The sequence below is a fragment of the Durio zibethinus genome, chromosome 24 (assembly GCF_047325235.1).
Source record: "Durio zibethinus cultivar Kanyao isolate XHJ-2024 chromosome 24, ASM4732523v1, whole genome shotgun sequence".
NCBI lineage: Eukaryota > Viridiplantae > Streptophyta > Magnoliopsida > Malvales > Malvaceae > Durio > Durio zibethinus.
In genome coordinates this window covers 19,183,362-19,246,485 of record NC_143185.1, presented here as the reverse complement: position 1 = coordinate 19,246,485, position 63,124 = coordinate 19,183,362, and the positions used below count along the sequence as shown (strand labels likewise).

The 63,124-nt window shown below is 32.8% G+C and overlaps 7 protein-coding genes and 4 pseudogenes across 14 annotated transcripts; 4 read left to right on the top strand and 7 right to left on the bottom strand.

Annotated features, from left to right (window-relative positions):
* The first annotated feature begins 4,977 nt into the window (after nt 1–4,977).
* Nucleotides 4,978–9,004, top strand: LOC111317089 (beta-1,4-xylosyltransferase IRX14-like; annotated as a pseudogene). The gene is made up of 3 exons (XR_016333418.1): nt 4,978–6,044; nt 6,161–6,703; nt 8,416–9,004. The product of XR_016333418.1 is annotated as a beta-1,4-xylosyltransferase IRX14-like (transcript).
* A 2,559-nt stretch (nt 9,005–11,563) lies between these two features.
* LOC111317087 (cysteine proteinase COT44-like) lies at nt 11,564–14,379 on the top strand. The gene is made up of 4 exons (XM_022919423.2): nt 11,564–12,548; nt 13,078–13,313; nt 13,413–13,553; nt 13,809–14,379. The coding sequence occupies exons 1-4, from the start codon at nt 12,038–12,040 to the stop codon at nt 14,082–14,084; spliced, it is 1,164 nt and encodes a 387-aa protein (XP_022775158.1). The 5' UTR covers nt 11,564–12,037; the 3' UTR covers nt 14,085–14,379.
* An 818-nt stretch (nt 14,380–15,197) lies between these two features.
* On the top strand, nt 15,198–17,233 carry LOC111317086 (UPF0481 protein At3g47200-like; annotated as a pseudogene).
* A 569-nt stretch (nt 17,234–17,802) lies between these two features.
* On the bottom strand, nt 17,803–19,234 carry LOC111317088 (protein RER1A-like). Of its 2 annotated transcripts, none has more exons than XM_022919425.2 (4): nt 18,738–19,234; nt 18,470–18,650; nt 18,210–18,275; nt 17,803–18,050 (listed from the first exon to the last, which is right to left on the bottom strand). In XM_022919425.2, the coding sequence occupies exons 1-3, from the start codon at nt 19,106–19,108 to the stop codon at nt 18,219–18,221; spliced, it is 609 nt and encodes a 202-aa protein (XP_022775160.1). In that variant the 5' UTR covers nt 19,109–19,234; the 3' UTR covers nt 17,803–18,050; nt 18,210–18,218. The 2 variants fall into 2 exon arrangements, with proteins under 2 accessions (XP_022775160.1, XP_022775159.1); XM_022919424.2 differs by having other exon boundaries at nt 17,803–18,134; nt 18,738–19,233.
* Nucleotides 19,235–19,929: 695 nt separating this feature from the next.
* Nucleotides 19,930–22,968, bottom strand: LOC111317085 (small RNA degrading nuclease 1-like; annotated as a pseudogene).
* A 999-nt stretch (nt 22,969–23,967) lies between these two features.
* Nucleotides 23,968–26,055, bottom strand: LOC111317084 (F-box protein SKIP2 pseudogene; annotated as a pseudogene). The gene has a single exon (XR_016333170.1). The product of XR_016333170.1 is annotated as an F-box protein SKIP2 pseudogene (transcript).
* Nucleotides 26,056–34,129: 8,074 nt separating this feature from the next.
* Nucleotides 34,130–38,307, top strand: LOC111316200 (cyclin-D3-3-like). 2 transcript variants are annotated; one of them, XM_089753767.1, is made up of 5 exons: nt 34,130–35,179; nt 35,300–35,501; nt 35,649–35,779; nt 35,955–36,201; nt 37,856–38,307. In XM_089753767.1, exons 1-5 carry the CDS (start codon nt 34,685–34,687, stop codon nt 37,882–37,884), a joined length of 1,104 nt encoding a protein of 367 aa, XP_089609893.1. In that variant the 5' UTR covers nt 34,130–34,684; the 3' UTR covers nt 37,885–38,307. The 2 variants fall into 2 exon arrangements, with proteins under 2 accessions (XP_089609893.1, XP_022773943.1); XM_022918208.2 differs by lacking the exon at nt 37,856–38,307 and having other exon boundaries at nt 34,134–35,179; nt 35,955–36,330.
* Nucleotides 38,308–41,788: 3,481 nt separating this feature from the next.
* On the bottom strand, nt 41,789–43,741 carry LOC111317083 (ADP-ribosylation factor 1-like). Of its 3 annotated transcripts, none has more exons than XM_089753661.1 (6): nt 43,385–43,685; nt 43,001–43,071; nt 42,768–42,887; nt 42,428–42,546; nt 42,139–42,220; nt 41,789–42,052 (listed from the first exon to the last, which is right to left on the bottom strand). In XM_089753661.1, the coding sequence occupies exons 1-6, from the start codon at nt 43,530–43,532 to the stop codon at nt 42,047–42,049; spliced, it is 546 nt and encodes a 181-aa protein (XP_089609787.1). In that variant the 5' UTR covers nt 43,533–43,685; the 3' UTR covers nt 41,789–42,046. The 3 variants fall into 3 exon arrangements, with proteins under 3 accessions (XP_089609787.1, XP_022775152.1, XP_089609786.1); XM_022919417.2 differs by lacking the exon at nt 41,789–42,052 and having other exon boundaries at nt 42,130–42,220; nt 43,385–43,561; nt 43,645–43,741; XM_089753660.1 differs by lacking the exon at nt 41,789–42,052 and having other exon boundaries at nt 42,130–42,220; nt 43,385–43,687.
* Nucleotides 43,742–44,440: 699 nt separating this feature from the next.
* On the bottom strand, nt 44,441–48,008 carry LOC111316199 (microtubule-associated protein RP/EB family member 1C-like). Of its 2 annotated transcripts, none has more exons than XM_089753504.1 (6): nt 47,778–48,008; nt 47,517–47,672; nt 47,329–47,435; nt 46,581–46,806; nt 46,381–46,494; nt 44,441–46,211 (listed from the first exon to the last, which is right to left on the bottom strand). In XM_089753504.1, the coding sequence occupies exons 1-6, from the start codon at nt 47,874–47,876 to the stop codon at nt 45,933–45,935; spliced, it is 981 nt and encodes a 326-aa protein (XP_089609630.1). In that variant the 5' UTR covers nt 47,877–48,008; the 3' UTR covers nt 44,441–45,932. The 2 variants fall into 2 exon arrangements, with proteins under 2 accessions (XP_089609630.1, XP_022773942.2); XM_022918207.2 differs by having other exon boundaries at nt 44,445–46,211; nt 47,769–48,006.
* Nucleotides 48,009–49,015: 1,007 nt separating this feature from the next.
* LOC111316197 (putative LRR receptor-like serine/threonine-protein kinase At4g37250) lies at nt 49,016–52,213 on the bottom strand. The gene is made up of 2 exons (XM_022918206.2): nt 50,167–52,213; nt 49,016–49,822 (listed from the first exon to the last, which is right to left on the bottom strand). The coding sequence occupies exons 1-2, from the start codon at nt 51,809–51,811 to the stop codon at nt 49,158–49,160; spliced, it is 2,310 nt and encodes a 769-aa protein (XP_022773941.2). The 5' UTR covers nt 51,812–52,213; the 3' UTR covers nt 49,016–49,157.
* Nucleotides 52,214–58,102: 5,889 nt separating this feature from the next.
* Nucleotides 58,103–59,616, bottom strand: LOC111316196 (D-amino-acid oxidase-like). Its single transcript, XM_022918205.2, has 2 exons — nt 58,643–59,616; nt 58,103–58,531 (listed from the first exon to the last, which is right to left on the bottom strand). The coding sequence occupies exons 1-2, from the start codon at nt 59,550–59,552 to the stop codon at nt 58,149–58,151; spliced, it is 1,293 nt and encodes a 430-aa protein (XP_022773940.2). The 5' UTR covers nt 59,553–59,616; the 3' UTR covers nt 58,103–58,148.
* Nucleotides 59,617–63,124: the final 3,508 nt, after the last annotated feature.

Genomic DNA, 63,124 nt, shown 5'->3' with positions numbered 1-63,124 from the left:
ACTCTCCAAGCTCCCAAAAAGACTCTTAAAAGATAAATATATAATTTTTTATATTGAATTTTATGATTGAGTTAAATTTGGTTTATAAGACTCTAATAGCTTATAACAAGAAGATACCACTCCCCACATGTTCTTAAACTATATTACTATATACAGTTATAAAATGCAATGAAAACAGGACAATCATTTTCATAGTTTAGATCCAAATTTTATAATTAAAAGAGGGACAAGTGTTTTTTATTGAGCATGGTTAGATAGATATCTACTCTATAGGATGCAAAATTTAGCATGGTTGTTAGGGTTTCAATGAAGAACACTATTGGACTTTCATGACCAAAAATTGGAATTGGTGTGAAAAGATGCAATTAAGTAACTTTCAATCCAAGCAAAGCTAGAAATTTCCCTTCCAATATGTTTCAAATGCAAACCAACAATATATTTCTTGCATTCTTGTAAATTTTGAAGAAAAGAGGAGTTATTTGTTTTTCTTTTTCTTTTTTTTTCTTACAATTCTATTTCTTCTCTCGTTTTGGGCTGAAAAAACAAGTTGACTAACAATAGGGGTAATTTTGGGCCTTTTATTAAAATTAGGGATTTAATGCTCCCTGTTTCGGCCTTTTTTGAAAACAATAGGCTTAATGTGATATATGGCCCAAAAGGTCTCAATGTGATATTGTTGGAAAAGAAAGGGCACGAACTTCCTGTGACCCAAAGCTGCGAAATTATAAAAAAACTTTTTTCTTACTTTTAAATTGTAATTTCCAATTAAGAGTTTTTTTTTTTTTTTTTTTACAATAATAAATTATAACATTAAGAAACGCATAAAGAATTTTAGAACTTTTTTCTTACTTTTAAATTGTAATTTCATCGGCTCTAATTAAGAATTTTTTTATACAAACAGGAAAATTGAATCCTATTATTATAAGAATTCACTTCTTAAAAAAGACGAATGATCTGTTTAGATTAAATTCTGAATTTTCTTTTTTAAGAATTCGAGTATTCTTTCAGTCAAGCAAGGTGTCACAATCATTCTTAATTAAACACCTAAAGATTTCTAGATTAATTAGTAGATTTAAAATCTTGACCAACCTCGTTAATTTTCAAGTCTATATCATTAGGTCACCTCCTCCGCTGGTATGAGGGTTTTAAATTAGGCCATATCTTTCGTTAGTCGCCATCTTTGCATCATGCTTTAATTTCTATAATTATTAATGAATTAATATAAAAAAAAACAGTGCCAAGGAGGGTTTGAAGCATTTATGGAAGTTGCTATATATTAAAAGGCCTTTTAAGTGACATCCATGAGCCGGACTGGAATGGGACGTCGGATTGATCTAGAAACTTAATTTTTTTAATATATTAAAATATTAATATTTTAAAATATATTTTAAATTTATAATTAACCAAAAATAAATTTATTAATAAAATAAACTTTCGAGACATTGATTATTATTATTTTTTAAAATTTAAAATTCATATTCAAAATTTATTTCAAACCAAATAAATTCACAGGTTGAATGAATAATTCTATTCGTGAATAGATTTATTCTCGTAATATATTTTTCATATTTTTTTTTGTTGATTTTTTTTAATTTGATATAAATAATTTTATATCAAAGCAATTAACTTATTGATTGAACCATCAACCATTGTCGGTGACACAACCTTGTTATGTTATTTTTTTTTAGTGTTTCATTGTTACTTTGTACTCAAGTCTGCTTATGTATTGCGGCATTGCGCTGATGTGCTCACTTCTAGAATGTCAGGTGTTCAGCTCATAGATTTAAAGTCTAATTAAACAACTTAAGATTTTGGTTCATTTTTCGCTTTCTGGCCTCCTCCAATGATCGTCAACTCCATTACTTTTCTGCATCAGTAGTAGGTTAAGGATGTTACTATGTTATTAATTACAAAGTTCTTGTTTGTTTGAGAAGGCAAATAACGATTCATTCAGGAGTTCGTTGGTTAATCTGAATATGATACTTCATATTACATAGTTGTTTTAAAAATAGAAATAATAAATTTTGAACAATTACACTGTAGTATTAATGAGTTTCATATACATTCATGTTAGAAAGTTATTTATATAAGAATCTAAAATTTAATTCGATTGATTCATATAAATTTCAGTATTTATAATTTTTTTATTATTTTCAAATTATGATTTAAAAAAAAAAGTAATTTATATTTGTTGATGTCAAGCTACGAATTAGGGATGTTCTTGGAAAAGTAGAAGAGAATAAAATGATGGTTAGAGGTAAAAGCAAAATGTGTTTTTTACGAATCAAAAAGATTAAAATCGAAAAGGAAGCAAGAAAATGAGAAATGGAGTGGGATGAATAAGCTTTAATAGTGTTAGACCTTCATATTTATAGGTAAATTATGAGGATAATAAAAATAATATTGAACTGACATGACACTGAATATATCAAATTGATCTGATATATCAAATTGATACAAATAATAAAAATACTCTTGATTACCTATTAAAGGCTTCAAAGAAAGAAAAAGATCATTATACATTTTTAATCCCAAATGTCCTTAACAATATCAATCATTCACAAAATCAAAGTGTAGCAAGTATCCAACCCTTGGAAGGAAGCTTTGGGTTGAGAAATTAATTAATGAGGCAAACGTATATAGTTTGCCTCACTCTAAAGGAAACTCACCGCTTTCAGTCGGGTGATATGAAGGTAATCAACCTACCCACCCCCACCAAACCGCTTCTCTCTTTTGTACTCAACCGTTTTCCAAACCGCATTCGTTTCCTCAAGCTCTTTGCCTCGTTTTATCGAATACTCACATTTCTAATGAAAAAAATAATCAAAGAAGAGAATAATCTCACATGGTATATAGTTGTAACTTCTAAAACTGAGGTTTTAAATTCAATTTAAGACGTTATAATGATTTAACTTTATAAAAAAGAATAATCAATGTTGACTTGTCGCTTAAATTAAATGCATATAATTAAGTTATATTTGTAAATTCATAAACAAATATATTAATTAATTGAATTCGATATTTATTTTAATTAATTTATATAAATAATTTTAAAAGATAATAATTAATAAGTTCGGATTCAAATTTTAATCTTTGTAATTATTTTTTTTACCCAAACTGTAACTTTTTTTATAAAAATTAATAATAAATAATTACTATTGAAAATAATAGTTTTTCTAACAGCAATCATGATTGTTCGAGTGTTGCCAAGGAGTTTTTAGATTGAAAAATAGGAACAATCAAAAAGTTATTTTATGCTTGTAATTGTTGTGACATCTCTAGCTTTTTAAGTTTCATTGAGGAATAGTGATTAATCGAATAATTTCAGTCCTATGGCAACACTTTATGTTGATGAATCAACAAAAATGTTATGGCCCAACTTTGAAAAGTTTGTGCAATTGTTGTTTTTTCTGTGTTTGGAAGAAGAGAAAAAAAAATATATAAATGACAATGAGTAGAAAGAAAATGAAAAAGAGGATAATCATTTTCTTTGTTTGACAAAGAAAAAACAGAAGAAAAGAAGGGAAATGATGAAAAAAAATTTGTATGATTTCATTAGAGTTGATCTTCCTATATATTACCTGATCATTGGCATAATCTTATATGGACTTCGTTTCTCATATTGCTATAAGTACATATTTAAAATTTTTCTTTTTCTTTTGTCACTAATAGTTAAAAATCTTCTTACAATTTTTTTTCATAAAGATTGGTTTTTATATTTTTATATAATTTCTAACATATATTTAGTAATATAACAAAAAATATTTTAATATTATATCTAAACTTAATTTTATTATATAGCAATTTAAAAAACATATCATATTATTGTATTTATTATCTTAAAGGCTCCTCTATTTTTTTGAAATAGTTGTGTATTTTACTTGGTGTTTCTATTAGATTTGGAGACTTATGTATTTTTATCATATCGTGTAGAATATTAAAATTATTATATTTATATCGTGTTTTATAAAAAAATTACATATCATAATTTATATTGACATAAAATATAAAATATATATTTTTAATTTTATTAAATTTATATATAATTATTATTAAAATTTTAAATCATATCATTTTTTTAATTCTTTTTTTATATTATTTTTATATTGTATTTTAAATTAACAAATTTGGTTTTTAATAATTATAAACTATTATTCACAAATAAATTATTAGATGTTCTTCTAAAAACAAAGTTATTAGATGTTTATATTGGGAAGGGTTTTTTCAATTATTTCACAAATAATGAAAGTTTTTACTATTTTATTTAGAGATGAATAACTTTAATCTAAATTTAAAATTAATATTTGTTGAAATAATTTTTAATTAAGTTTTATTTAACTTTATATTTAGTTTAAAATTATGAAAATTTCAATCACAAATTTAGATAAAAATATGTTATTCGTTTTTGAAAAAAATAATGAAAATTTCTATTATTTTTTAAATAATAGAGATGATCTTTTTCTATTTATGTTAATGTTGGTTATTTTATTTTTTGTAAACAAAATTGAGCTTTATATTCTTTTATTATCCAGTAAATATAAGGCAATTAATATTTGGGTCTTGGTAAGATATAAATAAACAAAAAATCATGAATTATAAGATATAATTCATGAAGTCAACTTAGGATCAACTAAGTAGTTGATAGAAGTCGTTTTAAAAAAAATATTACTCATAAAAAATATAGTTATATACTTGAAAACAAAAGAATAAACAAAAAAAAATCCATATAATTTTGAAATCTAGTAGAACTATATAATAATATATGATTTGCAAATACTTAATAATTCAATTATTTTATGGAATTTACAGATATCAGAAATTACAATTATAAATAAATTCTAACGGTTTAGTTATGTTATGTCCTGTTGTTTTTAATCATAATTATAATTACTGATTTTGCAAATTTAGGAGAAGAAAATTCCTCGTGTTTTACGAATTCCAGCTTTTAATTTTGTCTAAATTCAAGCATTAAGCTTTGCCCGCTGGTCCCTGAATCATGGGCTAATGTCTGTCTTCCCCTCTCCCTTTCAGGCTTTCACTGTACTAAAAATAAAACCAAACGGAAGAAAGAAGAGAAGAGAGGAAGATAGCAGCCAATCAAAAAGCAGCAAACTGACAATAACCCAAAATCAATTCAACCGTAAATCCAAAGTAATCATAATCGTTTCATTAATCAAGTCTTAAATCGTCCCATCTCACCAAATCAACCAACCCAGAAATTAAAACCAAGATTTGCTCTTAAATTTCCCTAACTTTCTACTTCTTCTCCTCTCTTTAGCAGGAGTTTCAGGAGAGGGGCAAAAGATGAAGCTTTCTGTGTTGCAGCAGAGCTACCTCAACCGTCGGAGCAACAGCTTCAGATCATCAGGTCCGTTAGATTCATCTTCTGACAGCGCCATTAAATCGCCAGCCGCCATATTCTGGCTTGTCCTCCACGGTCTCTGTTGCTTAATCAGCTTAGTCCTCGGCTTCCGCTTTTCTCGGTTAGTGTTCTTCTTTTTGTTCTCCACTTCTTCTACCAACTTCTATACGTCGCCATTTCGCTCCACTGCCGAACTTGCCAAAACCCTAGATGTCCGCTCCGTTCTGTCCACCAACCCCGTCAGCAACATCGAGTTGCCGTTGCTGAACAAGACGGCTATGAATTCGCGAGTGGTTGTCGGGCGGCATGGGATCCGGATCAGGCCGTGGCCGCACCCGAACCCGATTGAGGTCATGAAGGCGCATCGGATCATAGAAAGAGTTCAAAAGGAGCAGAGGTTCCAATTCGGTGTGAAGGATCCCAGGAGAGTTATCGTGGTCACGCCGACATATGTACGGACTTTCCAAGCGCTACATTTGACCGGTGTGATGCACTCGCTAATGCTGGTTCCGTACGATCTGGTTTGGATCGTGGTGGAAGCCGGTGGAGTCAGCAATGAAACGGCGTCGCTTATTGCAAAATCCGGTGTGAAAACCATCCACGTCGGATTCAATCAACGGATGCCGAATTCCTGGGACGAACGGAGTAAATTGGAGTCCAAAATGCGCCTTCGTGCTTTAAGGTAATTATTTATTTAATCTATATTTATTTTGAAATAAAACGATTACAATTTATGCGTTTTGGAATTAGGTTGTTAGTAATGTAGAATTGATTTGATTTGTGTTAATTTGGGGGCAGAATTGTAAGAGAGAAGAAATTGGATGGGATTGTTATGTTTGCGGATGATAGTAATATGCATAGTATGGAACTTTTTGATGAGATCCAAAATGTGAAATGGTTCGGGGCAGTTTCAGTTGGAATACTTGTTAATGCGGCTAATACTGATGAGACGGCGGATCAGAAGAAGGATGAAGAGGAGAATGCTAGAATGCCGGTTCAAGGTCCAGCTTGTAACGCGTCTAATATGTTGGCAGGATGGCATACTTTTAATACATTGCCCTTTGCAGGAAAAAGTGCCGTTTATATTGATGATAGAGCAACTGTGCTGCCTAGGAAGTTGGAGTGGTCAGGGTTTGTTTTGAATTCTAGGTTGCTTTGGAAGGATGGTGGAGATAAACCGGAATGGATTAGGGATATTGATATGTTGGATGGGGATATTGACAGTCCGTTGGGTTTGGTTAAAGACCCTTCGGTGGTGGAGCCACTTGGAAGTTGTGGACGTCAAGTTTTGCTCTGGTGGCTTCGAGTAGAAGCTCGTGCTGATAGCAAATTTCCTCCCAGGTGAATCTCTCATCCTGTTCTCATTATATTTTACTATTCACTGCCTAATGGGTTTAGCAATAATCAATTAAAATATCAACAAGTTCAGAATGGTTAATATTAAGTGGTGATTTATAACTGTGCTAATTATGTAGTTCTTCCTGGTCACATGATTTACGTTTTTATAATTATGTCTCATAGAAGTTTAGATAATATAATCCATTTCAGACTGATCATAGAGTAAGAAACTTGAATACCAGATAACTAATTGATTCGGTTCGCACTCACTTGTCAATGAATCTTGACTGTTCTGATGATGTGTCAACTCATTATAAGCATTGACATATGCCAAATTAAGCACCCTTCTTTCAAATTTTGTAGTGAAATTTTCATCATTTGGTGCTTCATTATCAAAAGTAAGCCTTTTCATTGATTTTTAGAATGCAAAGGGTGCAATGTGGCATGAGAACAAAAGTGTGAGGAATCAGTTGTGTCTGTTATGCTTTTTTCTCCTCTGAACCAGATGGATTAGACTTGAGTCAATAATCATAGAGTTACCATGGTTGTTGCTCTTATGAATTCGTAGGTTGAATATCTTGTGATGTTCTATCTTAAACTTTAGCATCTTACATTATATTCTTGTTTTTTCTTTTTACTGGATTTTTTAATACCGTATATAATATTGTTGACCGCTTATCATTGTTTCTGATATGTTAGGTTGATTCACCAATGGTAGTCTTTGCATTTGTTAGACTTGTCAACTAAGGGATGATTATTCCTTGATTTACTTGAAAATGTATACAAACTACAATGTATATGTGCTAATTTAATAGTTTGAGACTTTTGAGTTAAGATGCATTGTGGTGTGAATGTGTGCTACTCCCGTCCCATTCCATTTTGGATGTCCTGAAATAGTTTCTTAACCTTTTATTTTGGTTCCACTTTAGTCCACAACCTTTTTATTGTTCCATTTGGATCCTTAACCTTTTAAGATGGTTCCATTTTAGACCTTCCCTAAAATAATTTTGTTAATATTGAAATAATTTTCATATTATTGTTTACATGGCATGCATGGTTGATATTTTTCTCAATTATTAATGAAAAAATGTGACAAATGAACAAAATGAAACCACTTTAAGAAGTTAAAGACTCAAATAGAACAATTCAGAAGTCAGGGACTGAAGTGGTACTAGAATAAAATGTTAGGGATTATAGATGGAATTTATCCATTTCCTCTCCTGTTTTGGATTCTCTAAACTCTTATTTTTGCTGAATTCCTAATTGATTTTCACCTTTTAAAACCTAGCCCATTTATTTTAACATTAAAGAAAAATTTACAAATTTTTGTTTCTGTGAAACAGAAACCTTAAGAAAAGTATCTACTATAATTGTTTGTAATCTATATGCAAAAGTCGATGTACCATATTCAACAGGTTTTGACATTTTTTAAGTATTTGATGAATTCATTGTGATTATAAGTAGATTTATATATCTTTATAATTTTTGGCCAATATTGAAAACATTTTAAACCTAATTGAGGATGTTTCTTCAATATAAACATGTCATGCATGCTTGATGCTCCATGATCCCGTAATTTATATTTGCATGCTACACATTTCATGGTCTACAGTTGGTTTTGTGTATTTTGTTTTCAACTTTGATGACTCAGATCAGTTTCCTCCTGCTTGGTCTCCTCACCATGCCATCTGATCATTAGTTTGTACATCATGCAGATGGATAATTGACCCACCTTTGGAGATCACCATCCCGTCAAAACGAACTCCATGGCCTGATGCTCCCCCTGAATTCCCTGCTAATGAAAAACCAGTGATAGGCATCCAAGAGCCCATAGTGAAGCATACTACAAAGACAAGAACATCCAGATCAAAACATCGAAGTAAAAGAAAGCATGAAACAAGAACAGACACACAGGCTTCAACAAGGCATTCTGAACAAAACTAAAATCATTAGCTGGCAATCAATGCCTTGAGGATTGGAAACAGCTGCGCCAAGAAATTTGATGGACAAGGGGGAAATGCAGATGGTCTTATAGGTGTTGGGTACATATGGATAGGCACCTCTCACAGCAACCCAGTTTATACATGCATTTCTGTTTAAGTTCCTCCTGAATTTCAACAAATTTTTTTTCTTCTTTTCTTTTTCCCCATCTATAGTTTGTTGGGGTGATTGATATATCTGTTTCATTGAGGTGTGTCAGCCAAGTCTTGCTCTCTTGCCTTGCGAGAAGCTTTGCATCTGACATGCTTAAGATTTACAAATTGATACATAATCTTCTAATAGGAATTATATAGCTGTGTTCAATCGTTGGTATTTGGTAAATACAACACCAGAAATAATAAAATTTTCATTCATTTATAGCTGTGGTAAACCTGAAAATGGTAAACGAAAGAGAAAAAAGTCTCAATAACGTCATTCCCTGTGAATTTTCTCTGTAGAATGTAGAAATTAAGCAAATGGGCAAAATGGAACGTGTAGGCGAAGATGGTCTACTGGCGACCCAAAGTTTTTGAAGCCAATGCCTTTGGCAGTAGGCGGTTGCCAACGTAAAGAATCTCAAAAACAAATTACATGTTGTCAAGAAATTTACCGGGAAGGCTCAGTTTTTGTTTTTCATTCTACGTAACAGCTAATGAAGTTATGAACAGGTTAGGGAGAGTGGTTCGAGGGGGTTCCTTGGCTTTTATTCTATTGACCATTAGCTTAACTCTGGATCTAACTATCAACTGAAAATTGGCAAATTCTATTTACACCTCCAATTTTTTTCTCTCTACATTTTTTTTCAATTTTTTTTCTAAATAAAATTACTTAAATACCTTTTTCACAAATTTTCGGATATCTATATCTGATATATTTTATATCCATTTCCAAAAAATCATAACACTTATCCGTTAAAAAGTGAAATTTTATAAAAAATTATAAAAAAAGAAATTTTGTTAAAATTATTTATAAATTAGTATAATAAAAAATTTAATATTAAAAAATTATAAATTTTAAAAATAATAAAAAAGTTAGATCTTGAAAAATAAAATAAAATCTTATGAAATTATAATTAAATTAAAGATAAAATAGTAAATGTAATTTTTTTATAAATTTAAAATTTATTATTTTTTAATAAATATTTTTTTATATCGATTATTAAAATTTTATAATAACTCTTAACTAAACTTAACTCTTTGGAGAAGTCTTTCCATTTACTTTTTACAATAGGTTTCTTTAGTTACTATATTAGATTTTGACAAAATTGTGTAATATTCAGTAATATTATTTATACAATTTTGAGAAGTTTCAACTTTTATATATCGATTAAACATGATAGTTTAGACTTGATAATTCTTTGATCACTCTTCTTAATATTAAGAAATGAAATATTTAATTAGGGTTTCATAAGATTTTGGTCTTTCTCTAAGTTAACGTTTTGGTTTCATTTTTAAGATTAACATGGTGATAAGATTACCAAGATGATTTGATTATTGGTAATCTTAGATTATTATGTTTGGTATAATATTATAGATCACTAGTGATCTTAAATTACTATATTTGGTATTATATAACAAAATCATATAATATAAAATATCCAAAATAATCTTATTAAAAAAAGTAAAAAATTTAATACCTATTGAATCGATAATTTATAAAATTATTAATGTTATTTTATATAAATCTATAAAATATAAATTAATTTTGATGAAAAATAATTTCTAAAAAAATTATTAAATAATTTTATTATTTTTACAATCAATAAATATTTATTCAATTGCAATGGAAAACTTTTTTTTTTAAAAACAAGTTATTAAAAAATAGATTTTTGAAAATTTTTACAATTCAGCTTTCTAAAAACAAGTTAAGTGCATCTTTCATCAAGATAAATTAGGCAAAAAATGATAATAAAAATTATTTTCCCATAGTGATAAAATTTTCTTATCTTTTAGGTTGAAAATCCTATCACTCCTCAAGGTAGTAAGCTTATCACCTTAATGATTTGAAATCACTATCACATAAGATTTTTAAATTATTACCAAATAAGGTGATGTAATTATTAAATGTAAATCACCATGATTTTTAGACAAAAAATCTCATACCACGGGATTTGTAAATTGTTATCAAATAAGGTGATGTAATTACTAAATGTAAATTACCATGATTTTTAGACGAATAATCTCATATCAAACATTCTCTAAGATTAAAATAGTAAAAGTAATTTTTTTTTATTAATTTTAAAATTTATAATTTTTTAATAATAATTTTTTTCATTACACTATTTGATAAATAATTTTAATAAAATTTTTTTATAATTTTTCATAAAATTTTACTCTAACACTCTCAAAAAATGTTTTTTCAAAAAGTGTTACGACTTTTCAAAAATTTCAAAAGATTATAAAATAAAAAAGAAAGTATGATGTAGAGGGAAAAAAATGGGATGTAAATAGAAGCACTCCTGAAATTTTCGCATGAGATTGACCTAATGATTATCTAGGGATACTCATATTGAGCCAAAAAGATTGATTGAGAACTGAGAAATATATTCATTTTACAAATTCCCAGCCAATTTTGGGATTTGCAATAGTTTCATAAGCTGAGAAAAAGGAACATCAAAGCATGTTACTGCTATGGTGTGTAGCCTATGATCCAACTGCAGACAGACAACTATGCATATTAGAGCAGATGATGATGGAGTTCATTTATACGTTTTTCAACTTGCAAACTCTGTCTGTTACAATCACGCAACATCACATGCAATCTGGTAAATACAATTGAATCATTTCTTCATTACTACTTACTTAGAAAAGAAGAAAAGAAATTTCATTTGGATTCTTCTGATCGTATAGTCTTTACAATTGAAAAAGAAAAAAAGAGGAGAGTGCTTTTTTCCTTTTCTTTTCTAGGATTCTCATGTCATCTTTTTTGTAACTTCATTTTTTTTTTTGTTGGGAATTTGATTAGCGGGTAAAGAGAAACCCTTCCCCCCTAGGAAACTGCATGGAAATCTTATGTAGCAACACCTCATTCGCTTTACCAAAGGCTTTGGCAGGCTGCTACCGCCCTGGCGCCCTGCTTTATCCAAGTTCCAATGGACTCGGCTGGCCTTCGGTACTTCTATTTTCTAGTGACAACCAACGACCACAAGGTCAAAAGCCTGTCTTCTGCCTTCTATTTCTATGAGTTTGGTCTCGCGCTGGCCCCTAATAACCTTTTCTTTTTTCCTTTTAACTTTTCCATTGTCAATGATTTTCCACGCTTGAATATTAAACAATTTCCATTGTCTTTATAAACTCTGAAGCCCTCTCTCCTTCTTCTTCATCAAATCACTCTCCTCAACCTTTCTCTTGAAGAAACATGACGACCCGTTTCAAATCTCCCATGGAAATAACCATTTCCACCCTTGTTTTCCTCTTCTTCTTCTTCTTCTTCACCCTATCTTCTGCTGGAGACATGTCCATCACAACCTTAAACCAAAACCATCCCTCATCAACATCATCAAGCTGGAGAAGCCATGATGAGGTGATGAGCTTGTACAAATCTTGGGTCCTGAAACATGGCAAAGCATACAACGGTGTCGGAGAGGAAGAGAAAAGATTCGAGATCTTTAAGGATAACTTGAAATTCATTGATGAACATAACTCTAAGAACATGACGTACAAGCTTGGGTTGAACAAGTTTGCAGATTTAACTAACCAAGAGTACCGTGACAAGTTTTTGGGCATGAGGAGTGAGCCTAGGCGTCGAGTCATGAAGTCCAAGAACCCCAGCCAACGTTACGCTTCCCGTGCCGGTGACAGCTTGCCGGAGTCAGTAGACTGGAGAGATCATGGAGCTGTTAATCCGGTCAAGGATCAAGGCTATTGTGGTGAGTAAATTTCTTTTAATTTCAACTTTAAATTAATTATATTTTATATAATATAAAACGGGTGATATTAGAATATCAGATGATTTGTGACTTAAGGCTTTAAGGTAATTTTATAATATTTTTAATTAAAATTATTATTTATTAATTTCCTATTATTTCTTAAAAACCGGACTATGATAGGCGGTTGAATACTAGTTATGAAAATTGAATGGTAGTTCGGAGGTTGGGGCTTAAAGCCAAGTAAAGACTAGACATGCATAACTTGGGCCAAAAATCTGTGGGATGGGCAGCCCAAGGTCATCACGAGACATGTCTAACCTACTTAAGAACACGTTGGGCCAAGGCTCAAAATTAAAGTGAAATTTATGGATACTCCAAAGCCTTCCTTAGATTTGAACTGAGCCTGTTTTCAAGTAATTCAAGACTACCAAAATTCAAGCCTCGTGTTATTATGTCATGTTTGAGATTGCCATGTCTAGTTTACAGAAACTCAACTTACACGCCCTGTTATCTATCTTCACTTGATCAGGAAGTTGCTGGGCATTCTCAACCATTGCAGCAGTGGAAGGCATAAACAAAATTGTCACCGGCGAACTAATCTCTCTATCAGAACAAGAACTGGTAGATTGTGACCGATCCTACGACGCAGGTTGCAATGGTGGCCTGATGGACTATGCCTTCCAATTCATTATGGACAACGGTGGCATTGACACTGAAGAAGACTATCCTTACCTTGGGGTTGATGACCAATGTGATCCAACTAGGGTCAGTGTCCAAAGTTTAATTCTAAGACAGTAATCTTGCAGCTCAGGTGTTTTTAATGGTTATGGATTTTGATCCTTTTTTGTTTTGGACTTTTAACAGAAGAATGCTAAGGTTGTTAGCATTGATGGGTACGAGGATGTTATTCCCTATGATGAGAGCGCTTTAAAGAAAGCTGTGGCACATCAGCCTGTGAGTGTTGCCATTGAAGCTGGTGGCAGAGCTTTCCAATTTTATGAATCTGTAAGCTGACCTATTCTCCGGCTGCCCTTATTTGAATGTTGTTGTCCTTGGAGCCGTTATTTGATTTTAAAATAATACTCTAGTATTTAGCTAATCAAAAGAGATCAATCTTTCATTGAATTATTTCTAACATAATAAACAATCTTTCCCAGGCAAAAAAATGTTGATGAGACATGTCAAACTGTCAATAACAATCTTTAAAAGAAATTGGAGTGCTTTATTAACTCAGCTGTCATTGTTTAAACATATTTTCAGGGAGTTTTCACTGGTGAATGTGGATCAGCATTAGACCATGGCGTGGTTGCTGTCGGATATGGCACGGATGATAATGGTGAGGAATACTGGATTGTGAGAAATTCATGGGGCAGCAGCTGGGGTGAAGATGGATACATAAGGATGGAGCGTAATGTTGATGCCTATACTGGCAAGTGTGGCGTTGCGATGGAGGCTTCCTATCCTATTAAGAATGGGGCAAACGCCATCAAACCTTACTGGAGTAATGAAACCACTGAGAAGATCAGCAGTGCTTGAAATCTTTGCTGCAACCTGCAGTTCTAATTGGAAGTTAAAATGTCTCGGCTGCTTGTTTTGGGCCATCGGAGAGGAACACAAGGACTGAATGATGCAAATAATGGTGCTTGCTGTGAAAATTCCCTCTCTATGTCTTGTCGGTCTAAGTTATCCATAGGAGTGGAGGCCGTTTATGTTGTTTGGATTGTCATTGTTATACATATATATTTTCATTTATCAAAACAACTGGAAAAACTGGTATTGTTGTGATTACTGCAATTTTAATTCAAAAGTCTTTATCTTTCTTTGCCAAGCACTTCTCTCTAGCAATTAGATCAACTACATATGCTGATATTGTTTATAGCTTATCTTGCTTCTTACCCATTTCTCTCTTCTTCATTTTTCCTTCATACCAAACATGATTGATTAATATACATAGAAAGCAATTATTCGAATTGCTTGAGGTGAGATTCTGTTCCTACTCTGTGCCTATTCAATTTCTTAAAAGACCTGTGCTTATTTTAGAGCATTTGAAGAATACAATGCTTGGTTTTTCTATTCAAATTCCACCTTGGTACGAGTGTTGTTGTTTTTTTTTTTTTTTTGACATGTACAGAAATTTTAATTTCAAGTTCCTTAGAAATGACATGGCATTGGCATGCATTAAAATTTTCTAGTTTAATCCAAAATGGTTAAGTCAAGGTAAATTTTATACAATTATGAAGTTTCCAGCTTGCTCATGTCCCACCTCCTGTGCATCATCACATGACTAAAACTGATATCAACCTCCTCTTTCATTTCATCCATGTGTCAAAAATCCCAAATGGACCTGTTGCGGTTGAGATTCCTCTGATTGGCCAGCCAACTGTAATTAATTTCCAAGGCAAATTGCATCATCCTTTGTTGCAGTACATTCGTTTAAGATACTCTAAACTTGCAAGTAATCTGCTGCTGCTCGCTTTGAAGACAATTTCAGAAGTTGGCTGAGAAAAACTTCTAAACTTTATACCCCCAATTAGGAGAATTCCACTTTGCTGATGTGAGAATATGATTATAAGTTGAACAAAATAGAAATATTGGAGGATAAGGAATGAACCTTTCAAAAGTTGGGAATGAAACATCATACCTAGAAAGGCATCAGGAAGCTGTTATTCTAAGCCAAAGGGGGTCCATGTGGGTTACACAGTTGGTTCAGATGAATTAAAGCATCAAATAAGTAATTCCAACTCCTTTTATATCAATTACTATTACTATTCAACGATTTTGTGTATTTATGAGTCAAATTTGTTTTTTGGTAATAGAAGTTTCAAATCTGTCCTGTTAATAGGAAGGCATCCTTTTCAAGGCAAATCATTTCTAGAATTGCTTTTGTCAATTAAAATGGTAGCTGTGTTCAACAAAGAGCTACTGAGTTGGTACCTAATCACCCTCAAACTCAGGGAAACCGTGGAATCTGGAATTCCTAGATCATCTACAGGTACCACCAAATCCCTTGAGTTGCCAGAAGAATATGAACATCAGCTGCAGAAACAACAGCATGTACCATCTGATTCCCTGCAGGCTGCAATCAATGAGGATGGTGGAATCGTGAAGAGGAAGTCACTTCACTGGAGTCTGAGTGGATTATATCCATTAAAGAAAAGCTTAAGCAGGCACGCCAAGATGATGCAGCAGGTTCATGGTAAAGGTTGAGCATCTATAGAGTTCCCCAATTCCTAAGAGAAGGTGATATCAAAGCTTACGTCCCCCAATTTGTCTCCTTGGGACCTTACATGATGGTAACTACGCCAAATGGATCAGCACAAGTGGCGTTCTCTTCACCGTGTCCTAAAGCGTACTAATCAGGTAATACGGTGTATCTTGATTCCATGAAGGAACTTGAAGAAAGAGCTCGTGCCTGTTATGAAGGAACCATCACTCTTAGTAGCAATGAATTCGTGGAAATGTTGGTTCTTGATGGCTGCTTTGTGCTTGAGCTCTTTCAAGGAGCTGCTGAAGGATTCCAACGTCTTGGCTATGCTAGAAATGATCCTGTTTTTGCAATGCGTGGCTTGATGCATGCTATTCATAGAGACATGATAATGTTAGAGAACCAGCTTCCACTCTTTGTTCTTGATAGGCTACTGGGGATTCAGCTTGGTGAGCCTGACCAGAAGGGAAAGGTTACCAAGTTAGCAATCAGATTCTTTGACCCTTTAATACCAACGGATGAGGCACTGAGAAAGAGTGACATGAACAAATTGGGATCCTCTCTGGGCCACACAAAAACCTTCGATGCTTTTTCCGATCTTGGTGGCCTCCATTGCCTTGATGTTTGCAGAAGAAGTCTCCGACGCTCTGGCCCCAAAAGGTCAAATGCTATTCCTGTTGCTGATAAGCGAAGACAACAATTAATTCATTGTGTATCAGAGCTCAGAGAGGCTGGTATTAAGTTCAAGAAAAGGAAGACTGATCGCTTCTGGGACATTGAGTTTAAGAATGGGATCCTCCTCATTCCTCGCCTCTTTTTTCATGATGGAACCAAAACCCTTTTCCTCAATCTGATTGCATTTGAGCAATGTCATTTTGATTGCAGCAACGATATTACTTCCTATGTGATATTCATGGATAACTTGATCAACTCACATGAAGATGTGGGATACCTCCATTACTTTGGTATCATCGAGCACTGGCTTGGCAGTGATGCAAAGTAGCCGACCTTTTCAACCGCCTCTGTCAAGAGGTTGTTTTTTTATATCAATAACAGTTATCTTTCTCAATTGTCTGAAGATGTGAACAGATATTACAATCATAGGTGGAATGCTTGGCGTGCAGCCTTGAAACACAATCAACAATCCTTGGGCCATCATCTCACTTTTTGCTGCTTGTGTCTTGCTGGTGCTTACTTTTGCTCAGACCTTCTATGGAGTTTATGGATATTACAGGCCAAGTACTTGAATTCAGCAAGGTCTTCTTATCAGTCTCTCCTTTCTGTTTGAAGATGACGTGTTTACATACATCAATGACTTCCATTCATTTCTTCAATTATTGGTTTAAGAAACCTTATAAATTAGGAAAAATGTGATACTTCACTGATGCCTTTGTATCATCATACACTTAATACAAAAGAATGCAGTAATGCCGTTGTTGGTTTGCCAACTATGGAATTATCAGCCATGATAGTTTCTTCATCTTCACTTACTTGCATCTTTTCTTTTAACATGAGATATGTTTTCGATACAACAGGCATGAAAGTTCTTATTTCTTTCATCTTGATTAGCACTTTTTTTAACAAAGAAAGCCACAATCTTTGAATAAGGAAAGGGAAAACAGATATTAAGATTTGAACTCCAGATCCGTTGAATACTGCTTATTAAAATTAATTGCATAAACCAACAAAATTAAGCTTCCGGTTCATCTTGATTTGCATCTTGTACGCTTAAGAAGCACCATTTTAAAATTGGCAAAGTATGCTTTGTGGTTATCACCCAAAACCCTAACCAGTTGATTCTGCTATTCTACTAACTGAATCAGATATTACATATGACAATAAAATCGCCTGCTTGACAAAATAAATTCAGTGATTTAAGACAGTAAGTTTCAACTAATGTTGAAAAGACTTCAGCCCAAGCTTCACTCTCAGAACCACAAAATTTCATAAAAGCCTTAATTGTTGTGGTCAATAGCAAGGGCAAAGCAGATGCTCATGTGCAAAAGGATGATAAAATATCCAGAATTCCAAGAATGTTGTGGAGCTTGCTGAGGTAAAAAGCATCCCCAAGAACAAGAGGGTATTTCAACTTCAAAAGTACTATTGAAAACTACATTTAATGTAAACCAACCGCACTGCTTGATTGGTATTATCTTCTGTAAAATACATGTTATTGGATGAAATATGGGCAACAACAAATGTTACCTGTCCTTTCCATACAAAGCATTCTTTGGCAATAACTTTGGTTCCTCTAAAATAACCTTCTCCACTAATCTGAAAGCTAATCCAGTAAAAAGCTGGAGAAAATGAACAAATATAAAACGTGTGACTGATGATCCCTTCAGACGACTTGCATTACCAGCAAATCCTACGGAATTCAACTGTCCAAACAAAGATGAATTCATGGCAAAGAGACAAAGAAAAATATTTATTAACCTGAAGTATGTGATATATACCTGAAGAATTTAATCCCTAGGAAGGTTCATGTTTTCTGTTGAAGACGCCTTCTTGCCATCATATCGCTAACAAAAGAAACAAAGAACAATATTTATTTACCACGGAATATTTCGTACATGTGTTTGATAAAGAATGTTTCGTGTTTGGAGTACAATAATTTTCGTCTTTTTTGCGTGTTTGACACAAAACAGATACGAATACACGAATTGGCAGTCTAATCACGAATGACAGTCACAAAGGAAGATGGATTAAGGAATACCTGTTTCCCAAATGAGAAAGGAACGTATTTGTATTTGATCATGTGTACTATCTGTCTCCTCATGGTGAGGATGAATAACATTAACCAATAGAAAAGGAGAATTGGCCAAAAGACAGGCACGTCAAACACACTGAAGAATGTCATCACAAATGCAATGCAGAAGGCCTTCGTGATAGAGTACCTTCAGACAGAAAGCGAACCCCAATTTAATTACACTCAATCATTTCATCAAATCACAACCGTTGAAATAAAGATTGAGATAGCGAACCAGAATTTGAACTCGGGGAGTCGGCGGACGAAAGGGCGAAACTCGTCGGATCCGCGGGTGGGGAGCGTGGGGCCTTCCTGCATCTCAGGGTCCACCTGAGGGGAAAGGAATCCCATCAGGAGGTTCAGCAAGTAGATACCGAGGCCGTAGGTGATGATGTAGAACCCCTGCACAAAGTACACGCGAACGGCGTAGATCAACACCACGGCTAGACATCCGATCCAACGGTTGAGAATGTGCGGCACCGTCTTGTCTAGGACGTGCTGGTATCGCCGCGACACCTCGAAAGTCCACCGTGATATGGCGGTTGCAGGAGACGACGAAGATAGATCGTCACCGCCCAGGGCACCGCCGGTTGGTTCGGTCTCCATCGGTGGCCCCCACTAAAAAATTCAAAGCCTATTCTTTTTTCCTTTTGCCCGAAACAAGTTTCTTCCTTTTCGGTTTTTTTTTTCCCTGAAAATAACAAACTACAGAGCTTTCCTTTGCCTCTGATATTTTCGGCTCGTGGTTCAGCACATGCGTTTTGTTGCGTCAACGTCATCGACCGGTTCGGGTAAAATCCAATTTGGTTGATCAATCATCTTATTCTAATTACTTGGCCAAAGAAATCTAATTCCAATTGATAAGCTTGAAAAAGTAATAATTGGCATATTTTTATGTTAAAAAATGAACTGATTAGAAAATAAGTAGATATCGAGTTTTTTAGTTTAAAAAAGTTGATATCAAGTTTGTTAATGTAATATCATGTAAAATTTTGTAATTATAAAAATATTATATAGAGATAATGTATTTATTTATGGAATAATTTTTAAAAAATTTACATAAGACATATTCTAATTATAATATTTTAATAATTTTTAATATTATTCCAATTATAATATCATAATATCACAATTACAGAATATTACACTAACAAAATTAAAGAATTGGATAAAATTCTACTGTTTGTCCCTAAGAAAAAAATTTTAATTTGTTGCCCTTTAAGGCTTGAATGGAGAAAATATTTCTTCAAGTGGAACTTTTTTTTTTTACTTTTTCACCTTATATAACTCCATATCATTACTTTTTTCACTCTTCTATAATTACTATTTATACAATTATTTAATTTGCATAGTACTATTTTATTTTATTGTTCTCTTTTTTAGAATTTTACCACTTAATTTTGATTAGATAATTTTTTATTTATTCATTTAAACACAAGAAGCAAAAAATGAATTAAGTAGCCCTCGGGCTGAGGACCTGAGGTTCAAAGAAAACAATTCCTCGTAGAAGGCAGAAAGCGTGAGTTCCTAACTCATAACATAACTGAATAAAAACTTTCACCACATCGGGGATAGTGAGACTATAAAACCACTGGATGAGTAAGTTAAGCCCCAGTTTTTTGTGTTGTTTTAGGCCCTTTTTCAGTTCACCAACGTTCTTTAGAAGGTTAGATATCGTCTTATCCTGTTAAACAATGCGAGCATCTTTCTTCCTCAGTTGTTGCTTCAATCTTCGGATCTGTTTTTAAGTGATCATCAAGTTGATTGGGATTTGTCATTGTCTTCTCTACACTCTGGTCAGTCTTAATCATTTTGGATTCAATAGATGACTCCTCACCCTGGAATGCTCTTTTATTTGACAAAACTTGGTACTGAGAATCATCCTGTGCGATTTTCCGGATTTATAGTCTAGCAGTTACACCATTGCCGAACTGAAATGCAACTAGTTTCTGAGGAAGTCCAGATGAATCCTGACATAAGACATTAAAAAGATTTAAAATTCGCACTTAACAAAAGACACAAAGAGGGGTTCTTATACAAGGCATTGACATTAAAAAATTGTTCATCAGACATCATCCATGTTGTGGAAGAAGAAGAGATTATTGATATATCACGAAGAAAACCTGGCCCTGTAAATGAAAAACCAGCGTGTGCTGTAAAAATATGCACCTTTTCGTCATTGCCTTCTATACTTTCAAATGCTTGGTTGCTTCTTGAGGACTTTTAAAGACAGCAAATGCAGAGTAACGGCAACCTTGAGCCTTTTCAGATGGCTGCCAAAAAATAATTCAGCATATTAGAAGCTCAGCAAGGATAAGTGCACATGAAAGAAAGAAAGAAAGCTTGAAGGAAGAGTGCTTGTGAAAGTCCAAGCCATTGACCAATTGTTAAAACTTTTAAACATTTATTATTGCCATCTTTGGAATATAGAAGAAGAGGTTGGATTAAGGACAATAGTCACCTGAGAGCAGCTTCCTTAACGAGGGATTGTTTGAATTTTAAGAATTCAGTTCATCTTTCAAGTGCCACAGTATAAGTGCATTTTGTCAAAGTATTCAACAAAATACTTTAAATGAACAGGAACATCTTCAATCCAGTTATCCCAATTAATCAATTTCTTATACAGAATATCTCATAAGAAACCACCACTCCACTAGTCTCAATCTTCTAAACATAAGATATGCTTCACTCTGAGGTAAATAAAAGCCTAAATAAAAGCCAACAAAGGATTTCTAAAGAGAAAAATAGATACAAGTAGGATATAATCAACCTTTACTTCGATTGCAACATTTCCAGGAATGCCTGGATATTTCTTCCCTAGGAAGATTGATTGGTATTCTATGGAGTAGTAGCTTCTCCGTTTCAGCTTTAGGTACCTGGTTTTCCAGAAAAAAATAAAGATACATAGTTAATAATAGTAAGCAGTTGAAATTAAAGATAACCAGCAGTCACATGTCCATACATCTTCTTAAACCAACGGAATCTCACCATGCTCTAGCTTAGCAAGAAGTACTTTCATTGCAGCACATGCATCATCCGGACAATTATGAGCAGCACCTGGCTTTCGAACTTCATATCATAGTACAGACTGTAAAACAATGCACAGAACAGTTAAAACAAGCATCTCAAACTACCATTAGACTTTTGCCTTCTATGCCACCATGCAAGGTCTTGACTAATACCGAAGCAGTCTTATTTGCAGTTAAAAAACGAGAAAAATAAAAAGCCTAGATATATCTAATTAATTTAAGTACCCAAAAAGGGAGAACAATGCACTACTTAGTTTGGTAAGAAAATGACACATGCAAATACAACAGCTGTAGTATTTCCCGTTCTTTTCATCAGGAAAAAAAAGGCACTTTCTGATACTTGCCTTGCATAAGTTATTCAAGGAAGGTCTTCTATAGATAGGCACATCCAAATATTTGAAGATATATCAGGTGTCAATCACTCTTGCATGGTCTATCTTTAACACTGTATCCAAAAAATAACACTTACACATTTAAGAAAGGAAATCATAGCTACAGCCAACATATAGGAAAAGTAAGTCTCATAGGCAGTTGACTCTACCGTAAATGAAAATGAAGTCAAAATTTTAGCCATTATGCAACATACCTTGCTAATCATTGCGCAAACTATGGCCCACTAAAATAGTTCCATAGGATAACAGCTTCTTCATGGATTTCTACAGAATACACTCCATTGCTCAGACAAACAACACTGAAGGAGACCCAACAAACAGAAAAACTAGTCATCCTGTACCTGTATGTCTGCTACGGAACAAGCAACACCATCCAAATCTCCTGCAGCAACTCCAGTAATCTCAGTCCGATAATCTGCCACTGCTTTGTTTGGATTTACAAGTTCATCAAGTTTGACCTGAAAGAAACAAACATCACAAAAAAAAAGCTTATTTTTTAGCTAGTGCAAGATAACCAAATGATAATTAACAATTAACTGCCCTTCAGATCAAAGTAATTTGAGGATACAAATTGCCTTATTAGAAACACAGAAGAGGAGGGTTCATAGCAAGTTTTGCATTCCCTTAAGACGGTATGTTGGACATTAGTTTGCATTAAGTTGCTGTAGCATCAAATGACTTTTTTTTTTTAATTCTGCAGAGAAAATCCACTTATACCTGTAAATCACGATAAACAACACATACTCTCACTAACGCTTCGGTGCCATCTTCACAGAGACCATTTCACAATCAACAGCAACCTGTTCATTCTCAGCACCAAGCATTAGAACCTTTAGGGAATAAAAACTGAATTTTTAATAAATTTAACATTTTATTTTCAAAAAAATACAGCAATTAATGTCCTTTTGCTTAATAATAACGGAATTTCTAACCAAATTTAGCAAAAAGGACGATAGAAAATGCAATAATTGCTGCAAAGACTAAAGGGAATTAAAATACAAAGGGGCTTTACCTTCTTCTCGGCCGTGTCTAGTTTCTCGTCCATTCGGAATTCAACACATAAGGTGAGAGATTTAAGGAGGCGGGATCAATCAGCCATTTGGGGGTTTAGGGTTTTGGGATTTTTCGGCTCAATAGTCGTACAAAATGAGTAATTAAGAAAATAATTACAGTTTTTAGTCTTCAGCCAATCATATGATAGACCCGTCGGATTTGAAGCATCCATGTTTCCACTTGTTTCAGTTTCTCCGGCTCTTCCAAATTCCACGAAATCAAAATTTGATTATTATAATTTTTCGGGAGAATCGAAAAAAAATTTCGTCGACTCTTGATTGATCGAATTTGTCAAAGCGGGTAGGGATTGAGCTTTTTTTGGGCAGAAAAATGTGATTAGCCGTTTAGCTTGCTATTGCCTGTTGGTGTTGAGGCCCATTCCCATTCCCTATTCCATCCCCTTTCTGGAGGAGGGACAAGTGGTCGATGCCAAGATAATTCGTAGCCTGACATAACGAAAAAGATCACAAGATTTGAATATCAAACATAACGAAAAAATTACAGATATTGAGATTTGAATATCAATTTTATTAAATTAACTTATTGAGATTTAAATATTAAATTTATTAAATTAACTTCTTAAGAATGGTTGTAAGTGTTAGCCATTTTCAATACATCAATGGGCAACAAATGATAACAGCAGTCCCAAAAATGACCATGAATTCCCCATGAAATAATTAAGCCCAGTAAGGAAATAATTAAACAAAAGAATTTTTAAAAAATAAAAAGTGAGACGAAGAGATTTGTTTACCATCTTGCAATATCAGACGTTCAAGCTGTCACAGAAAATGAAAGCATTTTTGCTTCTGGCAATTCTGCTATATCTCTTATTGCGAATTAAATCCAAATTACTCTAGACAGCTATAACACATATACACAACCATAAAAAAGAATATAATAAAAACATTATGCATATTGCTGAAGAAATTGCATATTCAACATATAATTAGATTAAAAAGAAAGGGAAGAGTGGAGATGCAACCATAAGCAATAAGGAGAAAATCCTTGGCCACTTGTTTGTTTCCCATTTGTCTTTGTAATCAAGGTTTACAAGTTTCCAAGAAAAAATCTAAATAAAAAATACAAATAGGAATTTTTAAAAAAATGGTTGAATATCACAAACTCACAACGTTTGCAATGTGATCAGACCAAGAGTATTTTTCCAACTACAAAGATCATTCACAAGTTGCTATTGAAACTATCATCATTGTTAGACCACCTTCTGAATGTAAATGCCACTAAATTCCTACCAGCAAAAAGCCCCAACTTGGACCTCAACAATGCTAAACTACCATTGCTGCTTGTCGAAGCATCCGCACCAATGACTTGGCCAACCTCCTGCTGATGAAACTCCACACCAATGTCATGAACTCCACCATCACTGACACTAGCCTTGGAACCACCATCTATCTCACAAGCATCCATATTGATCACCATTGATGCCCTTTGTTCACGTAACCACTCGCCAGCTTGACTGCTTACTCCTTTACATTTCCTCACCTTAATTTTCATCAAGCTGGGACAACCGCAACCAAGTGCTTCAATGGCAACATCTGAAATAGGACATCCCTTGATGCAAAGTTTCTTCAATGCCATACATTTTGCTGCAATGCATGCAATCTCTGCATCACCAATAGTTCCACTTCCACAAAGTGCTAATCTCTCGAGTTTTGAACAATTACAAGCAATGGCCGCCAAGCTCAAATGGGTAGCATTAACACCAATCAAAACAAGTTCCTGTAAATTAGGACAGTGTTTGGCTAAAGCAACCAAACCCTCATCTCCAATCCTGTTAGTCCTCCATCCATCAACATGAAGCTTCCTCAACAACTTACATTGCTCGGCTACACAAACAAGTCCGTAATTCGAACACTCCGGGGTTTTAAGAATATGCAAATTCTCAATTTTGGTACATTTTGAAATGGCAGATAATCCTATATCACTTACTTGAAGCCTCTCAAGGTGAATTTCCATCAAAGAATTACTACTGCTATTATTATTGTTATTAAAATTCAAATTTTCTTTCCCGTTTCGATTTCCAATTAATTGAAGGACTCTATCCCAATCACCCAAACAATGAATAATTTTCAAAGTTTTAAGGCTTTTTGATCCAATCACAAGCGGCTCAAATGACTGACCGTTAACGAGCTCTTTCAAGCAAATCATTTTCAGCGTAGAAGCCGCGGCTCCTGGACCGATCGGGTCAGCTCCGTCGTGGATTCCTCTCAGCCTTTTCACTGATAACTCTTCCAAATTCTTGCAATAATCAAGGACGGCGTTTAAAGCTTTGGCGCCAAACATGCAAGAACCACAAGAAAGTTTCCTTAAATTCTTAGAATTCTCAGCAAATGCCGACATTCCTTCGTCAGTAATTTCGCGGCAACCGCGGAGCTTCAACCGTGTGAGGTTTTTGCAGTAGATTGAGATCGTCACCAAAGCGTCATCGGTTAGGCTGATTGATTTACGGCTACAACGTAGGGCGAGCTTGGTTACGGAGTCGAAGCGCGTGAAGAGAGAAGGCAAAGAAACGTCGATCTCAGATTGGGCGTTGAGAGACAAACGGTGGCGGCTCCAACCGTCCACGCACAGCCACCGCTTGCAGACAAGGGAACACCAGTTCCGATCTCCAGGGCCGAGGAATTGGAAAACATAAGCCAAACACTCGTCGGGAATCTCAGAGGTGTAATCCCGATTCGTCGCGATTTCATCGGGAAATTCCTCGCTGGAAATGAAACCAGAAGAGGATAAAAAGCTGAAGCGATCACTGAGGGAGTTTTCCCTATCCAAAGCAGCGGAAGGGGATTGGCCCATTGTGGCGGCTGGAGAATACGCGCCACCTAAGGAAAGTAACTGAGAATATCCTTCCTTAATTGGGGTTGTTGCGGTTATCTCTGTAAGGTTCAATTAGGTCCGAAAAAAGGCTTTGGGCGTGAAATTATAAGGCGGAAAAATGGATTGAAATTAGGCACGTGAAGTTTGGCCCCGTCAAATGAGGGTAGCGTGTCTTCTTCGCAATCGCCATGGCCGACTAACACACCGATTTTTTCTTCACTAGCTGTTTGTTATGGTTCATGATTTGCGTGTGTTTCATTTCGAATGAACGGCAATGATTTTAAGGACCCCACATTTGATTTTCTAGGAATTTGACACGTGAAAATTACGGTTTCATTTCTTCACTTATGATGGAAAGCTATAAACAAAAAATAATATCATAATTAAAAAATAAAAAAATTACATATGTTAAATTTTAAATTCTATACTTTTTATATAAAATATTATTTTAAAAATAATTATATTAATTAATTAAATTAAATTTCGAATTTAAAAAGTAATTACCTTTCATTTCTAACTGATTTTTGTTTATAAAGTGAGAAAAAACTAATTTTCTAACTAATTTTGGTTTTTAAAGTCTTGTTAAGATAATAATAATTTTATTTAATATAATAATTTATAATTAATTAACCATATTGATAAAAATATTATTTAATATGATGAGTTTAAAAAATATCTAAATACTCATTAACAAAATGCTTTGTTTTATCATATTTTGCATTTACACATTCAAAATTGTTCATTCAACATTAACCTTCTATGAAAATAATTTGTAATTTTCTAGAAATAAAAATAAAAAATAAATCAACGGTCAAATAATGCGGTTCAACAGTTGAACTGGTGGTCCAATACGTTAGACAATAAGGTTGGCTGGATTCAAATCTCAACCGTACCGGCAAAAGTCGTAAGTTCCAACGTTGGCCAAGTCAATGTCCTTGCCCTCACACGTTGCAACTGCCCAGTGGTTGATCTGAACGTCATAAAGCACGTTAAATGCGAATTCCTTTGGACCCCCCTGGTGGCACTTTGGTTCAACATTTTCAACTTTCCAATTCAATATCACAATTGTGAAGTGTCAAACAAACCAACAATAACATAACAAGAGAATAAGGTTTTTTATTTTATCATCTTTTTCTTAAACAAAATATTGTAACTTGAGAATCTTAAAAAAAATTATAAATATTGATATTCAAATCTTATATTTATTAAATATTATTTTTTATAAATAATTATATGAATCAATTTAAAAATCTTATAAATCATTAATTTAAAACAAAATAATTATTTTATCTGAATCATATGTGTATAAAATATGGGTTGTTAAAGAATAATATAAAATAATTAAGATATATTAGAAAAGTAAATCATCAAGTAAAATAAAAATAACCCAAGAAGTCATTTTTTGAGGAAAAAAAAAGTCAAGATCTAGTAAACAAAATTAGAGTTTTAGTGTTACATTTGTGGGTATTACATTGGTGAAATACTGAAATGCTTTATAAGAGTTTTTTCTTCATTTTTTCCTTTTATACTACAAGTATCATATCAATTCTTTCTTGAGCCCAATCAAAAAGAGATTTGGTAACCCAATCTATTGGACTATTGCAGTAAATTACAATTAAAATTAGGCTGAGCCTATAGCCCTTTAGTGGCCCATAGGATTTAAAAAATAATGTTAACATGTTCTCCATAGCTTTTTTTGTAGCCCATAGGATTGAAATCTTCACAAGAAATTTGTGTATGAAAATCTTCAATAAGCTATTACTTGATCTAATTCAATTACTAAAAAGATAATAATGGTGTAACTAATAGATAAAAAAAAAATGGGAGGACTTTTTAATTTATAGCTACGTGTATGACTAATGTATAAAAATGAATATAAAAGACTCAAGATTTCAAAATACGCAAAGTATTTGTAATATCTATACGATTCATTTATTATCAGTTGATTCATTTATTATCAGTTGAGGTTTTAGATTTCCCTGACAACTGAGAACCTAAGGCATTAATTTTTACTTCTCAAATTGAATCTAAGAACAAAAGCGGGAGATTGACTGGATAAAATAAGGCTATATCTTCCATTGTGTAGCTCAAAATCATCTGTAAAATGATATTTTGTTAGAAACAAATTCAAAAAAAAATTTACTTCAAGTTAGTTAAGGGTTAAGCTTTTGGGAGAATGAATAATCAGCTCTTCACCATTAACTAACACACTTCTATCAACAAATGACAAATTGAACACCCACAAAATATCGGAGCATTCCTTTTGCAATTCAATGCTTTAATGATGATGCTTATGCAATATCAATGCATGCACCAACCAAAGTGTTTGGACAAAAAATGCCATCATTATAAGCATTGATCCCAAAACGATTCATTACCTCTTTGGTAATGATATATATATATATATATATATATATATCAATTGATGCTGGCTCAAATGGTAAGAGAGTTTGTTTTTTCTTTCTTAATTGTTTCAAATTCAAATTTGTTGAGAGATTGTGAAAAATAATATTTTTAAAAATTCGTTAGATTCAGTATAAATAAATTTACTTGAACCAATTCGAAAAAAGGATGTATAGGGTGAAATTTGAAATGCTACTTATCACTTTCCATCCTTAAAAAATGTTTTTTTTTAAGTGTTTTAGCTAAAAACATTCTGAGTTGGATAGTCAAAATGGGATTTGAATTTTGAAGTCATCATCAAGTTTGAAGAATTATATATATACCTTTCCTTTTTAACGTTTTAGTCAAAGCTAAATAGCCATGGGTGTGGTGTGATTCATGATTGGTATATGTTTTAATGGGTTCAAATTTATGTTGTTGCTCGAGTGGATGGCAGTAAAAGCAAACCAATCCTCATGACATTTGTATTTGTTGATTTCTCAACGTGGGCACTATCCAAAGAAGAAAAGAAAACCCAACCAAGAGCTAGTCATCCACATGCAAGCTGAGAATGTGACAAAACAATCGACCATGATTGCAAGCCAAATAATGGCAATTTTACCTGTCATATCTTTGCCATCATCAGATATATTTCGTTCTAGAACCCAGTTTAGCCCAAGGAATTAAGAGATTGTTGATTTTTCTTTTAAAAGTGTTCATTAATTATTCGATAAGGCTGGAAATACACATGGCCAAATCAATGAGGTTCTTCTTCATCTTTTTTTTTCTTTTGCTGTTTCATAATAAGTAGCTTCAACTAATTAGTTGAGAAAGCCAGTTGTGGCTTTTTTCCAACTAGTTTCAGTTTCAAACGTACATTTGGAATGGAAATAAAGTATTTTTTCCCTAGGCTTTTTGATTTAATACAGTTAGGTTTCATGGGTTGTTAGAAATTTTCTCATAAAATTAAAATTTTCATTAATTGGTTTTGTTTAAAAACACAAAGTAATGGTTGTTACACCCACTATATATATATATATATATATATATATTTGTTTGATATGTCTACTTTGTTTCTTGCTTATTGAAGTGGTTAATATTAAGGGTTTATATTTTAATGCACTGTCAGTGTAGAAATTTTATATATTATCAGTGAATCAAATGATATTACATCATTAATAAAGTAAATCAGATTATGTTTTCTCATTAATGAGTAAGTTTTTTTTTTTAAATATTAAATTTTTATATATTTATTTTAAGGGTTAATATTTATTCATTAATGAAATGATATCATTTAATTCACTAACAGTATATAAAATTTATACACTGACAACGTATTAAATATAAATTCTTTTCTTAAACGTTATTTATTATTAATCTTAAAGTTTTAAATTAAGTACTCATTAATAAAATTCATATTTTTTTAGTTTCATTAACTACGATCTATTGACAACAAGATAGACCTTATCGAATTCATTGGAACACTTTGTTAAAAATAAATTACTACCTTTTTTTTCTCTATAAAATTATTTGTGCTACTACAACTTAATTAATCAAATATGGATGTTAATTTCCAAACAATTAATTGGTATTATCATTTACTAAATTTATGGTTTATAAGAATATATTGATATGTTGAAATCTTATATATTATAGGAGGTTTATTCTATCAAAAAAAAGCCTTAAGTACAAATTACTGATCATATAATGCCCGAACAGCATAATAATGACCAATTATGCATCTAAAGCCATAGCAAGCAATTAGAACTTGGTTTTATTGACATGTCCTTATCAACAAAAACACAGGAAGAGAGAAAAGAAAAAATCCGTTTGGTGGTGTGGGCAACTTGGGGGATGTGAGAGAGGAAAAAAAGAGTAATTGACTTCCACCCTTAATGATGCAACAGCTTTTATAAATTTTTTATGGTGTTAGTTGTTAGGAATTCAAGATTAGGGTAAAAAAAAAAGGCAAGATATGATTCTAATACTTGAAAAAGAAATGAAAAAAAAAAACCAAAAAAATCGAAGACTTAACTCAGTTAATTTATACATTCGACTGATTTGAAGTTTTTAAATCTAATCATTTACAATTTAAAAATAGCAAAGTGGGAGACATATAGGAAAAAACTTTGATCTGTTTTTAAGTTTCACAGTTGGATTTTGGCTGGACAACACTGCTCTTTTGCACCCACCTCCATCAAGTATCCCACTTTATTGGGACCTCAAGGCTCAAGTCAAAACCCAAAACCAAAGAGAAAAGGGAAATTAAATTGAATAAAAGAAAAGAGAAGAAGACCATAGGCTGAAAAAAAAAAAAAGAAATAGTTCTCCTAGATAAGGTAACCTACATGAAGGAAATATAAACCATTTAGTTTTATCCGTGGGCTGCAAAACTCAGTCCTTTATTCTGCAACACAATGCAAAGAGTAAAAAGAAAGAAACAGTGGAGGAGAAACCTTTTTTTTTCTCCTGCAATAACATTAAGGACATCGGAAACAATGGAGAAAGAATTTAAAAACTGAAGACACTGCCAAGATTCAAGGGAGCTCAGCATAAAATTTAATGACAATATCAGAACATTTTTGCCTTTTTGGCTGGTTTTGTTTCAATGAGAGCTTTTACTAAGAATGGGGTTTAGGGTTTAAAAGAGTTTGATTATGCAAAGTTGGGGGCAATGTGTGTGTTAAAATTATATCAAACAGATGAAAAACATATTGTCTGGGCTTTTTGCATGAAAAGTCAATAGCATTTAATATGTTTCTTCTTTCTTGCCTTGAGAGATTGATCATAGTCAGTGAAGGAACAAATTTCACCTTACTGACAACGATTTTGTACCAAGTACCTTCGCCTCCTCTCCATACCCTCTTTAATTGCTAAACCACCCATTTTAACGAATGAGAATGCCTATGAATAGTGAATCTTGTATTATATATATAGGAAAATATCATTAACTGAATCTTATAGACAAATTACATGTATTAAATGATGCTAATGAAAAATATTGGTAAACATTATACCTTTGGTATAAAGAAAGTAATTATTAAAACCGCATGAAGAATGTTAACATCCATGTAGTTTGTTAGTAAAATACTAGATTTTTATTTTTTGTAATCAGGGTTTAAATCCTTACAACTTTAAATATAAAAAAATGCATGAAAAATTAAATTTTATCAAACTCAATATTTAATTTAATTCGTTTCGTAAAATTATCTTTAAGAGGTGGGTAACATTCGATATGATTAAATCCATTCCTCTATTCTTATACTACAACTTTATTTGTGTAAAAAAAAAATTTATCCATTTTCAAATTAGGACTAAGTAAAAAGTTAGCCAATAGGACGTAATTATACTGACTAATTTATTAGTGTCTTTTAATTTAGATGGTATAATTGAAGTTTCAAATGATCTTTAGATAAGTATGGAGGGAAGGAGTAGCTGATTGTAGGTTCACAGAAAATTTCATTGAAGATGGTATAGTTGAAGTTTCAAATGATCTTTATTACTCACAGATAAGTAGGGAGGGAAGGAGTAGCTGATTGTAGGTTCATAGACAATTTCATTGATGATGGTTTCAAATATATATATACTATTAATGTTATGGCAGCACAATTTGAAGAGAACCCGAAATCATTTTTTTTCTCCCTTTTTGTTTAATTGTTTGCTTTTGCCGACCAAATTTGTGAAAATCAAAATATGATATATTTAAGAATTAAAATAATGAAATATAAATTGGTTGAGCTCTAAACATCGTAAAATATAAATGAATTTTGTTGTATTTATGATCTATTATTATAATTTTTTTATAAAACATATGAAAATTCTAGATTTTGGGTATGCATGCAATCGAGGCAATTCTCCTAAATGCTAGCTATCTCAAACACTAGTTCAAAACCCAACTTCTAAAAACTCAGCTTCTGCATGAAAACATGTATCAAAACCTAAACCATGATAACGAGTAAGTGACAAGTGAGCTTCCACACCAAACTAAACCAAAACCGAGTACAATTAATTCAAGCTTTCATTTCATTACCAACCTAAATGAAGATATATTGAAGCAGGCTGGCTGGCAAGGTAACTAATAATTACAAGTACGTTTCCTACTTTGGATGAAACTAACTACAACTGTTTTCGACACCCATTTACATGCAAAATCTCAAAGATTTGAAAATTGTTGTTGATAATGACAATAATGATGTTAACGATTGTAGAGCAAAGCACAATGATGAACATTATTTCGATGTTGATAACTCATAATTGAATTGCCAGTCAAGGTAGAGAAATTTTCACAATAAAAACATTCATACATACATGTTTGGTTTTTCATTGATTTGGTGTTTTTTATTAGAAATGTTTATAATTTGATTTTAATTAAATTGATTTGATTCAGTTAATTGATCAATTATCGAATTAATTATGATTGATTGTTGAAAATGATTTTAGAAAAATTTTAATTTTTGGTTAATTAAATTCGACTATCAAATTAATGAAATTAATCAAAATTTTAATTGAAATATTGTAAAATATATATAAAACTAAAAATATATGAAATTGTCAATTTCATTTTAAATTATTAGAGTTTTTAACTTAATATTTTAGTGTTGGAATATTTTTGTTGGTTGATTTTATTTAATTTATTTCACATATAAGAAAATAAAAATTTTAAATATAATTTAACTTAATGTATTTTATTATTCAATTAATTAAAAAAATTAATCAAACCTACAGAATTAATTTTCATTGATTAAATTTTAAAATTAAAAATTTTGATTCGATTAACAAAAATAAAATAACATAATTTAATTTTAAATAATTCAATTAAAAATTAACCGAATCAACCAAATAAACACCATTTTTTTTTTCACACCCATCTTTATTTGTTGAGAATAAAAAGTTATAAGTACGTTTTTGGGTTTGTATAATTTGACTCTTTTTTTTCCTTTATTGCCTAACAAACTCTCTCACCAAACCCTCATTTGCAGTTTTTATTACTTTATAGCTTATGGTTCCCACTTCTTTACATTAACATGACTGCAATTACTATACTCTACTTTTGATGAAAATTATAAATGAAAATTTATTATTTATTAAAATTAAATAAAATAATTATAATTTAAATAATATTTTAATATAAAATTTATTTCAATTAATTTTAAATAATTATTTTAAAAAATAATATATTTAAATTTAAATTTCAATATTTGTAATTCTTTTTATACCTTTAAACAACAATATTTTTTTAAAAGAAAAAGTAATATTCAACTAGTTCATCCATATTTCATTATTGTCTGTACAAAATAAATATAATATAATAATTAATATATATTTTTTAGATTTTTTTCAACTTAGTCTATCATTGTTAAAAATTATTAAATAATTTCTGTAAATTTTTTTATTCAGAAAATTGGGTTCCAATTTCTCCAATTTTTTTTATATAACAACGAGATTTATAATATGAGAAAATGTTATTTGATTTGAATACGAATTTAAAATTCAAAATACATTGATTTACTTTCGTATTTTGTAAGAAAATTTATTTTCAACCATCATATATTTTTCAAATAAAATATCAATTATAATATAAATATTATAAAAACAGTCATAAAAACATGTAAGAAATAACAAAAACAAAACCCAAAAAATAATTTTAAATAAATAAAAACTGTTATTGTTTGTTTGAAAATAAAAACAACTGTCATGATTTTTTATATTTAAAGTTATCTTAATTTAATTTTTATTACTAATCTAACTCCTACCAAGAAATTCTGGTTGACTAAAACCACAATTTTAAGTGGTCCACGTGTCCCAACCACATACAGACGTTGATACCACGAGTGACGTATCAACATGACCTCTTAAATGCTTTCATTTTTCAACTCCCGACATGACAATTGACAAATCCCCGTTTTGAACGGTCAACTCTTTTCTACCCCCCGTAACTTAAAAAAGGCACCCCTAATCAGCGCGTCGCCCTCACCTTCATTAACTTTCCGTCGGAATCTACCGGATGTTTAGGGGTGTTGATCTCACGAGCGTTGCTGTCAAAGTGGTATTGGAGCAAAGTCACAGAATTGGCAAAATGATGATACGCTTTCGTAGGTGCTGTAATAGAAAGTCCCGATACGTATCGGCTCAAATCGAATACGTATCAGATTCAGGGGGGGTTTCCTTTCCTTTTTTTGTCTTTATATAAAGCTTTAACTCAGTCAGCTGCATGCAGAGAAACTTTCCTTTTTCTTTTTCTTATTTTTAAACTTCTTTTTCATAAATAGATTTTAAATTTCATGGAAAAACTCGAGGAATTAGTTCAGTAAAGATCCATTTGTCTCTCATTATCTTTCTATTTTTTTCGTCTTCCACTTACTCACAGAGTAATATACCCAGAGACGAGAGTGTTGGGGAAATTGATGAAAGAGTGAAAAATGAGATTGGGATTTGCTGTGTTTTTTATGGTATTATAATGAAAGGAGAATTCATTTCCTTCTTCTTTGAAAGCTATGGCTCTGCAAGAAGAGGAGACTCGACAGATTCAAAGCCCACCTTTGATTCTTGATGGGCTGTATTGTGAAGAAGAAGATTTAGGAGAGTATAGTTTCGAAGAAAATGGAAGTGAAATTTGTGGTGAAACAGTGAAAAATGAGACATTTTTACCTTTATTTTTTATTGAACATGACATGTTCTGGGAAGGTGATGAGTTACTCTCTTTAATATCTAAAGAGAAAGAAACCCATCTTGGTTACATTGATGTTTACTCAGATGAGTCTTTAGTTTTGGCTCGTAAAGATGCTTTGGAGTGGATTTTCCAGGTTAAGGCGCATTATGGATTCAATGCTTTGACCATAGTTCTTGCTGTGAATTACTTTGATAGGTTCATTTCAAGCTTAAAGTTTCAGAAGGACAAGCCATGGATGGGGCAATTAGCTGCTGTGGCTTGTTTGTCTTTGGCTGCCAAGGTTGAGGAAACCCAAGTGCCACTTCTTTTAGACCTCCAAGTATGTGTGTCTAATGCAAGCAAGATTGTATTCCAATTTCGTTGGTTCATAAAATTTGTGTTTCTGAACTTGTTATTGAGTTATTAAAGATGGATTTTTGTGATTTTTTCCTTTCTTTAGGTGGAGGAATCAAAGTATGTGTTTGATTCAAAGACCATACAGAGAATGGAGCTTTTGGTGTTGTCAACTCTGCAATGGAGGATGAATCCTGTAACTCCAATTTCCTTCTTTTATCACATTACAAGGAGGCTTGGATTGAGGACTCATTTGCATTGGGAGTTCCTTCAAAGGTGTGAGCGTTTGCTTCTCTTTCTCATTGCTGGTAAGTAGTCAAAACAGGTTTTGTTTTCATTGCTAATCAAACAGCTAATCTTTTTCTTTTCAGACTTCTTGTATAAAGAAGGAAATGTGCATTTTAACCATTCCTCTTGAGTTCTAATCTTAGATTTCCAATTCAATTTTGATCCAGATTCGAGGTTCATGCTTTATATTCCTTCTATCTTAGCTGCTGCAACAGTGCTGCATGTTATCAAAGAGGTTGAACCGTGCCATTATTTTGAATATCGGAAGCAGCTTATTGAAGTACTCAAGACATGTGAGGTTTGTCCACAATTACTTGGGGTGCTCTGTTTTGAAATTCTCTTGCCTGTTGTTTTTCATAGACTATATTGGAATACTTGGGGTGCTCTGTTTTGATATTCTCTTGCCTGTTGTTTTTCATAGGCTATATTGGAACTTGGTTGTCCATTAATTAATTATGGTTTTGTTTCAACAGGATAAAGTAAATGCGTGCTACAAGCTCATCTTAGAGTTATTGGAGAGCCATTGTAAAGGAAACCTAGGGCACAAACGCAAGCATAGATCAATATCAAGTAGCCCTTATGGTGTCTTTGATGCATCTTCTAGCTGTGATAGCTCAGATGATTCATGGGGTGTGACAACTTCGGTCTCATCATCACCACATCCACCGTTCAAAAGGAGTAGAGCGCAGGAACAGCAAATGCGGCTACCTTCACTAAATCGTATGTTTGTGGATGTGCTTAGCAGCCCTCATTAATCTTTCCTTGTACTAATAACTAGTCTATTGAACATGTTATTATAAAATTCCTCTATTTGTTCTTAATGTGCAATTAATATGTGTTTCATAACTACTTGTTGCCTTTATCGCCAAATTTGCTAACATGGATCAGAAGTGGATTGATATTTGCCAAATTCCTCTTTGATTCGACTGTGGAGGTAAGTTGGGAGTTTGCCAATGAGAAGATGGATGGCTTTTTCCTGAGATTGGCAACTTGACATGAGTGCCTCACTGTGCTATGTTTCTGATCCTTGTATTGTATGGTTGTGAACGAATTTTTATATCCAGAATATCCTCTGTATCTGCGTACATCTATATTATTTTTGGTCACTTATTTTAGAATTTAGGTGGAATTAGAATTAAGATCAAGGTAGGCAACAGAAGTCAAATTGTCTTGAACGATCAATTGTTGACTTTTGTGCTTCTTTGGGGGTAGATGAATGTTTGAACTTGTTTACTGTTTTATAAAAACAAGATAGAGGAGAGAGAAAAATAATCAATTGGGATTCTGGATCCCCATAGCTTTAATATTAAAAATCAGAGAGTTCTTTCAACAAGGTCAAACAGAAAAGCAAAAGTCCCTAGAGAATAACAACCAAATTCCCACTAGCAGGCAGTTTTCCTACCTTCTCAGGAATCACTTTCCTCTCTACCTAAAATAATACTTACTTTATGGCAGAAATTGTACTAGTTTTCAAAGTAATAAGCAATTTTCTTTTGTGCTGAACTTATAATATGATTGTACTCATATGCATTGATATTTATTGGTGTGACCATGATCTTGTAAGGAATCTTTTATGTGTGAAAGTTGGACCCTAATTAACCTTAAATATGGCATTATGATAAGTTATGCTTTGCGAAAGATTTAACATTTTAATTTTATAACCATCTTTGTTCTTAACGCTGTTTGATATCTTTTATTGGCAAAACACAATAGCTGTCTTCCGGTCTTGTTATCTATTGTGACTTTGCTTTTTCCTTGTTTCCATGTCGTGGGACTTTTTCATTTGAATATTTTTCTTACTTTGTCATTCTGAAGTTTATGGTGGTATGTTCTTGGATTTGCAACTATCTAATACTGAAGAAAGCTAGCTCAATACAGAATTGTATGTAAAAGTTCTATGCATAGAAATTATAATCACAAGAGAACTTTGAATGCACCAATGATTTTAGTAAATCTGTTCTAATGTTCCAGATGGCAGCAATGCTAAAATCATGTTATTCATGATTGTCCTTGTGATACACAATTGTTTTAGGCAATGATTATGTTATCACACTAATCCTAAAAAATTTCTGTGAGCTGAATCATATTCTAACTGCATTTGGATGTAGTTCATTATGATGATTTCCCATGTTTTGTGAGTGTTGTCATATCGCATGCATAAAGAAACTTTTGGCAAACATCAAATAGATAAGTTAGGAAGAATGAACTGTTTTCTGGTTTCATTTTGATATGCATGAACATTACCATCAGAAAATGTTGTAGGAAATAACTGATGGAAGGGTCTGCAATTTTGATCCTCATGGTACTCTCTGGATTTGGGAGCATTGATGATGTAACATCTCATGAATGAATCACATCATGGTTATGTTCACAGGCAAAGATCACGGGTACTTCCAACTTTAAGGAGCAATGAGTTAAAATGATTAGCTTCTTCCTTATAAAAGATCATCCCCCATTAAGCTGAGAAGCCGACAAGAAAAATTCCAAGCATCTGTTTGTCAAATTTGATCCATCTCACCAGGTTTCCAGGGGCAGATGTACTCTCTGAGGTAAGATGTTGATGGACAGCCCCCAAATATTGAAAATAAGAAAATTTGAAGAAAAATTTTCTCTTGGAAATCTTTTATATATTATAAGTGAACATTTTGAAAAAAAAATCCTGGATTCGCCCAAGCACATTTATGATTTATTAACTTATAACATCATCCAACTACTATATTGTGAAGTGGGTTTATATGTCATACGGTTAGTTGATTAGTTCTTGTTGTTGACTTGATTTCAAGGTCTTTTTTAAAAATGAAATATTGTTTTGGTCAGGGTAATGGGATTTATCATGTACATAATAGAAAGAAAACGAAAACAAATAAAGTAAAAGCTATTTGTTTATCCTTTATGGTAACTATGGTGTCCTTGCTTGGTTTGACAATAATGGTGTGGAGGAAAAGGAACAAAAGAAAAGGGAGGGAAGGAGGGGAAGACTGGATCCACAAAAGGTTAAAGAAGGAAATGACAAAGCAGTGGAGCAACTAGTACGCATGTGAAAGACCAGAGTCCGAGAAGTGGTTGAAAACAGCTAGGAAAGCTTGTCGTTAAATCATTTTAGGGGGAGATTGTCAAAAAAAAAAAAAAGCTTAGTACTCCATTGTTTCTTCTAGGTGTTGAATCTGAGAATAGAAAATTTAGAATGTTGAGTTGAAATTTCTAGGAAAGAGATTTTAGATTATTAGTTCCCATCATGCCAATCTTCCAGTAGTTAAACAAAGCAAAAGGAAAGAAGTTAAAAGTCAATAAAAACCTGTTCAAATTAATCTTTCCAGCTTACCAAGTGCTAGGGAAACAACAATCATTTGGTTGATTACGTATTTGTTTTCATAGGTAGAAATGGCAGCGCCTTTTGAGGATTGCCAGAGGGTCTCCCTTTCATTTATAATTGTCCAGGATTTTTATTGTACAAACTACGAAAAAGAAAAAGAAAAAGAAAAACTGCGAGAGAGGTCTCATCACAGTACAGCAAGCCCTCCTCTCTGCTAAAACAAGGACTTTGCCCAGGAACAAATGAGGTCACCTGCTTGGATAGATTCACCATTCAAACTTAGCTGAAAAACAGTCTAATAGTGCTTGATTTTAATACATTGGTCCAAAGAAGTAGATGCCTATTACTGCTTTATAAATGTGGCAGCTCATATCACTGAATTTTCTTAAAAGAAAACAGACAAAATGTACAACCATAGCTATAATTTCAAGACAACACATAGATTTCTATGTAGTTTGGTATCAATTTATGAGTTATTGCTGTGGCTACAATAATTTGACCATTTACAGACATTTTGCTTTATGTGATGGACATCTTTAGTTTCTAATCAATCCGATCCTTGCTTTGAAAATTTTATTCCTATCTATGTTGCAGCCAGTTGTTTGAACACTAACTAGGAATTTCTCTGCAACTAATATCTTGTTATATATTCATCAAGGAAGCAGTTCATTATCCTACGGACATCATAGTTTTTGCTTTTTTTTTTTTTTTTAAATTATGTTCCAAGCCTTGTTGAATATAAAAGTTTGCAACATGTTTGGCTCAGAAGTGACAGTGTAGACTTGGTATTTTTTTACATTCATAAATTCTGTCACTGTGATCGTACCTACCGGCAAAAAACACAGAAATTGATGGCACTATGACTTCCAGGCTTTACAAAGCCTTAAAATTCGGAGCAAGAGTCTTGTAAACATGAAACAAGACTTCCCCCACATCCACCTAATGCAGAGAAAACACCATAACCGGTGTAATTTGCACTGCTGGGTTCATGACTTTCATTTGATATAGCTTGAAAGTACTGAATTCAGTGTCTCTTTCAAGTTGGCAGCCAACCAAACAGTGCTTAAAGCTCCGTATGCCAGAAAATTGAAGAAAGTTTTCATCATGTGAAAAAAGATCTGACGTGACACTAAAGGAGTATTCTTCCCATCAGCTCAATGAATCCAGTGTAAATATTCTCTACGCCTAAGTTGATTAAATTAAAGTGACAGAAAATTTACAGTAGTGATTAAATTCAACTATATGGACATCTCTCTCGCAGAATGTACCCAAGTTACTTTCCATTGTGCAACTCATAGCTTAAACAGCAGAAAGAGTATAATATATAGTAAGAAATACGTAGAGAAAAATGGAGGCTGATGATTAAAATGGAAATGTTTTGTACAAGCTTAACCTAAGACCATGATCTGATGGACCACATCAAACCAAGACTCTTAACTTGATCATAAGAGACCACCACGCCTAGCCCCCTTTTGACCCTTTGATGCGGCTCACTGCTTTCAAACTACATCAGGTAATGCTTTTCCAGGATTTGGAGCCATTCACCTGCTTTGATGTCAAATCCTACTAACTCTGACCAAAATGCCAGAAGGCCTGGAATGGATTGAACAGGTAGGTCAAATCCATACATTTAACATCTAGTTAAATTTAAAATGATACCCCTTTAATTTTGGCCAATTGCTTCACATGTGTTTAAAAAGACGATAATGCTCTCCTATTTAATTGACAAAAATATCCCTCTTTTGAATTAAATTACTATAATTTTCTCATTTCTTAAATGACAAAAAAACCCTCCTTATAAATGTCAAATTATTATAACATTTTTTTATTTTTAAATGACAAAAAAATTCTTACAAATATAAAATCATTATAACATCCTAATATTATAATTACGTAAATATCTCTAGTATTGTATAAAGCTAAAAATATTATAATATTTCTCTAACTATAATTATGAAAATTGTTTACCACCATCATTGATCAAAATTATTATAATATTTTTTATCATAATTATAAAAATACTCTTCCATCAAAATTGATCAAAATAATTATAATATTTTTATCATAATTACAAAAATATCCTTATAATTAGTTAATAAAAAGTTAACATGTTATTTTATTTGAAAATTTATAACTATATAATGAAAATAAACCCATTTGAAAATGACAATTATGGCCTCTTAATTATTTGCTTATTTTTAACACGTGTAAAAATCTAATGTAGTGCCTTCATAATCAACTAAAATTTCATTGGAAATTATCATAATATATTTTTAATTACTTGACAATTGAATGCATGTGTGCAAATTTATTGTAATACCTTTTTTATAATTAATTAAAATTATTATAATATCTCTCTTATTATAATTATTGAAATACTCCCATTTCACAATTGGTCAAAGTTATTATAATACCCCTCTTACCATCATAAAATTATTGTTTTTTTTTTAAATAAGTTGAATGAGTGATGATATTAGTGACCTTTGATTTCATGGACAAATGGGTTTGAATTTGATAATTAATTAATTTTTATAATAAATAAATATCATATTAATCGGTTGGATTGTCATTTATGTATTATTAAATTTGGATTTAATTTACATAATTTTTTAAAGTAGTTTCTCTTATTTAAAATAGAAGTCACCGTCTACCCAATTGTAATTAGGTTACATAATTAGAGCATCAATTTAAAAATATATTTTTTTTAAAAAAAATAAAAAACCAATAAAATACTAAAAACTAATTTTTAATTTATTATTAAATTAAAAAATTTATATTTAATCAAAATAAAAAAAATTTTACAACCCAAGTGTAACTGGGTAATTTTTCTTGTTTTTTATTAAAACAACAGCAAGCAATACTCTTCTCTGGCTGATATCAAATTATACTGGTATGACTTTTGAATGTTTGCCTTACCCTCTGAAACTGATAGCTATTCATCAATGCTAAAATGTAAAACTGACAAGAAATTAAGCCTCTTAATTTGTTGAGAGATTTTGATTCTCTTAAAGTATTCTTATTTTTATTTATATGGATAAAAGTACAAAATAAGAGTCATGAATCTACTTTAGCTAACCATCGTTGAACATTTCTTATGATGTATCACACATATATATTATGGTTTCTTAATCATAAAAGTGGTTTAAAATCTACTGAATAATGAAAACTGAGTTACATGCCCTTCGTTCCTATATTTTCAGGTTTTTCTTTGGAAGTAGATAACTTTCTACGTTGAATGAGGAGCTGGCTGGATTATGCCTGTGAGCAAAAGAAAGAAAATAGATTTAATTAGGTCATTGAAATTTGTAAGTGGTGCAGAATGAAAGAAGCTTGGTTTATCTTGCCTTGCTAGAGATATTGCTGGAGAGCCAATCAAGGCCTTCATAAAGTCCTTGGCCAGAGGTGGCACACGTAGCCTGGATGTACCTATATCAGTTTCCAAAAATGCCAATTACCATAGGAAAGTAAAAAATTCTAATATCAGCTTTTAATTCTATACCTTTTGTCTTTTAAAATGGTGTCAGGTTGTAATTTTTATTAATAGTTGAAGGTAAAATGAGCAAATTTTAGCTCTATTAGTTGGTGAATATATATACAGACTAGTGAGTTATTTGAGTTAACATTATAATTTACCAACGGCGTTGGCGAAGTGAATGCAAGCCAAGTTTATCAGTGATTTCAGAAACGGTCATGGCATTTGGAAGATCTTGCTTGTTGGCGAAGACAAGTAAGGTTGCATCACGTAGTTCATCCTGAAAAAAGAAAGACCACAAGTAATTGAGCCTGTTATGCACACTAAATATCTACACAGTACACAACCGGCTAGTACTTTCTCAGTTTTAAGTAAGCAATCTAATGAAAGCTTGGTGAGGTTAATACTCTGAATGACATTTCCATCAGGATTTTCTATTAAAATTAGCCCCTGAGGGAACAAACTAGTAATGAATTCACAAAGTTATTCGAAATCTTTGACCTCGCTTAGCATCCTGTGAAGTTCGTCTCTGGCTTCCGTTATTCGTTCTTTGTCATTACTATCCACCACAAAAATAAGGCCCTGAGTGTTCTGAAAGTAGTGTCTCCATAGAGGTCGTATCTATAAAGCAAAGTATGAAACAGTTACTCTTTAATTGTTAGGTATTAGCTCATAGGGAGGTGGGATTACCATGCTTTTGTAAGAGCTACCATTAGTATTGATACGCTTATTACCTTATCTTGTCCTCCAACATCCCAGACGGTGAAGCTAACATTTTTGTACTCGACAGTTTCCACGTTGAATCCTGGATTAGCAAAATTCTCAGTTATTAGATCCTCATAATATCTATTCCGACGTGGGATTGAAATGTTACGATTCAACCACATGAAAATGAGAGCAAGTTAAATTTCAGAAACAGCTGAGAAATGAATATGGAAAATTACATGACAAAAAAATGATCAACCATACTTGAGAAAGTAGTACATATATACTATAGACATCTAATCACAGGTTGGAATTGGATTTATAAATCTAACGAAAATTTAACTAAAACTCGGTGTTCAAATAGTTTAAAGGTAGAAAGATTAGGGTAGCAGAGAGATATTGAGGGTTAATACCAATGGTTGGTATGGTAGTAACAATCTCTCCAAGTTTCAACTTGTAAAGGATGGTTGTTTTGCCAGCAGCATCAAGTCCCACCATCAATATCCTCATTTCTTTCTTTGCAAAAAGCATCCTCACCAATCTAGATATTGCCATTCCCATTGCTGCGACTGTTTTAAGCTAATTTATAACTGCAATGAAAGAATGGAAATGAACCAGATACCAAGAAACTAGTAAAACTTAACCTGTTTCAAGGAAAACTCGGCTCACAGACCTCGAAAAATTAGAGCAGAAACAAGTAGTGACTCCAGATGGTGAGCAATAAGAGGGAAACCAATGGGAAATATATGCCTCGATGGTGGATGCTATAAAAGCAACGAGAGACGTGGACTAGGGTATAAAAGATAAAAGAATAGGATTCGGATGACAATTGGTGAAGAAGAATAAAGCGCACTAACTTTGTTTTGCTTTCAGTGGCGTGCGAACTGACAATTGTATTTTGAGCATGAATTTTTAAGCTTTAACCCTTGATTCTTTCGAACGGAAATGGTTGTAATTCAATTTCCAGGCTGAAAAGAGAAAGTAATGTGGATGGGATCCACCAATCAAAACGGATTCTGCAGTCTGATAATTAAAAAGAAAAGGAATATTTTGTTTATGTGCTTATCGCAGCATCTTCATGTAGAGTTTGAGTTTTTTTTTTTTTTTTTCTCCATTTTTTTGGTGAAACTACTTACAAATCTAAGCAGAGCTGAGTTTTTTTATCTCAAATACTTGACTTTACCCAATAGCATTGACAAATCTGTTTATTTCCCTTGAGGAAAGGCAGAGGGGGAGTAGATGGGTCAAGTCTGAGCTTTTATCAGCTTTTCCTTATGGCCTGTTTTCACCCCTTCAAACCCTTCGGAGTTCGGATTAGGGGATTGACTGTAAAAGAAAAGAATTAATATTCTGGCATTACAAAAAGATTGATCTTATTGTCACTTTTCAGATAACATGTTTTTCAGGTTATTGTAACCAATCTCTAATCAAGGAGACAATGCATTATGTGTTTGACAACAATTAAGCACATTGTGTACTTACAAGACAAAACATAAAAGTATTGCTCTATACTCTATACAAATCATATATTCCCCAAAAATGAAACTTCCAAGAGATTCTAAAGTCGGTAAGGTCATTTGAAATGGAGAATTGTGCCATTGCTTTCGAGATATTGCATCCTTGGCAGATTCAAGGGTAGAGGCCACAGCAACAGCAGCAGCAGTAAGGACACCTCAGCTGTTCTTCTGGTTGTTTTGTGGATGATGGTGAATCACCTGCACACTCTTTGGCTCTTGGGCCTTCCCTGCTGATGACCAATAGTACACTGTTTCCACCTCTCTTTCAACTTCACCTTTTGCATTTGTGGTCTTACTCTTCTGTCCAAAGCAAAAGATGAGAAAACTCAAACGATCAGCAATATTGAGAAACTGAAAAAGTTGAAACATAACCATCCTGGTTTGCGTGTTTATATTGAATGTCTTTGAATTTTGATTTCGAGAAGTGATGGAGAATATATATTAGTTACCATAAACAGTAATCCCCCTATGCTTAATTTACTGTCTAGTGTTTACTTTGAGACATTGCTGATGATACTTGTTCTCCAACACTATTTTCCAGCCAAAGGAAGAGGCCATAACATCAAGTGAACACCCCCACATGTCACTCTCTGATATCTCATATCCAAGACTATTTCTGGATAGCACTAGTGTGCCACTAGGATGCATCTGGATAGCACCCTGCGGTGCAGTTGTCCCATGTTACCCTCTAGTTTGTGATTGAAGGGGAAAAGGTCTAGCGAACAACTGAACGCCATGGCTAATCAACTGCCTTGGTGTAAAAATGAAAAATCTCATTACTGCCACTGCATTTGCATTCAAACACATATTTTTACAACTTATTTTAATTTTCCTACTACTGTACCCAATCTCACCGCTACTTGTTTTCAATCCTACTGTCTATCCAAATGTACCCTAAAATCCGCAAAAAATTTTAGGATGAACAGTGGGAGCTAACATACGCTGTGGCCAGCAGGGCCAATTGGGTTACTAGCAAGGATATGGCCTAAGGCATTTTAGCCTGTTGTTGATCAAAATCGTATTTAACTGCAAAATGACTAAACGCTCCCAAAGAAACAAAGACTCATCACCATATCTCTTTCCATTGACAATTTAAAACCTATGTCATTCATCCCTTAACAAAAATATGTAAAAATAGAGAAGCTGAAAAAGGTGTCTAGCAAGTAATCATCCAGGATTTTTTATATGGCAGACCTTAGCTAAAAATGACCTCCTGAAGTAGAAAGGGTACACATATGTTGTTCTTACATCTTCCAAATACAGAACACTATCCAAACAGACATTGCTAACAATTCAGGTGACGACTATATTATGCCCTGTCCTAAACACTGGTTGGACTGCAATTGAAACAATAGATAGAACTGTAGATATATATATATATCTAAGAAATTTGACAAAACTGTATTTGTCAAGCAAATCTTTCAGAAGTTTAGCTGATTGCTGATCAGTAAGTCATAAGAGGTGACCCACTGCAGTGAACATCGGAAGCATCAGAGAGCCTTTGCCTTGGAGACAGTGTTGTGATTCCAGCAGCATCAACATCGATGTTCAAAATGATTTTTCTCTTCTGAGTTTCAGAACTGGATTTTTCTTCTGATACCTCAGCAATTGGACTCAAAGCTAATGCTTCTTTGGGGTGAAGAGACACCATGGCTTGAGCTTCGGTCACCACTGATGCATCAGCATCTGTATCATATAAAATCCTTTTGATAGCTGCAACAATCTGCATTAACATGTAGTAAACATTAAACAATCAATTTTAATAACCCTTTTTTAAACATTAAACAATTAATTTTAATAACCATTTTTTAAACATTAAACAATCAATTTTAATAACACTTTTTACTAATAAATTTTGCCTATTGTAAATGTGAATCTCAAAAGAGAAATACCGGTGAGTCTTCAATCTCAGGAGTCTGGCAGAGAATCTCAATGTCTCTCAACTTTGCAAAGTAGAAATCCCTCTCTTTCTCAAGACTATCCACAGACAGCTTCAATTCCGTGATCTACGTTGTAAAGCAGAAGACCTTAGGCTCTTCTTAACATTCTTAAACCAATAATACTATCAATTCATTCATCAAGTATAAAGTACCTGTTCATCATAAGCAGCCACTGATGTCGATGGTTTGGATGAAGTCTTTGCTGATTGATTGGAAGGGTTCACGGATGACGAAACATCGTTGTTGTTCCTTCGAGCATGGGAAGATGAAGGTCTAGGAGCAGCCGTTGAACCCTTGGTTGAGGATTGTTGTGGTGCTGATTTCTTGCCGGCTTCTTTACCTCCTTTAGAAGCCTCTCTCCTTTCCACTGGATTGTAACTAAATATGACAACACCAAAAAAATCACTGATAGATCTCTCTCTTCATTTCATTTAATTCATGATATATAGTATGCCGAGAAAGCAAGCCTTGATGAAGGAGAACAATACCAGGAACAGAATTTAGTAACAGAAAAACAATTGAAATAACATGAATTTCAGGAAAGTCAATTCGTAACATATGAAACTCTAGGCCCAAATATCATTATCAATTGTTGGGAAAAATGACTAAAACTACTGCAATCTGTCAAATTAGTGATGCCAGAAAGATTAATATAACAATGCCAAATTTCAATCAAGAAATTACTAAAGTCATATATAACAATTAATGCTAACAAAAAAAAAGTGATAGCGCCAATTATTCCAAAAATTTAATACTATAACTAATTTTAAATTCAATTGGTGAAAAGAAACCATTACCAACAAGAACAAGAAAACCCTAAAAGAATGTATAATTAACTAAAATTAATAGACAAAATGGAACCGATCAAAAAAATAAAAAAAGGGTTTAAAAGAAATTTACTTATGAAGACCTCCTCCATTAACCGAATCACAGTATCTTTTCATCCATTGCATGAACTCCAGATTATCAAGCGGCCTCCCTTTCACCAGCTTGCTCACCTCGATATGCTAAAACCAGCCAAAAAAATCAAATCAAAATTCACAACCAGAAAATACCGACAAAATTAAAATTAAAATTAAAATTAAAACCTTGGTGATTTTGAGTTTGTTAAAGACGTCTTGGAGGACTTTGTAATTTTGGATCATCTCGTATTCGTTTTTGGCATCGAAGTTGACTTTGTGCATCGGCACCATCCCTGGATGAACCGCATCCATAAGCTGGCAATGAACCGCACCGGAACAAGCCTGAAAATGCACCGGATCGGAAACATATCTATAAAACAAAACCCTCTTTTATATTAAATCAAACGAGCCAAATTTCGTAAAGAAAAAGAAAGAAACCTCTTCAACTTTGGAGAGATTGAGATGGAGAGTGGAGTTGATCCAAGCAAGAATCTCAGATCTGCCGACGAAATAAGCCGAATCCATCATTCCAATACTCGTCGCCATTGCTTTTTTTTTTCTTCGTTGTGGGTTTTGGTTTGGATTGGCCGAGTTTGTGAAAATCGAGCGTTTGCCTTTTTCCTTTTTTTTTTTTTTTTTCTGTTCTTTTCTTTCTAACGGCTATTTGAGCCCGAAAAAGAAAAGTTTGAAGGGTTTTTAAAACGAGAGAAGAGCGGGATATATCCCAATTTGAAAAAAAAAAATGAGGGCTAAGGCGGCGCACACAAACCGTAGGCGCCGCTCCACCAAGAATGGGTTGATTAATCCCAGCTAAAGCCCAAACCAATTAGTCGTCCCAGCCCAAACTTGTTGGGCCGTTATAGCCCATAATTGGTTTCTCTTAATATGATTTATTTAACTAAACACTCTTAACTATTTAAATACATTAAAATATTTTCTATTAAAATTCGAAATTTAATCCAATTGATTTATACAAATGAAGCAAATATTTTATTTTCTATCCTAAAATTACAATCACTTTTATATAAAAAAAAATTGCTTATATATTTTAGACAAATTTTTTTTGGAGTTAAGATATGAGATAAGATGGCTTTTTAATTTATGAAAAATGAAATATTTTCAATCTCTCAATTAAATATTTTTGTTAATAATTATATAAAAATGGAATGGAAAACTAAGAAAATTTAAAACATAAAGTGGGGTTAGCTTATATGTTCCCAACGAGTTTAATATAAAAGATATTTAAATGTGTATATTATGATGTGTTTGCACTAAAAAGTTGTTAATGTTAAGTATCCAACTTATTGTTAATTGATAGTATGTTAGATGCTTAATATAATATCATAATCAAAAAAATTTTTGTTGTTATTTTCAAATTTGTCACATGATAAGCTTTTTTTTCTCTACTTACACATGATGGAAGCCTATTAAAGTGATATAATTTTACATTTAATAAATATTTAATTTCTTATAATTTTTTATTTAAGTTAAATCCCTTCACTTATAATTAATTAATTTTAAGTTGAATACTTAACTATTAATAATTGAAGTTGGCTTTATATATGAGGTCCACCTTAATTTTCGAATAATTTAAATTTAAATAAAAAATCAAACAACACCGCTCCTATTAGTGTCACCAAGGATGGATTGGGTATAAAAATTAGCAATAATATTAGTATCACACCAAGAAGATCCAACTCATGATTTTATGCAATTTCCAATTCAAGACACACTTTGGAAACAAAAGTTAAAAAAAAAAAAAAAAAAAAAAAACCCTATCAGTCAATCATTACATACACTTTTCTCTATTGTTTGTCATTGTCCATATTAATGTGATGAATATGAAGTTGAAGAAGGGATTTTCTCAAGAATTTGTGAGGCTTCTTTCATCGGGGGTCTCTTTTGTGGGATTGGAGATGCACAGTTGTACCCTAACTTGAAGCAAGCCATCAAGGCATCCTCTTTGCCTTCCAAGTCACCACGAATTGCTGCATCAGCCATCCTCAATGCCTTGTTTTTGTCTTCGACTACAATCCCATTTCCCTGTCCCAACTCATCCAAAACTATGACTTTCCCTGTTAGAAGCTCAAGCAAAATGACACCAAATGCGTACACATCCCACTTTGGATTGGGTTTGAGGCTCCTAAGTGACTCCGGGGCGTGGTAAGGCGATACACCGAAAGAGCTCGGGCTTGGACTTGGGCTAGGCCCTGCTAGGTCTTGGAAGCTATCTCTTGATGCCGTTGACCTCTTGCTGCCAAAATTTCGGGCTGATAATCCGAGTTTAGAACTCATGTCACCTGTTATGAGCCTTTCGAGCCCAAAATCTCCAATCTTTGGTTCCAAGTCAGAGTCTAACAGGATATTGCTAGGCTTCAAATTGGCATGCACATGCTTCTTTTCATGGAGATATGCTAGCCCACGTGCCACACCCTTAGCGATCTTGAGCCTAGCCTCCCAGGGAAGATGACAAGGTGAAGAACCAACTTTTCCTGAAAAATGAAAAAGTAACAATAGCCGAAACTTGATTAGTGTAAGGCCGGCAAAGTGCTAACGCAAGAATAAGCCACCGAGATAAAGAAGACGAGTCGTTTTCAGAAGGAAGTGAGCTGTTCACGTAAATCGCTGTCAAACGCCGTAGGGTGAACGATTGGGAATTGGCGAATACGAACCTTCCAGACAGTTGACTTTCCCATGCATTAAACAAGGTTTCAGTTACACCTACTCCACCGTCATCACTTCAATTCTCCAGCGCACTTTAGCAAGTGTGGAAAGTCGAAAAAAGAGAAAGGGAACAAATGAAAAAGAACAAAAGGAAGAATGGAAAAGTACTCACTGTAACGAGCGTTGGCGAGGCTGCCGTTTGGTACAAAATCATAGATTATTAGCTTTTCATCAACTCCCAAATAGAACCCACGAATCCTGACCAAATTGGGGTGCACCAGTTTAGCAATGACTCGAACCTGGGTCTCGAAATCCCTGCAACGATCCACACTGTTCTCACCAATCCTTCGAACAGCCAAGGAGGTCCGATCTTCAAGCACTGCCTTGTACATTATACCATGGCCCGTGGCACCTAAAATGTAAGCAGACGCTTTAAGCAACGTCTCAAGCTCTAGCTGCTTTTCCCCATCAACGGTCACCAATGTGCCTTTTTTGTCATGTTCTTGCTCTTGCTGCCGTTGATTATCATGACTTTTGCTCCCGCTTTGATCTTCCTCCGTGTCAGAACTGGTGTCAGATTCTTCTTCGTACTCTCCTCTCTTTCTCAAACATGACCATCTTGTAAACCCTCTTGATTCTGACAATGAAGATGTTATAGACCAATTGTCTTTGGCTGTGTTACCTTCTTGCTCCTGTGTAGTTTCAACTCTCTTTTTCCTCTTTAACTTGTAGACGAAAAAGAAAACCATGATGACAAATCCAATTCCTGCTATGTCCCCGACTATAATTCCTACTATTGTTCCTGGTTTGAGCTTGTTTTGTCCTGGTTTATTAGCTCCAGAAGATGGTTCCGGCGTGTCGGAGTCCATTGTCTTGGGGATGGCAGCAATTGCTGGAGGCGAAGTTGGTGAAGAGACGTTAGGAGAAGATGATGGTGAAGAAGGAATTGGACAATCACGCCCGGTTACTTTACCACATAGATCAGGATTTCCGGAAAATGATTTGGATTCTTGATTCATAAAAACAACTGAATCTGGGATTTCTCCTTGAAGATTATTGAAGGAAAGATCAATAGTAGCGTTACCAGGAATTTTCTCCGCAAATTGTGGCGGAATTACCCCGGAAAGCCTGTTGTAAGAAACATTCAAGTACCTGAGATTGTTGCCTCCAAAGTTTGGAGGCAAAGACCCCTCAACAAGATTGGAAGACAGATCTAAAAATTGAACAGATTGGAGCCCAGTTGGAAGATTGCCAGAGAAGTAATTATTCTTCAAAGAAACGACAGTTAGATTCTGGATAGTGGTGACAGTGGCAGGTAAAGTTCCCGCCAATGCATTGTCAGCAAGGTCAAGGAATTGGAGGCTTTGTAACCGTCCTATTGTTTCTGGTATGACACCAGAGATTAAGTTGTTTGACAAATCAAGAAACTGAAGCTGGGTTGCGTTGAAAATAGAAAAAGGAAGAGACCCGTTAAGAGAATTGTTGGATAGATCAAGATTTTCAAGGTGTTCAATCATCCCCAGATCGGATGGAATCGAACCAAGAAGCTGACAATTTGGAAGAGTCAAGCCTGTAACACGAGAGCGGTCATTGGAGTTGCCTAGTGTTCCACAAGTTACTCCATTCCAAGAACATGGCGTCGGGTCGTTGGAGTTCCAGCTCTGTAGCACGTTTAGAGGATCACTGAGAATAAAGTACTTGAAAGAAAGCAAAAGAGTTCCATCTGTATTTAGCCCCACAGCTTGAACCATAAGAAACTCCAGAATAACAAGAATTCTCCTCCATAAATGGAGTTTAACACTAGAGGAGGAACTCATGATTTGTCAAACTGATCCCACATTTCGTCAATGAAAATAGACAAAATCAGAGAGAGAGAGAGAGAGAGAGAGAGAGAGAGAGAGAGAGAGAGGGAAGAGAGACAAAAGAGAAAGAAGGAAAGAGAGAGATATGACTAAGGGAAGTAACTGAGATTTATCATTTATGTTAATGAAGGTGCAGAGGCCATGTGATGATAGTTGGTTAAAAAAATAATTAATAAATTATAAGAAGAGAGTTAAGAAATACACAGCTCAACAAAACAAGCTTACCATCACCAAAATGTTCTGGTGCTCAGCTCTCTGCAGATATATAATTTTATTAGCTTGCTAGAAATGCTTAAATGCTGTCTCCGTTGGTTTGATAAATTTATTCTTCCTTTCACTTGCTCCTGATCACATTCATTAAATTAAAAAAAAAAAATCACCTATAGGCTATGGGATCACAATAGCATCATTTTTATAAAACATCTATGCATAGTTTAATCTTTCGGTGCTCTCTGGCTAAAATATGATGGATTTGGATTCGTCTGATAAAGGTAAATTTTTTTAAATAAAAAATTGGATTGAATTTTTTTCTGAAGTCGAGTAAGAGTTGAATTGTAGGTGGTATCGCTCTGACTTTATTCGAATATATATAAATATATTTTTAGTATTTATTTAATTGTATATTTATTATTAGATTAATAAAATTATTATTTAATATTTTAATTTAAGATATTAATTTGATAAATATATTATATTATATATAATTAAAATATAATTTTTATTAAAAATAATATTTTATTAATATTATATTAAATATAAATTATTAAATTAATTTTGAATTAAATCAATTATAATTTATAAATATACAAATTAGATTGACTATAAAATAATATTTTAATATTGATGGGATTTGAACATAAATATTAAGAAATGGGGTCAAACGAAAATTCATTCCAACCCTGCCATCCCTCGCTCTCTCTTAGATTTACGTTAATGAAACTTTTTATTCCTTTTACGTTTTTCTACACAGAAAAAAAAAAAAAAAAAAACTAGATTCTGTAAATATGCTAATGAAATAGATTAATGGTTTTGGTAAGTTACCGGCAGGAAGATTGACATGAGCTTTACTTCTTTGTTATCATTAATGGTTATTAGATGGGTAACAGCATTATTAAAAAACTACAAATTTGCATGTGCTCTTTGACTCCTAATTGTTGGATATGGAAGGTTTTATATTTAATACATTTTTAATATATAAATTTTATATATTATTAATGAATTAAATTATAATAATTTATTAATAAAATAAATAAGATGATAACGTCGTGTTAACGATAACTATAAGCTCAAGGGCAACATTATTGTGGAGGGGTCCTCAAAAGGGTCCTTAATATCATCTCATCAGAGCCTCATTATAGGATTTATGAGAATTTTAGGTCTTATTCGTTGCTCCGCCGTCTGAAAATTTTAACTTGCTGGTAAGCCCTTGATATACAACATCTCCTATATACTTAAAGATGAAAATCCTTGAAGAATTTGATTTGACCATGGCCCCAACAATGAGCCAGAAGGAGTCGCCCTAACTACAGGACGTACAATGTTTAAATGATCTGTTTCTATTCCTGCTGTTTCTATATATGAGAATCTGACACAAAAAAGGACGGGAAGCAAGAAAGCAAGAAAACAAGAAGGCAAATAAATGTTGAAAACGACCACCTAATGAGAGTTTTGGCAACCAAAAAACTTGGTTATAGTGTTTCATCTGCAAGGGATTATCAAATAATTGTTAGTTACTTTAAATGAACAATAACCAGCCTTGGCTTCTCTCCAAATTGTCCTCATTTTGGCACTAGACAAGATGATCAGGCGGTCCATAGCTCTCGTTTCTCAACGTTATGTAAGATTCCAGCTTAGGATGTAGATTTAACTTTTGTCTAATTCATTGGCACCAAGCCAGATTTGAGTTTGATGACAATGTGGAAGCTTAGAATTTGTTCTCCATTGCAGATGGCTGCTCTATCCCAGAATTCACACATGGGAATGCATTACGTTATCCATCATTATCTGGCACCTCTTTTTTTTTTTCTTCTTTTTCTTTTAAAATTGTTTGTGGCAGCTTTACCCACCTCGTTATAATAGAATTAAGCAAATAAAAAAATAGGTGAATGCATTAAGGTGTTAATAAATACAAGATTAAAAATATTTTTGTGCCTGCTTTTTTAGGTGTGATCCATTTACTTTGCATGCACAAGCAAGATTAGGAAACTCTCACTTTCTAGTATCTCTTTATTATAATGCACTTTACCTCCCTTTTTCTTCCTGTTTTTTTTTTTGTTTTTATAATCCCTCTTTTCCTACATTGAAAGTGAAAAGAAATATATATATATATATATATATATAGAGAGAGAGAGAGAGAGAAAGGAAATGGATGGAAAAGCTGTAAAGCGTTCAACATTTTCTTTTATGCTAAAAAAGCTGGTAATGGCAACAATGGAGAGGGTTGCAGGTGTGGGAACTGGCCCATGGCTGTTTTCTTGAAGATGAAAAGAAAATTTTGAAAAGAGCAATCTGGATCCACCAGGCCCTTTGGTCAAAGATTTTGACAGCTTGCCAATTACCATCAACCATTAGCTATAAAAAAAAAAAATTGAAAGCAACAGGATAAAAGTTAACAATAATTGGCATCATGTCTACTACAGTTTCACTTTCCATCTTTTTTCATTTTTGCTTTGGATGAATTTCGCAGCAAAATACTGAAACAGAATATTGAAAAAACAAAGGAAATTTCAATGCTGTAGGTGAAAAAACATCATGTCCCAAATGGACGGATCTTGTTGATTTCTCCCTCTCTTCATTGACACGAAAACCTGAAACTCTATCAATTTCTTGACATTGCTTGCTATGTAGCAGGTACAAAGCACCCAATCCTTAAAGTTAATTTATAAACATATGGAAGCAAGTTTTTTTTGGCCTAAACTACCATTACCAGAATCAAAACTGCATGTTGCCTGTTGGTGAATAATGAAACAGGTTTATTTTTTGATGGCCAGAATACAACAACCAAGAAGTTAGTGCTATATCAAAAGCTTTCTAACGAGAAAATGCTAGCCATTATACTTTCAGTTAAAACGACTTTAGAAAAATTACCTAGCTTGATAAATATTTACTGTTTTGCTTGTGTGAATGCCTTAATAATTTTGATAGATAATATGGTGATATAAAAATAATATAAAAAATATATAAAAATAATATTATTTAAAATTTTGATAAATATAAAAAAAAATATTGTGTTTATATATGAACACAAATTATAATATTATAATATTTATATTTTATACATATTTAAAAATATATTAATATTTTACACATTTAACAGTAAAAAAAACATAAATTATTTCATGCCAACTCCTGCCTTATTCGTTGGAAAGTTCCGTAAAAAGAAGGGAGAAAAACATTTTGTTCGACAGCCAACCAGAGTCTAATTACAATTCAACCTGGCTTGATAATTATGAGTTCAGTGCCAAGAATTGAGAGTTGGGATTCTGCAGCTGAGGTGATTAGAAATGGAGCTTTTGGTGAAGATCAAAGACTGAAATTTTCTAAATAAGACACAGAGGATTTTTGAAGGAGCAATTTCATTGCCTAAATTTGTAGACTTGGGTTCTATTTTGATAAATAATGAGATTAATTATTATGAAATTAAAAATTATTATAGTTGTGATTAAAAAATTTAATAAAAATTTTATGTTAAATTAATTTTATTAATGATATGGTAAATTTAGTTGTATAAATTTTAAATGAACACTTATTAAATCAGGAAATCATGGTACTATAATAAATTTATTTTATTGCTAATTTTGCAGATACTTCTCTCACATGCCAACCCAATGATTGATTTGATATATGATGGAATGGGATATAAAAACAGCCAATGTGTTCCTTTTGGGTGAAATTTGGTTGGCCTTAAAATTTTGTAGAGCAAAAATTTTTGGACAAAAAATTGTACCAGCACCCCTTATTTAATGCATGCAACAAATAATTGAGCTTTTCCTTGGTTGATATTCGGGAGACTGTGACTAGGTTTGCCAAACTCCTGCAATCTTCTGCGCCTGTTGGGACAATGGCTCCTGCTATTTTGTCCCAGTAAACCATTCCTTTTCTTTCATCACTCTTTGTTAGTTGATTGGCATTTCATATGGGCCCTATTTTTGTCTCACAGAATTAAAAAGCCAAGTCCAGTCTCCTCAAAAAAGTTGATTCTAACCTGTAATCCCACATGCTTAGCCACTTATTATTAATCATTCTTTTTTTATCTGCATATACAAGGAGGAACAAATAGGATTTTGCAATCCAACTTGAATTTATTATATTTTTATTCAATTTTATAAGATTGATTTTTTAAAATTAAATTTTAGATTGGATCAAGTTTAGAGTAAAAAAAAATTAAATCAAACTTTAGATAAATTTATTCCGGCTCGATATATAAAATATATTTTTATTATTTATTTAATTATATATTTATATTTAAAAAATAATATTTTATTAATTTTGTTTTTAATCAAATTGTTTATAATTTTATACATATACTAATCAAATCAAATTCAAATATAAAAATAATATTTTTATATTTTTATTACTAACATGTAATCCCACATGCTTAGCCACTTATTATTAATCACTCTTTTTTATCTGCATATACAAGGAGAAACAAATAGGATTTTGCAATCCAACTTGAATTTGTTGGATTCTAATTTGGTTCTATAGGTTTGATTTTTTTAAATAGAATTTTGGAACAAATTAGGTCAAGTTGAAAGTGAAGAAAAAGAGATCGAATTTTAGATAAATCACTCTGACTTGATATATAAAATATATTTTTATTATTTATTTAATTATGTATATTTTATATTTATATTTAAAAAATAATATTTTATTAATTTCATTTCAAATTGAATCAATTATAATTATATACATATATTATTCAAGTCAAATTTAAATATAAAATTAATATTTTAATATCAAATCAAATCAAATTTAAATATTAAATATATAAAATCAGGACAAATAAAATCTCTTTTCGACCGACTTGTTACCATCTCTAGAAACATAGGGAAATGAACTCATTCACCAGTTAATTAATGGAGATTCACTTAGCCCCGTGAATAAGCCTGGCCTGGTAAGGTATGGCCTGGCTTCAAATAATGAGCCTTAAAGTACAACCGGGTCCTTCGGCGAGGTTTAATAGTTTCTACCATAAGCTTGTTACCCAACTTTTTGAGGCAGCTTGTCAACGCCTTGTTTGGATTTTCAGTAGTTTTTTGTCTTGAGTTCTGTCGTAGAGTGGGATAAGGAAACATGGGATTACATTATTGAAGAATCTAATTTTTAATTAAGACTGCTTAGGGTTCATAAATTCCATTTCATTGGGGAATCAAGTTTGATCTTTGTGAGTTGTAATGTGAATGCCATTAATACAATCTAATATTCCAAACTCCAAACTGATTTTTCTTTCAAGTTGAACATGACAGAAAATTTAATATAATGGAAACAGATGTTTGGCCTTTGAAAAATGTATTAAATGTGCTTTGATGTAATGGGTTTGAAAAACATTTCTTTGATCTTGGCTTGAAAAAACTCACTCTAGCTCCTTAATGAATGGGAAATGTATAAGCTTGGAAAAGAAGAAAATGCTCCTTGGAAAATTAGAACTTCAAGTCACTAGGCGCCTATAGGTTTTGCCTTGCTCTTCCTGTGCGCACGTGGTTTCACATGCGTCCTGAATAATTCCTATTTCCCTGTTAGTGGTTTTTCTTGTTATTATTAATGGGCCTCTTGTTGCAATCCAAACCCCTACGACCCAGGTCTAGGTAAAAAAACCCAATTTGTTTGTCCACAAAACGATAATCATGAAAATATGTCCCTTTCCCAATCCGTTCTTTGCAAGCCAAACCTTAGCTTCCTGGGCCTGGAACTTAACCTGGAGACAAATAACCCATAACGGTGCAAATAAATAGGTAGTCGAATGTCGACGAAAGGGAATAACTTACAGAGCTCAACCACATTTTTGAGGCTGCTGCAAGAGCAAAGTAGTGTTTTTCTCTGCCCTTATTGGAATGAAATTAGAAAATAAAATCGATTACCTTCTAGAGATTCCATCACAAACTGATTCTTACATTCTGTGTATATATTTATTTTTATGTAGATGTAGCGAAGGAGGCAGTTTCTATAATTCGTTGTATCAACCATCACATAGCAACAGGTGATATCCCAATGCTCATCATATTAACAAGAACTCACAACACAAGGCACTAAAATGTGAAGCTTCCTCCGATAAAATTGGTATATGAAATACAATTTAAACTTTAATGCTTCTACGCCCAACAAATCTAGCAGGACTAAACCGACTAAGATCAACAATGCTAGCACGTCCATCAAGCACAAGCTCAGCCACAGCAGCACCAGTAGCTGGACCATTGAGTATCCCCCAACAACTATGACCAGAAGCCACAAAACACCCCTTGATCCCTGGAAGTTCTCCTATCACAGGCACACCGTCGTCGGTACATGGCAAGAAACAAGCTTGCTCTGCCTTCACTTGCGCCTCTCCTTCAGCCAGATGGCTCGAAACATTTCTAGCCACTCTCTTTAGCATCTCTATCGATTCTGGGATGCCTACTATTTGCTCTGGATCATCTGGCACCTCTGCCTCCGCAGACATCCCGCATAAATACACCTCCCCTACGAATCCAATTTACAATTTTATAAACAAAAATAAGCTAAATTGTTTGTGTCTGAAATTGCTTTACAATTATAGATAGTTCATAATCAAAATTTTACTGTCGAACGCACCAGTTGGACGAGGGTACACCTCGGGATCCATGGCTTTACCACCCTGTTGATGATAGCTAAGGAAAAGGGCATGAGCCGTTATAGCACCAGGCTCCTTGGGCTCCAAAACGATACTATGTGCCTTAAGCCCATAAACTCTGAACATCGAAGCTAACATCTCAAACTTTCCAGACCATGGCCCAAGTGCCAAAACAACCGAGTCAGACTCAATAACTCGTCCATCTTCAAGTACCACCGATCCAACACGCCCCTCTTCAACCCGCACCTGCTCCAATTTCCCAATCACCACCTCGACACCATGTTTCTCGACAGCCGTATTTAACAGAGTTCTTGTGAATAATTGAGGATGTACTTGGGCTGTCGTTCGGGTCGACCCAATCGTTCGAGACCCACGTGCCGGTCCATCGACCCAAGACGGTATTTTAGAGTCAATGGACGAATAGGAACCGGACCGAGAAGAAGGCTCCGATTCGGTTATGGAAATACTGAGAGTGGTGAGGGGACGATAGCCGTACGTTTCGGGGCCGTTGAGTTCTTCGGAGAGTGAACGGTGGAGATTAAAGCTAGCGCGTGCAAGTGATTCGACAGGACCACCGTCGCACCAGTCAAGAGCGAGGAATCCGCCGGCTTTTCCAGAAGCGGCACAGGCTACGGAGGATTTTTCAACGAGAGTGACGGAGGCGCCTTTCTTGGCGAGGAAATAAGCCGTGCAAACACCGATTATGCCACCGCCGCAGACCACCACTCGCTTTGCTGTTCCTGGTTGTTGTTGGTCGTCCATTGGTTGCGATGGCGTCGTGTAGCAGCGGATGCAAGAGGTGGTTATGACAACTTTGGAGAGTGTTCGATAGTTTGGTTTTGGTCGACGGAAGAGAGAGAATGCGGATAGCTGCGATGATTTCACCGCCATCTCTAGTTGATTGCCTTTTGTAGGGAGGTTGGTGTCTAAAGACACGATCAATATCTGGGCCAAACGTAATGGAGAAATGTAACAGGATTTCATTGGATAAACTGTTATGGATCCGATTAGATTCTATTTTTCTTGGGTCAAGACTCCAAAGTCCATGCTTTTAAACCCAAAAAATGTAAGCTAAGTCAGACCCAGAAGAAAAATGTATGCTCGCAAAATGCCCAATGAGCAAAACCGCAAATCTTCGGCAATTACCTTATGCTTTGTTTGGTTGAAAGAATCGAATGATGTAAAAATGAAAGTTTTGTTATTTAATAATTAAACTATAAAATTTTCTTTATATATTTTTTAGTTTTTCTAAAATCACAAGATTATAAACATAAAATATATCGATATTTGCTGGCTCTTGATGATTCTTGATGCATTTTATGATTAGTTGCGTATCAACGTTCCTGTTAAAGTTGGATTTTTATCATGGTTGTTAATTTTATTTCAAAACCGATTATATCAATTAATACATTTCAGTTATATTAAAATACGATACATTTAAAATGATTTTTCATATCGAATTTGGTACATGATAATACCTATTGTTTTTATTAGTTTCAACTTGTTTTAGTAAATTTCAATAAAATAACATATTTTGTCTGGTATGTGAATGTGAAATATATTTTGTAATTTTTAATTTATGTTTTATTATTTAATTATTTTCAACTTAATAAAAATAAAATTAATTGATAAAATAACCCTTAAAAGTTAAGTTTTTTTTATTATTTTAATTTTTTTATAGTTTATTTTTTCAAACCAAAATTTATAAATATTTTAAATTTTTTTCAAAAAAACAATTATACTTCTTTTATAAAGTTTAACAATCATAAAGTCTTAATTAATTTTTTCATATTTATTTTTATCTTAATATTTATATGAAAAATACTTATTTAAATATCATATGATCAAATTAAGTGTTTACAAATATTATGAAAAAATTTATGATATTATTTCTTATACTTTTAGACTTATTTATTTGATTTTTGAATATATTACATATTTATTTTGTAGATTATTAATAATATTATAATGTATAAGTTCATATATGTTTATAAATATATTTGAATTAAATAAAAAAAATTAAAGTAATATGCCGAAACAACCGATACCAATATATATCGTATTTTTAAAAGAAATCAAAATGTTGTTTGATACAATATCAACAACCTTGATTTTTATTTAGAGAAAATGTGAAAGAAGATATCAATTTTAGCATATGATGTTACTGCACTTGGTAGAAGGTTAAAATTTGGAAATTGGCATATGATTTATTGTGGCTATCTATGCTTCCTTTGCATGTGTATATAATTACAAATATTAGTTTTGAAAATACAGATTTTAATTCAGTTAATTCATTCAATAATTTAAAAAAAAAAATATTTAATAAATTTAAAATTTAAATCCTAACACTTGTAATCCATTTTTTATCTTCAAGAAAAGAGATACTTTCATGGTTAAAGTTTATGCTTGTCTTTTCATTTAAAAATATTAAACTTGCGTTTTAAGGATGAGAAGCTCAATATTAGTATGAGATAGGAGAAGATTAATATATATAAATTAAAGAAATTTGATGATAACTTTCCAACTTTTTGTAAAGCAATTGTCATTTTTTTTTTTAGAAATAAAGCAATTGTCATTTGGGTTAATGTAATTGGTAAGCAGCCAACCAAAGGCATGGAAGAGTTGAATGCATGAATGTGACCACACCACCAAAAAAATCCCACTTGAGTCACATTAATTATCAAATTGTTTGCATATTTTCATGTAATAATTAATTACTTTGATTATTGCAAATAATTGTAGTTCAAATGAGGGATTATAGTGGAAAATGACCTTTCCAAAGAATTTATCTATTTCATTTCATAAATCATATGATATCACTTTATTAATGAATAAATATTGACTCTTAAAATAAATATATAAAAATTAATATTTTTTAAAATTTTAACTTGTTAATAAGATGATATAATCTAATTTGTTTTATTAATTAAATAATATCATCTAATTTATTGGTAGTTTATAAAATTTATATATTAATAATACATCAAAAATAAATCATTTCTTTATTTTAATTTGCAAAATGCAAAGCTCTTATTTCTGTCTGCTATTGACTTACCAATGTCATCAAACTCTTCTTCAACTTGAAGACTCGCACTAAGGCGACGGCAATTCCTAACCAATTACCTCCTCAATCTAAGATGTTAGGTGAATTATTACTTTTCTCTCTAGCTATGGTTTTTTTTTTTTTTTTTCTCTTCTCTTTAAGAATACAAAGGTTGCTGACAGCCATGAATGTATCTTATCGGCTTAAGCAAACCTGCTTTTGGATTTTCTTTATTATTTTTTATTATCTTCTGGAAGGTTTGGGAACATTGAGCATACTTCTTAAATGACTGTACATTTTGTTAGTATGTTCTTTGCAACAATGAGATGATGGATTTGAATGTAGACCTTGGATAGGAGTAGAGAAAGACATGGCAAATTAGATGATATATATATATATATATATATATCCTAGCAATAAAAAAGACATTTGTCTAATGATTAAGGTATAGTATAATCTTCTTCATATATATTCCATAATCAAACTAGATTTAGATTACATACTGTCATCTAAGTATGTAGTAAGATAGAGGAAGCTTTAGGGTAGATTAGGAGTTTCAAAAAAAAAAATCCAAGGAGTTAAATTGATTTTTTTTTTTTTTTAGAGAGAGAGAGAGAGGAAAGGAAAACTCATACTAATTGAATAAGAATAAGCATACACTTATCTTAAAATCAAATGTTGGAATATCACTTTTTTCACCTTCAATCAAGGCTTTTTACTCTCATTTAAATCTTAGATGAAAGAATTGTTAGGAATATTGAATAAAATTTAAAGGTTTAGAAAATATTTTTTGAGATATTTTTAAAATTTCTAAAGATATGGTTTCATGGATAAGATTTTTTATTAAACAAAAATTCTAATAAAAAAGAATTCTTGATGAGAAAGATTATAAAAAGTGAGAATATGAGGTATAAAAAAAAAGTTATAAGAATCAAGATTGAGTGTATAAACATTTTAAACATATTTCATAAGATTAAAGAAGTGTTTACAAAAGTGATTGTTTGATGTTTTGATTTGAGATTATTAGATATCGAATAGAGCACTTATAAAGATTTAGTGAGAGTACTCATAATTTTTATTTTAGTTGAAATTGATTTGCAATAGATGATTACTTGTTTGTGTTGAAATTAATTGTGAGTTTTTGAATATTATTGATTTGTTTGATATATTTAGAATTTTTTATGATTATTAAAATTTGTTCTCATCTATTAAAGTAGTCAAATTAAGTATAAAATCACGTTCAATTGCAATATCTAGTACATATGATTGGTTGGATTTTGCTTCCAATTGATTGGAAATTTCTAGCCAACTTTAGTTGCTTACAGGACATAATGCAAGATTTTAAATCCCAATTCCCCTTTTATCTTCCTTAATTTTCCTGGCAACTCGATTGGCAGTAGTTGGTAGGTGTTGGCTTGCG

What these genes read in the sequence shown, in the direction of transcription:
- LOC111317087 (XM_022919423.2), top strand. Translation starts at nt 12,038, where the DNA reads ATGACGACCCGTTTCAAATCTCCCATGGAAATAACCATTTCCACCCTT. An exon ending in ACCAATGTGATCCAACTAGG is followed by an intron (nt 13,314 to 13,412) that starts GTCAGTGTCCAA and finishes GACTTTTAACAG; the next exon opens with AAGAATGCTAAGGTTGTTAG. An exon ending in CTTTCCAATTTTATGAATCT is followed by an intron (nt 13,554 to 13,808) that starts GTAAGCTGACCT and finishes ACATATTTTCAG; the next exon opens with GGAGTTTTCACTGGTGAATG.
- LOC111317088 (XM_022919425.2), bottom strand. Translation starts at nt 19,108, where the DNA reads ATGGAGACCGAACCAACCGGCGGTGCCCTGGGCGGTGACGATCTATCT. An exon ending in CTCCCCGAGTTCAAATTCTG is followed by an intron (nt 18,651 to 18,737) that starts GTTCGCTATCTC and finishes TTCTGTCTGAAG; the next exon opens with GTACTCTATCACGAAGGCCT. An exon ending in CTTTCTCATTTGGGAAACAG is followed by an intron (nt 18,276 to 18,469) that starts GTATTCCTTAAT and finishes TTCTTTTGTTAG; the next exon opens with CGATATGATGGCAAGAAGGC.
- LOC111316200 (XM_022918208.2), top strand. Translation starts at nt 34,685, where the DNA reads ATGGCTCTGCAAGAAGAGGAGACTCGACAGATTCAAAGCCCACCTTTG. An exon ending in CACTTCTTTTAGACCTCCAA is followed by an intron (nt 35,180 to 35,299) that starts GTATGTGTGTCT and finishes TCCTTTCTTTAG; the next exon opens with GTGGAGGAATCAAAGTATGT. An exon ending in AAGTACTCAAGACATGTGAG is followed by an intron (nt 35,780 to 35,954) that starts GTTTGTCCACAA and finishes TTGTTTCAACAG; the next exon opens with GATAAAGTAAATGCGTGCTA.
- LOC111317083 (XM_022919417.2), bottom strand. Translation starts at nt 43,532, where the DNA reads ATGGGAATGGCAATATCTAGATTGGTGAGGATGCTTTTTGCAAAGAAA. An exon ending in TACTACCATACCAACCATTG is followed by an intron (nt 43,072 to 43,384) that starts GTATTAACCCTC and finishes TTGCTAATCCAG; the next exon opens with GATTCAACGTGGAAACTGTC. An exon ending in TCACTTCGCCAACGCCGTTG is followed by an intron (nt 42,221 to 42,427) that starts GTAAATTATAAT and finishes AAACTGATATAG; the next exon opens with GTACATCCAGGCTACGTGTG.
- LOC111316199 (XM_022918207.2), bottom strand. Translation starts at nt 47,876, where the DNA reads ATGGCGACGAGTATTGGAATGATGGATTCGGCTTATTTCGTCGGCAGA. An exon ending in ACAAACTCAAAATCACCAAG is followed by an intron (nt 47,436 to 47,516) that starts GTTTTAATTTTA and finishes GGCTGGTTTTAG; the next exon opens with CATATCGAGGTGAGCAAGCT. An exon ending in AATGGAGGAGGTCTTCATAA is followed by an intron (nt 46,807 to 47,328) that starts GTAAATTTCTTT and finishes TGTCATATTTAG; the next exon opens with TTACAATCCAGTGGAAAGGA.
- LOC111316197 (XM_022918206.2), bottom strand. Translation starts at nt 51,811, where the DNA reads ATGAGTTCCTCCTCTAGTGTTAAACTCCATTTATGGAGGAGAATTCTT. An exon ending in CCTCGCCAACGCTCGTTACA is followed by an intron (nt 49,823 to 50,166) that starts GTGAGTACTTTT and finishes TTCATTTTTCAG; the next exon opens with GAAAAGTTGGTTCTTCACCT.
- LOC111316196 (XM_022918205.2), bottom strand. Translation starts at nt 59,552, where the DNA reads ATGGCGGTGAAATCATCGCAGCTATCCGCATTCTCTCTCTTCCGTCGA. An exon ending in GGTGTACCCTCGTCCAACTG is followed by an intron (nt 58,532 to 58,642) that starts GTGCGTTCGACA and finishes TTGGATTCGTAG; the next exon opens with GGGAGGTGTATTTATGCGGG.